General features: G+C 46.0%; 4 protein-coding genes and 2 non-coding genes across 6 annotated transcripts in view; 3 read left to right on the top strand and 3 right to left on the bottom strand.

Moving 5' to 3' along the window:
* The window catches only part of LOC123450793 (pumilio homolog 2-like), a 4,931-nt gene extending 3,112 nt beyond the window's left edge, over nucleotides 1–1,819 (bottom strand). Inside the window, exons 1-2 of the mRNA XM_045127881.1 lie at nucleotides 504–1,819; nucleotides 103–265 (exon numbers count right to left, since the gene is read on the bottom strand). Coding sequence (XP_044983816.1) covers nucleotides 103–265; nucleotides 504–1,819 — 1,479 coding nt within the window. The remainder of the gene's footprint in view (nucleotides 1–102; nucleotides 266–503) is intronic.
* Nucleotides 1,820–10,858: 9,039 nt separating this feature from the next.
* LOC123447191 (NDR1/HIN1-like protein 13) lies at nucleotides 10,859–11,943 on the top strand. The gene has a single exon (XM_045123773.1). The coding sequence runs from the start codon at nucleotides 10,859–10,861 to the stop codon at nucleotides 11,654–11,656; it is 798 nt and encodes a 265-aa protein (XP_044979708.1). The 3' UTR covers nucleotides 11,657–11,943.
* A 30,844-nt stretch (nucleotides 11,944–42,787) lies between these two features.
* TRNAR-ACG lies at nucleotides 42,788–42,860 on the bottom strand. The gene has a single exon. It is a non-coding gene; the product is annotated as a tRNA-Arg (tRNA).
* Nucleotides 42,861–45,840: 2,980 nt separating this feature from the next.
* On the top strand, nucleotides 45,841–53,283 carry LOC123449678 (mitochondrial arginine transporter BAC1). The gene is made up of 8 exons (XM_045126975.1): nucleotides 45,841–46,108; nucleotides 51,066–51,155; nucleotides 51,782–51,883; nucleotides 51,981–52,085; nucleotides 52,193–52,285; nucleotides 52,356–52,556; nucleotides 52,632–52,730; nucleotides 52,821–53,283. Exons 1-8 carry the CDS (start codon nucleotides 46,013–46,015, stop codon nucleotides 52,953–52,955), a joined length of 921 nt encoding a protein of 306 aa, XP_044982910.1. The 5' UTR covers nucleotides 45,841–46,012; the 3' UTR covers nucleotides 52,956–53,283.
* An 820-nt stretch (nucleotides 53,284–54,103) lies between these two features.
* On the top strand, nucleotides 54,104–54,175 carry TRNAD-GUC. The gene has a single exon. It is a non-coding gene; the product is annotated as a tRNA-Asp (tRNA).
* A 114-nt stretch (nucleotides 54,176–54,289) lies between these two features.
* Nucleotides 54,290–56,608, bottom strand: LOC123447190 (ras-related protein RABH1b-like). Its single transcript, XM_045123772.1, has 6 exons — nucleotides 56,209–56,608; nucleotides 56,019–56,089; nucleotides 55,420–55,508; nucleotides 55,016–55,127; nucleotides 54,732–54,822; nucleotides 54,290–54,631 (listed from the first exon to the last, which is right to left on the bottom strand). The coding sequence occupies exons 1-6, from the start codon at nucleotides 56,605–56,607 to the stop codon at nucleotides 54,470–54,472; spliced, it is 924 nt and encodes a 307-aa protein (XP_044979707.1). The 5' UTR covers nucleotide 56,608; the 3' UTR covers nucleotides 54,290–54,469.
* Nucleotides 56,609–72,089: the final 15,481 nt, after the last annotated feature.

Here is a 72,089-nt window from a genome sequence, read left to right as displayed (position 1 = left end):
AACTAATATTCGCTCGAAGTCAATTATATGAGCAAAAATAGCTATAGTAATAGCGAAACTGTGTTACAGAATAAAGATCAGTTTGTAAGTACTATCATGTACCTTGTTCTCCTCTGCACCAAAGTTTGACAAGCACTTCTGGATGACATGATTACCATTAAGATCATTGACAAGATGCATGAATCCTGGTTGTAGGGCCGAAATAATGAGCGCTATCTGCTTCCTGACCTTAACAGTCTCTATCAATTTCTGAACTGCCCTTGTCCTGAAACAAATCACAACAACCAAATCATCACCAATCACATGCATCCATTTAGTAACAAAAGGGGTTTATGTTGCAATGTAAGCATCGTGACACAAGTGCTTCTACGGTATCCAACAAACTCAAATCACAGCATTCTCAAATAAAAATTTGAGACGACTGGTTAACGAGTAAAATTACTTCTAATTTCAGTATCATAGTGCAGTTAATTGATCATTTTTGACAAGAGAAGGTAAATTACCCATGTGAGTTCAGAGAGATTCTCAGCAGCTTCACAGGGTCCTCAGTCAGCATGGCAATGATCCTCAGCCTCTGATCCTCATCACACACATCCAGAAGCTTCTGAATGAGATAGTTGGCAAACGAGTTGATCATGAGCTCTGCAATGTGGTCAATGATTCCTTCGAAAATCACATCCACGTGTTGTTTCCCTTCCTCAAACTTCTGCTGCAAGAAGCGGCAGCCATTCTGGTCCTTGGCCATGAAGTAGATGTACCCCTTAACTCCAACCATGTTCTCATACCTGAGCATCCTAGGACTCTCCATCTCCAGTGCCCTGTTGTTGCTGGCATGCTGCTGAAACCTCCTGTCCTTGGCACGGTACAGAACAGGCATGTTCTTCTTGCCATCAAAATTCTGGCCGTCCTCGCGGCGAAACGCCTCCATCTGATTATTCATGCCGCCTTTCAGGTAGCGATTGCCGGTATGCACAGGCACGCCGTACTCGCAGTGCAATTTGGGTGAACGGCCTGCTCCACCGCGGGGGTCGAGGGCAATCGGGCCAGTCCCAACAAACCCCCAGTTGTGTTGTTCTGCGGCGGCCTGCCCAGGAAGCATGAAGGGCTCGGCATGAGCAGGGTGCACCAGGCCCTGTCCCCAACCAATGCCAGTGCCGTTTGCTGTCCTATTGTACATGAAGCCGCTCATATTGACCTCCAGGCCGCTAGGGTGGCCGACGTCCGGTCCGAGCGTGAAGCGATAGCCGGCGGCCATGGCCTGCTCGTTCACCAGGGGCTCGCCATGAACCGAGGAGCCCGGCGCCCCAAAGGGGTAGCCATAGTACGCGGCGCCACGCGGCGCGGCAAAGTCGGCCGGGGCGTTGCCGACGGGCGGGGCCTGGGGCGCGTCCTCGACGAGCAGGCCGCGGAGCTGGTTCGCCAGCCACTGCTTCTCCGGGTCGTCGACGGGCTGCGCGAGCGGCGACGGCGCGGCGGCGGCGACGAACGGGCTCGACGGCTGCAGGGGCGCCGGGCAGACGCGGAGCGGCGGGTGGTACGCGCCGCCGCCGGCGGCCTGGTGATCACCGTCGTCGCGGCGGTTGACGACGACGGCGTAGCACGCGTCGTCGCCGCGCCACCCGTGATGGCGCGCCGGGGCGTACCCGTGACGGCGCTCGCCGCCGCCATGGCCCTGGGAGAGGAGCGCGCCGCCGCCGCCGGCGGCGGCGGCGGCGCGGTGCGCCTGCGGGGAGGTGACCTGGGGGATCTCGCTGAGGAGCAAGTCCATCTCTTTCTCCTCGGGGCGCTCGTCCGCCTGCGCCGCCGCCGGGCCCTTCATCGCCAGATCAACAAAGACGGAAGCCGCCGCCGCAGCAGGCCAGGGAAAACCACAGGGGAAAGGAAAGGAGGCGGAGGCGGAGGCGGATGGAGAAAAAAAAAAGAAAAGAAAATCCGATCGGAGATTGCAACAGACGGGGCGTGGAATCCGCGGATCGGGAGCGGGGATCGGGAGCAGGGGTTAGCAGTGGTGCATTGGGGTGGGCGGATGCGGGGAGAGGGAGGGGAGGAGGCCGGTGAGGCATGCAAAAGAGGGGAGAGGCGGGGCGCTGGAGGGAGGCGGTGGGTTTATATACCCGATTGACTGGGCTCAGGGCTTGCTCCCCTCCCCCTCCCCCCTCCCCCCTCCCTCAGCTCTTCCCCTTCCTCCGCACCGCACCCCACCCCACCCCACCCACACTGGTGGATTGGATGGACGGATGACTGACCCACCGGAGGGGACGAGCGAGCGAGCGAGCGGCCAGTCCCGTATTTTGTTCCGTTTTTAATTTACCAGCAACGGATTTGGGGTGATCTTTCTACGGTACGGCACGCCATAATGTGTGAGGAGATTTTAAGTTTTTAACTCTCCTTTCTTTCCTTTTGCCACGAGATATAGGGCGATGTTGATCCTTGGTATCCATCCGTTGTTACAACAACTAGTATTACTACATTTAGAGAAGAAAAATACTATTACTGATATCCCTTTAAATTGCGGTGCTACTAATTGGGATAGAGCTTGCCTCACATGACACGCTAGCCTTCTTCTTTTTTTCTGGACGGACACGTGACATGTTAGGTTTTTTTTTTTTTTACGGGCACATGACACGCTAGTCTTTGTGGTCGGATTGAGAGGATAGTACGGGAACTGTTGCAAAATGTTGTGATAATCATGTTCGATACATGCCCCAAAGCAGTTCCTCCGTTGAAGAGAGATGAAACAACCATTGGAAACTAAATGCAACAACTATCTTTTTAATACCTCATTCCAGAAAACCGACGCTTCCAGTATCTCCTATGACCAGCTTGTAATTGTACCATCTTTGTGTTGTACTTGAGTATGTTGTTTTTGTTTAGGGTCGTCCCTCAAGACCAGTCGGCGGTCGTCGCGATTTCCCACCTAAAATCAATGGTGTATGCCTCGTCTTTTCATTGAACAATATTGATACAAAAACATCTTTATCTAATGTGAAATGTTTTAATGGCTTTTTTTTGCGCTAGGTTTTAATGGCTATTTGATCTACACTGAAAACGGGTCAGAGAATGAAATTAATAAGGACACCAAGAATGATACTTGAAAAAAAAAGTTAAATGTGTTATTGAAATTTTGACGATGAAACTCTAAACAAATCAGGGTCAAATTTTGGGGGGCTTATGACTGGCTCTAGAAATAGGCTGACCCGGGGAGGGCCCTCCCCAGCTTAGTACTTTTTGGTGTAACTCTATACTTTGGTATACTTTGTGTCATCCTTTTTGTTTCTACGACTTCTACGTTGGATTCCACTATCTTATGATAACGGGACAAAAAGACTTGTTATGATAAAGTGAAAACTAATTATGATATTGAAGACGGTAGTTCGAAGAAAAAAGGTGTCGAAGTTGTGCCTAGTACAATTTTGATGATGCAACACCAATAACTTGGTATATTATGTGAAATACTGAACAAAAGACACCCTAATGCGAACAAGTTATCTAAAGTACTTTTTTACCTACTTTTTTTGATTGGCCCCGAAGGAAACCCGAAGATTTTACGATACAAGTCCACCAGAAAAGTGGAATGAACAAGTGGACTAAACTGCTACTCCCTTGCTATAAATTAAACGAAGAGTACAAAGAGACACATATGACACTTGTTTGTTGGGCACATGACACGCTGGTCTTCGTGGTCGGATTGAGAGGATAGTACAGGAACTGCTGCAAAATGTTGTGATAATCATGTTGTAGTACATAACCCAAAGCAGTTTTGCCGTTCAAGAAAGATGAAACGACCATTGGAAACTAAATGCAACAACTATCTTTTTAATACCTCATTCCAGACCATTGGAAACTAAATGCAACAACTATCTTTTTAATACCTCATTCCAGAAAAACCGGCACTTCCAGTATCTCCTATGATCAGCTTGTAATTGTACCATCTTTGTGTTGTACTTGAGTATGTTGTTTTTGTTTAGGGTCGTCCCTCAAGACCAGTCGGCGGTCGTGTGATAACCTGGCTTATTATGGATGATAGGCTACTCATATCAATAAGGAATTCCTTCTTTTCCGGGAGCCCATTCAAACAGAACTCCCAAGTTAAGCGTGCTCGGCTTGGAGTAGTTCTAGGATGGGTGATCGACCCGGAACTTCATCCCGGGTGCGCATGAGTGAGGACAAAGTGCGCAGAAAAGACTAGTATTGATATGTGAGGCCAGTCTAGATCCCGTCAGGAGTAGCGATCGCCGGCGGGTGTGTCCGGGGCGTTACAGGTCGTGGCGATTTCCCACCTAAAATCAATGGTGTATGCCTCGTCTTTTCATTGAACAATATTGATACAAAAACATCTTTATCTAACGTGAAATGTTTTAATGGCTATTATTATTTTTTGCGCTAGGTTTTAATGGCTATTTGATCTACACTGAAAAAGGGTTACAGATTGGAAGTTAATAAGGAGACCAAGAATGGTACTTGAAAAAAAGAGTTAAATGTGTTATTGAAATTTTGACGATGAAACTCTAAACAAATCAGGGTCGGTTTTTTGAGGGCTTATTGTTCGCTCTAGAAATAAGCTGACCCGGGGAGGGGCCCTCCCAAGCTTAGTACTTTTTGGTGTAACTCTATACTTTGCGTCATCTTTTTTGTTTCTACGACTTCTACGTTGGATTCCACTATCTTACGATAACGGGACAAAAAGACTTGTTATGATAAAGTCAAAACTAATTATGATATTGAGGGTGGTAGTTCGAAGAAAAGAGGTGTCGAAGTTGTGCCTAGTACAATTTTGATGATGCAACGCCAATAACTTGGCATACTATGTGAAATACCGAACAAAAGACACCCTAATGCGAACAAGTTATCTAAAGTACTTTTTTACCCGAAAACTCTAGAAGTTATCTGGAGTACTTCTTTTGATTGGCCCCGAAGGAAACCCGAAGATTTTACGATACAGGTCCGCCAGAAAAGTGGAATGAACAAGTGGACTAAACTGCTACTCCCTTGCTATAAATAAAACGAAGAGTACAAAGAGACACATATGACACTTGTTTGTTGGGCTTAATCCAAACGGGGAAAAGAAGAGCACAAACTTGCCCAAGTACTATAATGTTATTTTTTCCTTCGTAGGCTGCCCAATAATATGATACAAGGCGGCGATGAAATTTTCCAAGGATTTATCACTTTCTGTTTGAATGCTTGGTCACATTTAATTAATTTTGATTTTTTTTCCTTTGGAAGTTTAAATGATTTTGTTTAAAATACTATGTGAAATACTGAACAAAAGACACCCTATTGCGAACAAGTTATCTAAAGTACTTTTTTTACCCGAAACTCTAGAAGTTATCTAGAGTACTTTTTTTTATTGGCCCCGAAGGAAACCCGAAGATTTAAAAAAGTGGAATGAACAAGTGGACTAAACTGCTCTCCCTTGCTATAAATAAAATGAAGAGTACAAATTAAGAGACAGATATGACACTTGTTTGTTGGGCTTAATCCAAACGGGGAAAAGAAAAGCAGAAACTTGCCCGTGTGGCGACTCCAACAGCCGCGCTCAGTGCACCACATGGACAATCGTTCACACATCCTCTGCCCAATTACTGCATGTTATTTTGCCCTTCGTAGGTTGCCCAATAATATGATGCAAGGCGGTGATGAAATTTTCTAAGGATTTATCACTTTCTGTTTGACGGCTTGGTCACATTTATTTAGTTTTGATTTTTTGTCTTTCGGAAGTTTAATGATGTTCTTTAAAAAGTCTATATTTGCGATATTTAAGACCAAGAGCAATGTGCTGATGCTAGAAATACAAAGAAAAATCCTGTAGGGAAACATTGTCGGGCGTAATGAGATGTTTGGGAATGAGCTATTGGAGATTATGCAGTGAAGGTACAAAGTTTACTTACCATAGTACATTTTTCTGGGAATTAAAAACGTAATAGGTTAAGAGTCCCGACTATTTAAGGAAATGGTTTTCTTCCATGTTTGCTAGCCATGCGATCCTTCGTCTTCATGCATCACTGACCAAGTCACGTCATACGTTTCCGGTTCCGCACACCAGCATTGATTTTTCATTAGAGGGTCTATACTTCATTGCAGCAAGGATAATTTTCTTTTAGTACAATTAACTAATGTTAATTGCCATCCTTGAACGGCTTCCAATTCATCAGTTCATAACGTTTGGCAAGGGGGATTAGTGGAGTGGAATGCAATGGTTAAAATTAACCATAGTGGTATTTTTCTTTAAACATACCATGAGAGTTTTTTTTAATCTACTCCGATAAAAATGTGAGTTTGTGATGACGGTGTGCCTACCTGTTATCCATCAACCTACACCGTCATACTTCCTTTATTTTTATATACAAGGCCACAAACCCATATTACAGGTACTCCCTCCGGTCCTTTTTACTCCGCATATTAGATTTGGTTCAAGTCAAACTTTACAAAGTTTGACCAAATATATATTGAAAAATGTCAACATCTACAATACCAAATATACATATCATGAAACTACATTTCGTAATGAATCTAATAATATTAATTTGGCATTGTGAATGTTGATACATGTTTCTATAAATTTGGTCAAAGTAGAGATACTTTGACTTTGGACAAAGCTAATATGCAGACTAAAAAGGACGAGAGGGAGTACTAAGACAAAAGTTAATGCATTTTAAGTCAATGTTCCAAGACAACTTGTCTCCTTGTTTGTCGTATAAATTAATGTGTATTTCTCTCTCTCATGCACATCAAGCCAATGATCTCATTTTCGCATGCATGCAAGGGATAATTAATGTCCTCCTTTTTTTTGAATTAATGTCCTCCTTTGTTAGTATTACGAGACAAACACCATTAATATTGCATCGATTAGTGTTAGTGGCCTTGTATTTCTGCAAATTGTAATTTTTATAGTGGCCTTGTAAATAAAAATAGTGGGGGTATCTGGATCTAACGATCGTGTGGCTAACTGTGGCATTTTTGCAAAAAGAACTCACTCACTTTAATAGTTTACAGAAAACCCCTTCATCCATCCCGGGCAGCACATCTCGCCCCCACCTCTTCCAGCCAGCCATGGAAACCTGATTTAGGGCAATGGCCATCATCGGCACCATTCACTAACGGGGTTTCGTACCTGGGGTACCTAACATAGGGGAGCCCGGCCTCAACTTCATACACAGCCCACAAGGCCCAAGTAACACCGGGAAACCCTAAGAAGGTGAAGACCACGTGCGTGCTCTCCAAGTCAAAGGGTGGCAGCTAGATTGTTCTCACCAAACCAAACACCCACCCACCTGTAAACCCTAGACCTCTCATGCCTATGCTCAACCAAGAGGCGATGGCGACGTTGGATGGCTATGGTCGAGCTAGAGGCGGCGACGGCGGCTCGCTCGGCCAAGAGCAGGTCATGGTGGGGAACCTCAAGAGTTTTTTTAGAATAGGGGAAAGTGATTTTGACTTGTCCATCCGTGACCAATAGTTAGCGACGACAGTACGTGTGTGAGGGGTGTCGTCTCCACCCCTAGTCACATGGCACCTAACAATGGGGCTTACGTGTCAGATTTCGCATCAAACCGCTTTAATTGGCCAATCGGTGTGTTTTTAAAAACTGTCATTTTAAAAACTGTCACCACAATGATGACGTTTTTCTTTAAAAAAGAAAATGAATAGTGGTGGTTTTATGAATTAGGGTCCTCAATTGTAGTGGGATTTTTGCAATTTACGCATTTGTAATGTGTATAGCGGCACTCTTGTTAATTCTCATCTAGATGAGAAGGAATTGGCAAATCAAAAATAACACAATGAGTAGAGTGGTTTATATTTTCCCTTTTTTATTTTTTATGCTTTATCGAATGGTGTTGTGCCTTATTTTTCTCTTTTTTGAAATTTGGAAACTTCCATTCTCATGCTAGCTCGGCAAACATGGCGGTCATGCACACACTTCTAGAGTCCCGCAACTAACGGGGGGATAACCTCGGGGTAGGCCAAAAGCAAGGACTTCTCCATTCCCCCTTGAAAAACATGCGCAGGACAACCGCTTTCCCACGAGGGGCCGGTTGCTCCTGGCCAGCTGCACGGTCGAGCCGGCTCGGGCAAGGCCCCTCTCCATCCGGCTCGACTGCCCCCCGCTAGCCGGCGGGTCAGCCCCAGTCACATCATCCTGACAAACCGCGTCAGGGGCATCATCACCACAGGCATGGCTACATCGGTTCAGGTACCGCTGACCTGACCGTACGTGGCTATAGTGGAGGGAGTCGTACCACTGACCGTCGTCGACTGCGACCAACCAAGGCGGCACAGTGGCGAGCACGCCCCTGTTCACTCCATTACCTGCTCCGGCGTGGCAATAGTGCAGTCGACCGTATCGCTGACCGAAGCTGGCTACACAAGACGACGCGCACAAATGTGGCGCATGCCGTTGCATTACAAGCACACAAACAATGGCGATGCCCGGCCGATGGGCCCTATCTCCAGACGGGGCCCAACAGTCGGCGGGCCCCCACTTGCGACAAGACTTCCCTAGCCGATGGCCCCCTTGGGCGGCTTGAGAGGCTGCCAGTCGGGTCCCACTCGGTACCCTTTATACATATTGTAAGACAGTTGGTTTGCATATAAAACCCCCTCTTATTTTTCCATGCAAGGGGTCGCCCGATCACACACTCACACCACACATGAGAGGCAAAGAGAGCTCCCAGCTCCTTCTTCCTCCTCCATCATACAACTCAAGGAGCATATGGTAGCCCCATCCAGTTTATCAACCAACACAAGCAGGACTAGGGGGTGTTACCTTCCACGGAGGGCCCCAAACCTGGGTACATTATGTGTCTCGCACCGCTTGTCCCCAATCATGTTTCTGGAGCCCGCCGTAGTTCTTACGGTCTGATTATCCATCACATGGCATGTGTCGTGAGAAAAAGACGACAACAACCCTCCAGGCCAGAGATTCCTTAGGGATTTGGATCATTTGTCCCATTTTTCATGGTGTTTGATATTTACATCAGGGTTGTCTCAATGCCTAGTGGTTCTGTCCCCATCCGTCAATTTTAGGGGATATATTATCAAAATTAGAAGTAAAATGGGGTAAAAGATCTATTTCCTTGTTCCTTCGTAGTTATTATAAAGGCAGCCTAACCGCTTCGAAGTAGCGACCGGGAGGGTGATTCTTACCTGCTTCTCTCATAACACGCAATGTCGTGGGTCCTCGTCCTCCTCGCCTGCTGCTTTGGAGGCGGGAGCGGGCGGGAACCCTAACAACTTTCTCGTTGGTAGAGAGATATAATAGGCCTAGTTTGCTTTCAGAGGTGTTGCATTAGTGGTGGAGACGACACCACATCAAAATAATCTCCTTTTGCTCTTCCCCCATATCGGTGGCGCTCTAATGGGTGTCGTCACGAAGCAGGTGGCTCGGTCTTCTTGCCGGTCTTCAGATCTGGTGAGATTTGTATTTGATGGTCGACACATGGCACTCTCTTAGGTGGCGTTGGTGTTGATTGTCTCGGTTGTGTTTGGTCTCTTGCAAAGGGGTGCATGGATGTCGGCAAGCAGTGTCGTTCCCCTTCTTCGATTGCATGGATGAAGTTGATGACGTTGAGATTTGGCGGACACAGGAAAAATCCATCCGACGTGCCACAAAGCCTAGGTCCCATTGCTTGCGACGGTACAGTTCATCGGCTCGAAAAGCATGATTGTATGCTAAGGTGCTCCTCCAAATCTAGGAATGAATACAATGCACTTCTTTCTTCAACGTTGCTTTGGTGGTTGCGGAGGACGATGGTGGACGACATTTCGACGTGTCATGATGAAATTTTAGTTTACCTTTTTACTGAGTCTTTGATGCAATAATGCAAGACATCTATGTATGTCTCTTCTAATGACCATATGTGTACTATTTATAATCCGTTTTTAATCAAATACTCCCTCCATTCTTAAATATAAGGTGTATTATTTTAAAAAATAATAAATTTCTCTAACTTTGATCAAGTTTGTAGACAAAAATATCAAAGTCTAGAATACCAAATCATTATGACCGGATTCATGATGAAATATATTTTATATATTTAGTATCGTAATTTAGGTCACGTTATTCGTCACCCTGGGTGAGGAGTAGTTATTCTTCACCCCTCTCTATTTTTATGATCCGTAATTTTTGTCTTACTTCATACCTAAAAAGAAACCGTAAGAAAATATAATATCGTCATAAAAAATATTTTACAGTACGATAAAAACATAGTGTAAAATATACATAAAATATAAATTTTCTCGTCTTATGAACTTTATTTTTGTTTTCTTATGCGAATTTTTATATATTCAATCAATATGCATTTAACTATATGTATTCAAACAAAATTTATTTATGAAGCAATTGTAAGATTACCTCACATAAAGAATAACTCATTTTATACCCTGGATGATGAATAGTGTTACTAATCATAATTCATTATATATTTTGCTATAAAGTTGGTTAAACATAGATGAGGTTTCATTTTTATTGTTAAACTAATACACCTTATATTTACCCCGCAAAAAAATACATCTTATATTTATAAAACGGAAGGAGTATATGTGGTTACTTAAAAAGAAACAAAAGTAAAGGCAGCCTATTTCCTCTCAAGAAATAAAGTAGAGTGCATCCTCTGACGGCGCGAGCAAAGCTGGCCGGGCGCCGCGTCCGGTGCGCGATGGCGGTTGCAGCGAGCCATGGCCGGGACCGGCGGTGCCACCCGCCAACAATAGGCATGTCGTCAAAAACCGTGGCGCGCACGGGCGTTCCTCCTGGTTTCCCTCCAAATCACCCTCCCGCCCGCCTCATGCGAGGTCCACCACCAGCTCCCTCCCGCCCCCCCGCACCTCGCCGCCCCACGCCGTCCCCCCTCCTTCCATGGCGGAGAGGGCGCTCCCGCCGCCCGTGCCCGAGCAGGCCTCCTCCGCCGCCTTCGGCTCCCCGCTCCAGCCCGTCGCCGCGCCGCGCCAGCTCAGGGCGCCGCCGCACGACACCTACGTAGTCAAGGTCCAGAAGGACCAGATATACCGCGTGCCGCCGCCCGAGAACGCCTACCTCGCCGAGCGGTACCGTGCGGAGCGCGCCGGCGGCGGCAAGGGCGGCTGCTCCACGTGCTCGACGCCCCTCCTGCTGACGCTCGCCCTGGCGGCCGTGTCCACGCTGCTCCTGGGCGCCAGCGTCTGGCTCTCTGTCGTCGTGATGCGGCCGGACCCGCCGAGCTTCTCCGTGGACAGGCTCTCCGTGCACAACGCGTCGGCGCAGCACCGCCTGGAGGTGGACTACGAGTTCTTCCTCACGGCGATCAACCCCAACAAGGTGACGGCGCTGTGGTACAAGGACGGCGGCACGGCCAGGCTGCTGCACCAGGGCACGGCCCTGGCGAAGGCCGCGGACGTGGGGAGGCCAGAGGACGGCGGCGAGGACGCCAAGGACTTCAACGTGCTGCTGCGCGGCGGCGGCCACACGCCGCCCAAGGCGGTGGAGAAGGCGCTCAGGGGGGTCAAGAAGGAGGCCGTGGCGCTGGAGCTCGCCGTGGACGTCCCCGTGCAGGTGCACATGGGCGCGCTCGGGTTCGCGGCCAAGAGGCTGGCCGTGGCCTGCGAGATGAGAACGGCCGGGTTAGGGAAGCACGTGCACATTTCGTCGCAGAAATGCAGGAGCAGTTTCAGGAAGTGACCGGCGACGCCGGGCGCTTTGTACATTGTGGGATCGAGGGCCGAACGGGCAGGGCGACGTGTGAAGTGTGTGGATGGTCGGATCGTACGTCGCGTGCAAATGTGTCTTGTGGCTCGTGCTTGGCTCTTGAGGCTCTTCGTGTGCAAATATGTGTAAATTGTTACTACTCCAGAATCTGGGACTTGTTGGACCTGGTGTGATCATGGAAGGATGTTCACACGTGATACATGTTCCTCGAGGTGTACCATCCACACTAATGGCATTGGGCAGCTGTACTGGTTTCCACATTTACATTCTTCAGCTTCACGCTCTTCAGAGAATCTACAACCGGACCGCGCACTTCTTCCCTAAACTTCCAAACAACTTCTTCCCTAAACTTCCAAACATACATCGTCTAGATTAAAAATAATACCCAACCGGACCTTACACGGCTTTTGTCCATTTGGATCACAGTTAGGTGGCTAAAAAGAAAGAAAAATGAGAAGAGAGATGTGATGTCATGGATGGATAGCAGGTGGGCCACACAATGGCTTTATGGGTGAGAGAAGAAAAAGAAAAATGAGAAGAGAGATGTGATGTGATGGATGGATAGCAGGTGGGCCACGCGGTGGCTTTATGGATGAGAGAGGAAAAAAAATGAAAAGAGAGATGTGATGTGATGGATGGATTGATAGCAGGTGGGCCACACCATGGCTTTATGGGTGAGAGAAGAAAAAGAAAAAGAAGAAGAGAGATGAGATGGGTGGTTGGATCGCAGCTGGGCCGCACGACACATGCATCGGATAGAGGCGTACAAAAAGGGTGCAGAAAACGTTTGCTTTTGTGTTCGACCGCGTTCCAAATATGGACCGAATCTGAGACAAAAATAGGTCTGCACGGACAGAGAGCGGACACAAAATGGAAATGGGTCTCCATGTTGGACCATCTTTTTTGTTCGCGGTGACCCAAAGGATGACAAGAGTCACCCGGTTGGAGTTACTCTACACGCCGACCCAAACAGACGACGCTTTTGTTCGTCTTTTGTCCGTTTGGGTCGCCCGATGGGCATCCGTATCCGCTTTCGCAATTGGGTCGACGCTTGCGCCCAATGCGGCCAGCGACCCATTTTTAGGCGACCCGAAAAATATATTTTTAAAAAACATAAAACCATTAATTAAACATTTAAGTCGGCCTTGAAGGCTAGGGATAGTACACATTACATTTAGAACATAAATTTAATAAACTAAAAACGAGGAAGCGCGTTGCCCTAGGCGTCCTCCTCGTTGTCGTCGTCTGGGCCGGTGAGGTCGACGAGCGTCGGCGCCGGGCCAGCCCAGGGAAACGTCGTCTCCCAGGCGGTGGCGACGTCGTCCGCCGGTGGTTGCACCGCCGCTCGCTGGGTAGCGCGGCGCTCCTCCTCCTTGGCTTCAGCCTCACCTCCTACACATGTGCCCGTGCCGACCGCAGCACCGCTGGCACTGGGATCCTCTCCGGATCCAAGTGTCAGTCATGCGACAACGTTATATCGAGGTAGGGGAGGGGGCGCGGTGCTCCCAGTGCCACATCGCCTGGTGCACCGGCACACTGACCCGCTGGCGAGGTGGACGGGAAGACGCCGACGCGCGAACAGGGGCGGCGGGGGACTTGCCCTTGTCCTTCGCGGAGAAGAACCACATGGTGGTGGTGGCTAGTGTTTGCCGCTGGCGGGGGAGCACTGGTGGATAGATGTGGACGGGGGCAGCTTCTGAAAGAGGATGAGCCCCCCTGCATGCTTGGATTAAAAAAGGACGCTAGTGGGGTCGCTGTCGCGTGGGACTGCGACGGGCGGTCGTCGTTAATAAAGATGTCGGTCGCTTTGATCGGGCGCCACGTGTGTATGGACGTGGACATGAGAAGGCGCGTGCCACGTCCACGCCGATGCATTTCAAACGTAATTTTGGGTCGGAAATGGGTCCACGCGGACGCGAAGCAGACATGATTTGGATTTGGGTGAACTCGTTCTATCGTCACTTTTGTCCGCCGCGACCCAAACACACGCATGCAGACGAAATGGGTTGGCGCGTTGGAGTTGCTCTAAGTGAGCTCATATGTTTGTGGTGCTCGACATCCGTCAAACTCATTCTATATGTGGGATGAATTTTGTGCCCCTCGTACACGTCCGTTACGTCGGATTTGACGGACGGGACCGCGTGAAAATGTTTTGATTTGTGGGGGGAGGTCGCTGAATTGGTTCCCGCATTCATCGTGCGGTGCCGTTGAGCCGTCTGAGGGGCCAAGGACCCGACTATTTAAGCCGAACGGCAAGAGTAAACCCTAGCCGCCTCTATCCCCCCTTTTTCTCATGTTCGTGTTGCCACAACTTCCCCATCCACGCCCCCTTTCGCTCTGACCTCGCTGTCATCCATGGTCCGACACAGAATGCCATGCATTACAAACTGCTAACATCAAAGCAATGGATGGTGATAACGGCCAAAATGTGTGACATTGAGGAACGTCACGCCTCTCGCATTGTGTAGGAGGAGGAGACACATGACATGGAGTTTGAGCCTAATGGATTTGGCATGGAGGAGTTGGAGGCGAAGTTCCATCTCGTCAAAGACGTGGAGGCGAAACACACCACCTTATGAAGGGGTTGCAGTTGGAGGCGGTGCAAGAGGGCTATGTTGCCTTTGCGGCGTTCATCGTCGTTCTTGGCCTCATGGCCAAAAATCAAGTCATCACCGACTCGCTCCCGTCCGAGCGAGAGGTGGAGGCGAACCAGTGCCTTATCCACCTTAGTGATGTGAGGTAGGAGGTAATCTTCGTGGACATTGATCAGAAGGAGGAGACGCCGGATATCCGCTTCGTCGCCAATGACCAAGAGGCTCGCGGTTTAGACAAAAAGGGTCATCTACATATTCGATGTCGCTCGATAGAATTATAGTTGTTTGCTTTTTGAATATAGCCTATTTGTTTCATGTAAATCATGGGCTGCGTATAATAGAATAAATGTTGCATGAAGTAGTACGAAAATGAGGATTTACCGACGAGAATGTAGCTGCTATCCGGCAGAAAATATGGAATGGTTACATGTGTCGCGTGACTTTGTTATTTGGGTGAGTCGACAATTTCAAATCGTTAGATGAAGATCCGACGGCACCTACCCTTTCCTCTTCCTCAATTCTTCTTCTTCCCCAGTAGACCGTCGTACGAGCCACCGGACGAACTACCACCCGCGACTGACGGCGCTCTGGCGACCTCCTTCCATGAACTGCCACCACCGCACCGAGACATTCCTCTAGGCCCCACACACCGAGTTTTCCTCTGGCGAAGCCCCACCACCCCCCTCCATCGCCGTCCACCATAGCCCTCACACTAAACCCTAAGATAGATAACGGGTTAGCCCTTCGGTGAGACCATTCCTTCTCCTTCCTTCCCTCCAGCAAACTCTCGCAAACTTCGAAACATCGACTGCCCCCAATTTAAAATTTAGTCGGCTGACATTGAGCTAATGTGCACAAAGTAAGAGAATCTACAACCGGACCTATCATACCTATCTTTAACGCCAGGGACAGACAGTCTGCTCACTAACCGGTCACACAAACTCAACCCAACCGGTCCTCTCAAACCCGTCTCTAACGTCTCGGCTGACCAACACCCCTCATATCCAGCCCAAATCTAGGGCGGATATGGGATGGCCCGGTCATGCCCGGGTGCGTCTGCCACATCCTCGCGGACACGCCCAACCCACCACTGACCCCACCGCTATCCTAGAAAAACCCAACTCCGGACGCCTTGCTCCGAACCCTAGCTCACTCTCTCTCGCTCTGTCCGCTCCTCTTCCTCTCCAATTTCAATCTCATCCACCCCGATGTCCATCTCCCGCAGCCGTTCCAGCTCCGGCTCCGACCTCGACTACAACGAGGAGCTGGCCTTCCGCGTTGCGCTGGAGCGGTCCAAGGGCAAAGGCCCGGTGAGGAAGTGGTGACCCCCTTCCGCATATGTTTATATCGTTTTTAGTTGTAGAATTTTAAGAACTTTGTCCGATGAACTAAAATGATATTTTGGGTGATGTTTGATGTTCGTTTGCCGCCGATCTTGTGTTCGTTTGCATTCGATTTTGTTGTCCGGTATTTGATCACATAGAGTAGTTCAACGTTGCATGTGTAGTATGGATATGGGGTGTCCGATATGAGATACGCGGATATAGAGAAACAAATATGAGGCGTGCCCGCGCGTTTGAGGGGTTGAATTAGCCCATTGCGGCCCTAGATGCTATAGAGGGTGACCGATGATGTCCGCGAACACACACACACACAGGCAAATTTTCGTTTGCTGACCCTTTTACGAAAGTTGATCGAAATCAAACCCTGGTTTGCAAAAAAAAAGGTCTGACCCTTTTCCTATCGTCGGGATCCATGACGATAAGGTATAACAGCCTACCACCAAGGTCCATTGCGGTAGGAAACTTATCCACGTTAATGTGACGCACCCCTACCGTCAAATAGACTCGTGATAGCATGTATTTCCATACCACTGAGGTGCCCGACAATAGATGTGATTACGCATTGTATCCGTTATTTAGATTTTTTTTACGGTAGGACGTACACCCTTACGACCAAGGTCCTCGGCGATAGGTTGTTATACCCTACCGCCATAGACTCTGGCGGTAGGAAAATGAGCATATCCTATTTTTTTTACAAACTAAGGGCCTGTTTAAGACGGCTCTGCTCCTTAAAATTCAACTCTGCTTTAGAAAAGACAAACTGATAGCTCCACGATATGTTGTTCCGTAAAAAAAAATCTGGGATACAACTTTAAAGTTTTTATGAAGCTTCTAAGAGGATGCTTCAAAAAACTCTAGAAGTTGGAGTTGGGGGAACATTACCCACCACTTCTACCAGTAAGTGGATACTCCTTCATTTCTTTTTCCTCAACCAATCAAATAGATTCTTTCCACCAATTTTTCTATTCTTGAAGTTGGAGTTAGATGAAAGTCAAACATTCTTTTAATAGTGCTATAGCTTCAAACTGCTCCAAAGTAAATTTGATGAAGTGAAGTTGATTTTGATGAGTTGAAGCAGTCCCAAACAAATCCTAAGATCATATCTCGATTAACTTTGTAAAAAGGCTCAGAACACCAAATTTAGCCACACGCATAGGGTCATGCTTGTTCAGTGGAGTTGTAGGTCCTCTCTCTCTGGTTCAATGTTCTTCTGCTGCCCTGCCAGGCCATGCTGAACATTTCGACATGCTCTGCAAGCAGCAGGCCGGGAGCTTGTGTGAGTAAAACGTACGTACCGTAGGGAAGCAGTGAGAAGACACGTTCCCTGTCGCCTGGTCGAGGAAGCGTGAGCCCCGAGCAGTGCTTCACTCGTGTTTTGTGGCGCTGTTTGACGCGACGCAGGCGTGTTCCGCCGGCGATCCTGGATCGTCCTAGGCTCCTACTAGTACGTACGAAGCAGTAGTACCCCTGCAAGGTTACAACGACGCTGCGACCAGCCCGCCTCTCTCCTACGACATTCGCCAGTCGTCAGCCCGTCACCAACCCACCGTGGACGCACGCACGCACGTCCTCTCGGTCGCCGCGCCGCGGGTGGGACGGGACGGGAGCGACGTATGCAAAGCCCGGGCGTGCGTGCGCACTGCGCAATCCCGGGCAAACACGCATGCGCTGCAGGCAATGATTTTTTTTTTTTATCTTTTGACCTAACAAATTCCGAAATTTTACTTACAAAAAAGTTTAAATCCGAACTCTATTGGTGCTGTAACATCCCTCGTGTATGGATTGCACCATAAACCCACGGTCCCTGACGTCCATGCGTCCAGCTCTTGACCCGTACAACCGGCTGACGCGTTGTCTAGCTAACATGTCAAATGGTCATAAGTTACCAAACGTCATGCACCTTGCCGTTTGGTCCCAACAGATCACGTAAACAATTTTTTAATAATATGTGTCACGTCATCCAGACGTCAGGGACCCTGGCGTCTGGTTACTGACGTCCAACCCTTTGCCACATCAACGAGTTAACGGGTTAGCCGGTCATGTAGTCCCATATTAAACGTCAGGGACCTCGGGGTGAAAAAGTAAGGTTGATTTTGGAATTTGTTAGTCAAAAAGATCAAAAAAAAAATTTCTCCCGCCTCCGATGTCTGCACATGAAAGCAGCGCAAGGCTCCAACGGGCGTGTGGGCGCTGCCCTCGTCTACCACTCCCTTATCATCTGGAGTGCTGCTGACGACGCCGGAGTCAATAGGCGATGTTCAGTCACGTCCATGTATGTTTCTCCCTCCGCCCCGGTAGGCTGGTGTCGACTGTGGACCGGAGAACAGGGGAAGTAGTTCTCGAAAGCAGTGCTTGGCGCAATGGCTAGGCGAGTGGCCATGAGAGGGAGGCTCCGCGAAGAGCTTTGCTACAGATACAGGAAAATTTTACATAGAATTAGAGACGAATTGGTGCGTGAAAATTTAATCTCTATTATTAAAGGAGGATCTGCCGTCGTCGTGATGGTTCAACCTCATACGATCTCCATCTTCTGCCGCTACAACCGCTAGCACTTCCACCGATTTTTTTCAACCCTTCATAAACTAGACGATTAAATAAAAAAAAACCGGTTCACTAAAAAGCCCACTACCTCCCCACCTCGTACATTGTTACGAAACGATAACCCCGAGTCCCCACCACCCCGCCCACGTCTTCCCCATCGCTCAACCCCGCGCTCGCCCACCCCCGCCCCCGCCCCACCAGCCCGCACGACGCCCCGCCCACCCTCGACTCCCTCGCCGGCGGCGAACCCAGCCGCGCCAAAACCCACGCCACGCCGCCCAGAAAGCTAGATTTTGTCTAGCGGCGACGTCCCCGACTCGCCTAGCTCCGCACTCCGCCACCGGCTCGCCCTCGCCGGCTCGATCACCACCGGACTGCCTGAGCGTGACGCCCAACGCCTCCACCCCGCTCCGTACGTCGGCCCGAGGCTGTCCATCATGTACCCCGGCAGACGGACGCGGGCTCCCCTCACGAACATGGGCTCGTCGCTCTTCTTCCCAGGCCTGACGTAGATCCGGTGCGCGCGTGCGGCGAGCGGGACACATCGATAGGAAACCTCCGCGTAGATGCCGGCGTCCACGCACACGCTGCGCCGGAGGCCATTGGTGATGAGGCGAAAGGTGAGGTTGAACTCTGGGCGTGCCATCGAAAAGTCTGTTGGCGACGGCGGGTCGAGGCCGGTGGCGGAGTCGATGGCGATGGAGTAGAAGACTAGAAGGTGTCGCCGGGTATTACGAAGAGAAAGAGTATGTCACGCCCAAGATGCGACCCTATCCTCAATTTGGCACGGGGGGCTCGTCAGGGATAGAAGCGCATCTTGTCGTGTCGCAAGAATGGATATCGTTACAAGTACATGTACTGAAAAGAAGAGATATATAAAGAATTGGCTTACACTCGCCACAAGCTACATGAGAGTCACATCAGTACATTACATACACATCAAGAGTAAGAGCAGGGTCCGACTACGGACGAAAACAAACGAGAAAAATAAGAACGACGTCCATCCTTGCTATCCGAGGCTGCCAACCTGGAACCCATCCTAGATCGATGAAGACGAAGAAGAAGAAGCAACTCCAAAAGAACAATCAACGCGCTCGCGTCAAGTAACCTTTACCTGTACCTGCAAATGGTGTTGTAGTAATCTGTGAGCCACAGGGGACTCAGTAATCTCATTTCCAAAGGTATCAAGACTAGCAAAGCTTAATGGGTGAGGCACGGTTAAGTGGTGAGGTTGCAACAGCGACTAAGCATATATTTGGTGGCTAACTTACGAGTACAAGAAATAAGAGGGGGAAGATATACGCATAGCGGACGTGACTACTGATGATCAAATGAATGACCCTGAACACCTACCTACTTCAGACATAACCCCACCGTGTCCTCGATCGGAGAAGGAACTCACGAAAGAGACAGTCACGGATACGCACACAGTTGGCATATTTTAATTAAGTTAACTTCAAGTTATCTAGAACCAGTGTTAACCAAAGTTTCCACGTTGCCACATAACCGCGGGCACGGCTTTCCGAAAAGATTTAACCCTGCAGGGGTGCTCCAACTAGTCCATCACAAATTACCACAAGCCACATAGAAATCCTCGATCACGACACTCGCGATCTCGTCGGATTCCTTAGTGGAAAACCTCAACTCTGAGATTACCCAAAGCATCACCGGAATCCCGATGCACAAGATATCTCGTCAAAGGTAAAACTAATCCAGCAAGGCCGCCCGACGTGTTGACGAACCCGATAGGAGCCGCGTATCTCGTTCTCAGGACACGACGGATGGAAGCAGCTACAGGTGCCAAACCTCGAGTTTCCCCACGATGGCCCCGCAGGCAGACCGTTTGGGACCAACACCATCAGTACTGGCCCCCCATGTTTATGTAAAATTACTCCTCGGGTAGCGCTAACTCCCTATGCATTTCAATATTTTCAAGTTATTATGTTGGGCAAATAGTACCAATGTTGGGCCTTGCCAGACCAGCTTTAATCTAAAACGAATTATCAAGGGGGTCCCCATAACAACCCTGATCGTGTTAGGAGCGCTCGTTTATGGAACATAATACCGGTAGCCGAAAACTAAGGGGGCAAAGGTGGAACAAAACACCAGGCTAGAAAGGCCGAGCCTTCCACCTTTTACCAAGTATATAGGTGCATTAAATTAAATAGCATTTAATATGGTGATATGACAAGGAACCCATGTTATCACATGTAAGCAACTGCACCTGCAACTAGCAACGCTAACAACAAGGTTAAGCAAGCAGTAACATAGCCAATCAGTGGTTTGCTAGGTCGAACAGGTTGAAGGTTTCATGGCATTGTTGAGAGGCTGATATTTAACATGTGGTAGGCAACGAGACATAATCGTTAGAAGCGATGAAACTAGCATGACATGGTATCTGGGGAAATGATCATCTTGCCTCAGATCCCGCTTGAAAGAAGAATGACTCCGTGAAGTAGACGGACTGATGTAGTCGAACGGTCCTCACATCCGACACGCTTGCGGAACTCTATCGAGACGGAGGAAACCGGAAACAGCATCAACACACGATATACACCACACGATGCAAGACACACATGATGCATGAACGGTCTAATGCACAGCATGGCAATCACAACAATCAAACACTACACATTAAGTGAAGCTCGATATGCAACGAGTTGTATATCGACGAAGCTCCACGTTTAATTATTTAGTTCACTCCCGTTCAGGTACACGGATATATTAAATGTTGTTAAACATGGCACGAGGGTGAAGCACAAATTAATCTACCTAGCTTGGCATTTTAAATGGGACCGGAAACGACATATAGCATCTCCGAAATGACCCCACGTGTTAAAACTTAATTCTGTCCAGATTTGTCCTAATCACATTTTAGGTTTGTTAAACGGAAAAACAAAGTGGTTCACGTGATTATACTCGCCGTTCTGCTCCATTTACATATATGGCACGTCTCCAACGGAGCTACGGACAAATAGTTACGACCTAAACCGTTTCCACCACATCGACACACAAACCGATGCAAACAGCATACTAAACAGTTCTAGTTATGCATGAGAGTTGGAAAATATTACCCTACGCAAAATTCTAGCCAAGTTACATATTTAACTCGTCGAAAACCGACGCACGGAATAAAAGTTAGGCGCGTTTGAAAATTATGCTTTTTTCTGAAATTAATAATTCGCACGACTAAAAAAAATGGGATTTATTGGGATCGATCCCAAGACCCCCACGGTTGCAAGCCTACAGGCTAACCAGCTGGGCTGGCAATGAGCCGCTGATGCAAGGAGAATGTGGCACAAGATGTAACACAAGCTCGCGCCACAGCACAAAACCCAAATATAGACCGATTGGGATTTGATACCTGGTCTCATGGGTGGAGGCTAACATGAGAAGTAGTTCTCGAAAGCAGTGCTTGGCGCAATGGCTAGGCCAGTGGCCATGAGAGGGAGGCTCCGCGAAGAGCTTTGCTACAGATACAGGAAAATTTTACATAGAATTAGAGACGAATTGGTGCGTGAAAATTTAATCTCTATTATTAAAGAAGGATCTGCCGTCGTCGTGATGGTTCAACCTCATACGATCTCCATCTTCTGCCGCTACAGCCGCTAGCACTTCCACCGATTTTTTTGAACCCTTCATAAACCAGACGATTAAATAAAAAAAACCGGTTCACTAAAAAGCCCACTACCTCCCCACCTCGTACATTGTTACGAAACGATAACCCCGAGTCCCCACCACCCCGCCCACGTCTTCCCCATCGCTCAACCCCGCGCTCGCCCACCCCCGCCCCCGCCCCACCAGCCCGCACGACGCCCCGCCCACCCCCGACTCCCTCGCCGGCGGCGAACCCAGCCGCGCCAAAACCCACGCCACGCCGCCCAGAAAGCTAGATTTTGTCTAGCGGCGACGTCCCCGACTCGCCTAGCTCCGCACTCCGCCACCGGCTCGCCCTCGCCGGCTCGATCACCACCGGACTGCCTGAGCGTGACGCCCAACGCCTCCACCCCGCTCCGTACGTCGGCCCGAGGCTGTCCATCATGTACCCCGGCAGACGGACGCGGGCTCCCCTCGCGAACATGGGCTCGTCGCTCTTCTTCCCAGGCCTGACGTAGCTCCGGTGCGCGCGTGCGGCGAGCGGGACACATCGATAGGAAACCTCCGCGTAGATGTCGGCGTCCACGCACACGCTGCGCCGGAGGCCATTGGTGATGAGGCGAAAGGTGAGGTTGAACTCTGGGCGTGCCATCGAAAAGTCTGTTGGCGACGGCGGGTCGAGGCCGGTGGCGGAGTCGATGGCGATGGAGTAGAAGACTAGAAGGTGTCGCCGGGTATTACGAAGAGAAAGAGTATGTCACGCCCAAGATGCGACCCTATCCTCAATTTGGCACGGGGGGCTCGTCAGGGATAGAAGCGCATCTTGTCGTGTCGCAAGAATGGATATCGTTACAAGTACATGTACTGAAAAGAAGAGATATATAAAGAATTGGCTTACACTCGCCACAAGCTACATGAGAGTCACATCAGTACATTACATACACATCAAGAGTAAGAGCAGGGTCCGACTACGGACGAAAACAAACGAGAAAAATAAGAACGACGTCCATCCTTGCTATCCCAGGCTGCCAACCTGGAACCCATCCTAGATCGATGAAGACGACGGATGGAAGCAGCTACAGGTGCCAAACCTCGAGTTTCCCCACGATGGCCCCGCAGGCAGACCGTTTGGGACCAACACCATCAGTACTGGCCCCCCATGTTTATGTAAAATTACTCCTCGGGTAGCGCTAACTCCCTATGCATTTCAATATTTTCAAGTTATTATGTTGGGCAAATAGTACCAATGTTGGGCCTTGCCAGACCAGCTTTAATCTAAAACGAATTATCAAGGGGGTCCCCATAACAACCCTGATCGTGTTAGGAGCGCTCGTTTATGGAACATAATACCGGTAGCCGAAAACTAAGGGGGCAAAGGTGGAACAAAACACCAGGCTAGAAAGGCCGAGCCTTCCACCTTTTACCAAGTATATAGGTGCATTAAATTAAATAGCATTTAATATGGTGATATGACAAGGAACCCATGTTATCACATGTAAGCAACTGCACCTGCAACTAGCAACGCTAACAACAAGGTTAAGCAAGCAGTAACATAGCCAATCAGTGGTTTGCTAGGTCGAACAGGTTGAAGGTTTCATGGCATTGTTGAGAGGCTGATATTTAACATGTGGTAGGCAACGAGACATAATCGTTAGAAGCGATGAAACTAGCATGACATGGTATCCGGGGAAATGATCATCTTGCCTGAGATCCCGCTTGAAAGAAGAATGACTCCGTGAAGTAGACGGACTGATGTAGTCGAACGGTCCTCACATCCGACACGCTTGCGGAACTCTATCGAGACGGAGGAAACCGGAAACAGCATCAACACACGATATACACCACACGATGCAAGACACACATGATGCATGAACGGTCTAATGCACAGCATGGCAATCACAACAATCAAACACTACACATTAAGTGAAGCTCGATATGCAACGAGTTGTATATCGACGAAGCTCCACGTTTAATTATTTAGTTCACTCCCGTTCAGGTACACGGATATATTAAATGTTGTTAAACATGGCACGAGGGTGAAGCACAAATTAATCTACCTAGCTTGGCATTTTAAATGGGACCGGAAACGACATATAGCATCTCCGAAATGACCCCACGTGTTAAAACTTAATTCTGTCCAGATTTGTCCTAATCACATTTTAGGTTTGTTAAACGGAAAAACAAAGTGGTTCACGTGATTATACTCGCCGTTCTGCTCCATTTACATATATGGCACATCTCCAACGGAGCTACGGACAAATAGTTACGACCTAAACCGTTTCCACCACATCGACACACAAACCGATGCAAACAACATATTAAACAGTTCTAGTTATGCATGAGAGTTGGAAAATATTACCCTACGCAAAATTCTAGCCAAGTTACATATTTAACTCGTCGAAAACCGACGCACGGAATAAAAGTTAGGCGCGTTTGAAAATTATGCTTTTTTCTGAAATTAATAATTCGCACGACTAAAAAAAAAGGGATTTATTGGGATCGATCCCAAGACCCCACGGTTACAAGCCTACAGGCTAACCAGCTGGGCTGGCAATGAGCCGCTGATGCAAGGAGAATGTGGCACAAGATGTAACACAAGCTCGCGCCACAGCACAAAACCCAAATATAGACCAATTGGGATTTGATACCTGGTCTCATGGGTGGAGGCTAACAGGAGAAGTAGTTCTCGAAAGCAGTGCTTGGCGCAATGGCTAGGCCAGTGGCCATGAGAGGGAGGCTCCGCGAAGAGCTTTGCTACAGATACAGGAAAATTTTACATAGAATTAGAGACGAATTGGTGCGTGAAAATTTAATCTCTATTATTAAAGGAGGATCTGCCGTCGTCGTGATGGTTCAACCTCATACGATCTCCATCTTCTGCCGCTACAGCCGCTAGCACTTCCACCGATTTTTTTGAACCCTTCATAAACCAGACGATTAAATAAAAAAACCGGTTCACTAAAAAGCCCACTACCTCCCCACCTCGTACATTGTTACGAAACGATAACCCCGAGTCCCCACCACCCCGCCCACGTCTTCCCCATCGCTCAACCCCGCGCTCGCCCACCCCCGCCCCCGGCCTACCAGCCCGCACGACGCCCCGCCCACCCCCGACTCCCTCGCCGGCGGCGAACCCAGCCACGCCAAAACCCACGCCACGCCGCCCAGAAAGCTAGATTTTGTCTAGCGGCGACGTCCCCGACTCGCCTAGCACCGCACTCCGCCACCGTCTCGCCCTCGCCGGCTCGATCACCACTGGACTGCCTGAGCGTGACGCCCAACGCCTCCACCCCGCTCCGTACGTCGGCCCGAGGCTGTCCATCATGTACCCCGACAGACGGACGCGGGCTCCCCTCGCGAACATGGGCTCGTCGCTCTTCTTCCCAGGCCTGACGTAGATCCGGTGCGCGCGTGCGGCGAGCGGGACACATCGATAGGAAACCTCCGCGTAGATGCCGGCGTCCACGCACACGCTGCGCCGGAGGCCATTGGTGATGAGGCGGAAGGTGAGGTTGAACTCTGGGCGTGCCATCGAAAAGTCTGTTGGCGACGGCGGGTCGAGGCCGGTGGCGAAGTCGATGGCGATGGAGTAGAAGACTAGAAGGTGTCGCCGGGTATTACGAAGAGAAAGAGTATGTCACGCCCAAGATGCGACCCTATCCTCAATTTGGCACGGGGGGCTCGTCAGGGATAGAAGCGCATCTTGTCGTGTCGCAAGAATGGATATCGTTACAAGTACATGCACTGAAAAGAAGAGATATATAAAGAATTGGCTTACACTCGCCACAAGCTACATGAGAGTCACATCAGTACATTACATACACATCAAGAGTAAGAGCAGGGTCCGACTACGGACGAAAACAAACGAGAAAAATAAGAACGACGTCCATCCTTGCTATCCGAGGCTGCCAACCTGGAACCCATCCTAGATCGATGAAGACGACGAAGAAGAAGCAACTCCAAAAGAACAATCAACGCGCTCGCGTCAAGTAACCTTTACCTGTACCTGCAACTGGTGTTGTAGTAATCTGTGAGCCACAGGGGACTCAGTAATCTCATTTCCAAAGGTATCAAGACTAGCAAAGCTTAATGGGTGAGGCACGGTTAAGTGGTGAGGTTGCAGCAGCGACTAAGCATATATTTGGTGGCTAACTTACGAGTACAAGAAATAAGAGGGGGAAGATATACGCATAGCGGACGTGACTACTGATGATCAAATGAATGACCCTGAACACCTACCTACTTCAGACATAACCCCACCGTGTCCTCGATCGGAGAAGGAACTCATGAAAGAGACAGTCACGGATACGCACACAATTGGCATATTTTAATTAAGTTAACTTCAAGTTATCTAGAACCAGTGTTAACCAAAGTTTCCACGTTGCCACATAACCGCGGGCACGGCTTTCCGAAAAGATTTAACCCTGCATGGGTGCTCCAACTAGTCCATCACAAATTACCACAAGCCACATAGAAATCCTCGATCACGACACTCGCGATCTCGTCGGATTCCTTAGTGGAAAACCTCAACTCTGAGATTACCCAAAGCATCACCGGAATCCCGATGCACAAGATATCTCGTCAAAGGTAAAACTAATCCAGCAAGGCCGCCCGACGTGTTGACGAACCCGATAGGAGCCGCATATCTCGTTCTCAGGACACGACGGATGGAAGCAGCTACAGGTGCCAAACCTCGAGTTTCCCCACGATGGCCCCGCAGGCAGACCGTTTGGGACCAACACCATCAGTACTGGCCCCCCATGTTTATGTAAAATTACTCCTCGGGTAGCGCTAACTCCCTATGCATTTCAATATTTTCAAGTTATTATGTTGGGCAAATAGTACCAATGTTGGGCCTTGCCAGACCAGCTTTAATCTAAAACGAATTATCAAGGGGGTCCCCATAACAACCCTGATCGTGTTAGGAGCGCTCGTTTATGGAACATAATACCGGTAGCCGAAAACTAAGGGGGCAAAGGTGGAACAAAACACCAGGCTAGAAAGGCCGAGCCTTCCACCTTTTACCAAGTATATAGGTGCATTAAATTAAATAGCATTTAATATGGTGATATGACAAGGAACCCATGTTATCACATGTAAGCAACTGCACCTGCAACTAGCAACGCTAACAACAAGGTTAAGCAAGCAGTAACATAGCCAATCAGTGGTTTGCTAGGTCGAACAGGTTGAAGGTTTCATGGCATTGTTGAGAGGCTGATATTTAACATGTGGTAGGCAACGAGACATAATCGTTAGAAGCGATGAAACTAGCATGACATGGTATCTGGGGAAATGATCATCTTGCCTGAGATCCCGCTTGGAAGAAGAATGACTCCGTGAAGTAGACGGACTGATGTAGTCAAACGGTCCTCACATCCGACACGCTTGCGGAACTCTATCGAGACGGAGGAAACCGGAAACAGCATCAACACACGATATACACCACACGATGCAAGACACACATGATGCATGAACGGTCTAATGCACAGCATGGCAATCACAACAATCAAACACTACACATTAAGTGAAGCTCGATATGCAACGAGTTGTATATCGACGAAGCTCCACGTTTAATTATTTAGTTCACTCCCGTTCAGGTACACGGATATATTAAATGTTGTTAAACATGGCACGAGGGTGAAGCACAAATTAATCTACCTAGCTTGGCATTTTAAATGGGACCGGAAACGACATATAGCATCTCCGAAATGACCCCACGTGTTAAAACTTAATTCTGTCCAGATTTGTCCTAATCACATTTTAGGTTTGTTAAACGGAAAAACAAAGTGGTTCACGTGATTATACTCGCCGTTCTGCTCCATTTACATATATGGCACATCTCCAACGGAGCTACGGACAAATAGTTACGACCTAAACCGTTTCCACCACATCGACACACAAACCGATGCAAACAGCACACTAAACGGTTCTAGTTATGCATGAGAGTTGGAAAATATTACCCTACGCAAAATTCTAGCCAAGTTACATATTTAACTCGTCGAAAACCGACGCACGGAATAAAAGTTAGGCGCGTTTGAAAATTATGCTTTTTTCTGAAATTAATAATTCGCACGACTAAAAAAAATGGGATTTATTGGGATCGATCCCAAGACCCCCACGGTTGCAAGCCTACAGGCTAACCAGCTGGGCTGGCAATGAGCCGCTGATGCAAGGAGAATGTGGCACAAGATGTAACACAAGCTCGCGCCACAGCACAAAACCCAAATATAGACCGATTGGGATTTGATACCTGGTCTCATGGGTGGAGGCTAACTGCTCCCCTCTTGTTCTAACCTACATGCGTCTCTAAATAGCCCTACGTGACAGAACGGATCTTGGAAAGAAAAGCTCCGGGTACAGTTACGGGAATACATCTCACAATCGGGGAAGAGGCCAGCGCCATGCCAACGATCTCCGGCGCCGATTCCGGCGGGGAACGGCAGAGAAGGGTCGGGTGGTGGTGGCTCTCGCCGGATCTGGCCGAGGTGGCTCCATTCCCGACGGATCTGACGCGATCCGGCGGAGCTTGGCCTCCATGGTTGTGTACCTGCGGGGAAGAAAAGGGCACCCAGAGGAAGCTTAGAGAGGTGGGGAGAAAACGGAGAGAGGAGGAAGAAGGCCAGCGCGAGGAGCGACCCAGGTGAGCGGCGGCGCCTGTCCATCGGTGACGCTCGCCGGTGCGGCTGCCGGCGGCTCACAACATGGTCTCAGGCGCGCGGGAGCTCGGGAGGAGTGGCCTCTGGGACGCACGGGGCATGGGAGCTCGCTCTCGGGCGCGAGGAGGCATGGGAGAGGGCTCGGTGTGGCGCGGCTGGGGCAGCTCGGTGCCGGCAGGTGCAGAACGCGGCACGGCGGCTGGTGAGGTCACCGCCTGTGGATCGAGGGAAGAACTGGGACCGCGCTGCGCGCTGATTGGATCGGGTTGGACCGCGAGGTCGGTGGCGGCGCACGATGGAACAGGGGAGGATCCCTAGAAACTAGGTTTTGGTCTGATTGGGCTAAGTGGCTCTAAATATCTAGCAAATGAGTTTAGGTCCACGGCTATCTGGACCCTCCGTCTTAAATTGGGTGATCGGAAATGGCTAGCTTAGGGAGTCGAGTGGACAAACCGATGACGGTTTGCGGTAGAACGGGGTTGCTCTGGATCCAACGGTCACGACCGTCGGGTTCGGGTTCCGGGAGGTTTTCGAACTACGATGTGGGCAGGTCAGTGCACTGTGCAGAGGAGCTAGGCGGAGATGAGAGGGAAAACAGGCGACGCGGCAACGCATTTTAAAACACCAACAGACGTCCGACGGTAGCCCGAATATGGTGCCGCTACGGTCGACCGTTCGGGTACCAGACGGTCTCCGATCGCGACGAAATTCGACAGGCGGCCCGACTATAACTAATCACGACCGCATGCCAAGTTTCACCTCGATTAGAAAAAGTTTGACGCACACTTTTAAAACAGGGTTTCGACGGTGCCGCGGGCGCGTGCGTGTGCGGTCAGGCTCGAAACGAACAACAACGAACGCGAAGAGAAGCGGCAACTAATAACGGATGCAAGTTTTGAAAACTGGCGGCAACGGAGATGCCGATGCAATGCAGATGATGTGCATGACGCGATGATGACACGACAAATAAAATAAGCCACACGACGAAAACGGAAAGAGAGGGGAATCTTCTGGAACGTCGGCATCGGGCTGTCACAGAGTAGGACGAAGGCGACGATGGAGATGAGCCATACCCAACACGGGCATGCGCGGGTGGCTTCCATGGTCATGGTCGTGGTTGTTGATCTGTGATTCTACCCTGCATAATAATCAGTAGCAATAGTTGGTATCTCTATATTAAATATAACTGATACCGTAAGTTGGTTCTATTTGCAAGGTTGTCACTGAGGCATCAACTATGAAAGGTACCATATGCAATTTTCATTGTTTTCTTCACACATGACAGTGCAAACAATTTTTTCCTTTCTCCATTTTTTTCCAATATGTTCCTTTTTACTGAATTGCAGATATCAAAAGACGCATGGAGAAGGATGTTAACGAAGTGACAAAGGTTGCCCGGCTCATAAAATCAGAACTACAACAATTGAATAAAGAGGTGAGTTAATTTGCGTTACTGTAACTTGCATGATGCATATGCTTTGACAGTGGTAGTAGATGACAACACGTTTCATACAAACATACGGTTGTACACGAAAGAAGACAACGGGCAACGAGCAACATACGGTGCATACAAACATATATTCATACATCACTTGTACACGGTACACGACAACGTCTCAACGTTATACCTTCGAAGCGTGCTATTCGAAGCGGTTCGGGTCGTAGCGGACCAACGGTCGTCGTGGAAGTCGTGGTCGTCGTGGAAGTAGTCGTACACGCCCGGTAGTTGAAGTAGTGGTACACGGTCTCGTCGACGGTAGTCGTTCGCTCGGCGTCGTGGTTCTCAGGTCTTCGGCGTCGGTAGTCGATCACGTCTCCGTCGATGTTCGGGGTTCGTCGAGGACGTCGTTGTAACCCCGATCTTGTCGGTCCCATGAAGGAGGGGATGGTCCTTGCGAACTTCGGCGTCGGCAAGCGGCCGCAACAACTAGTCTAGCAGCAACCTCGGCAAGCAGCAAGCACGAAAACCTAGCCTAGCAGCAGCAACTACTACATCAACACGCAAACAAGCAGAGCAAGCTATCATGCCTCAGCTAGCAAACTAGCAACACTAGCTAGCATCAACATATCTATTAGCAGGCAAGCAAAGCCACAGCAACAAGAGCAAGCTAGCAGCAGCATCGGCCACGGCAAGCATTAGCAGCAGCTAGCAACTAATGGCAGCAGCAAGCTACAGCACGAAGCAACCTAGCAGCATGAACAACATCAGCAACCTACAGGCACAGCCACGGCAGCAAGAGCAACAACAAGCGGCTACAGGCAAAACCAGCACGCAACAGCATCAAATCGGCGACAGGCAGGCAAGCACAGCAGCCACATCGCACAGCAGCAGGGCGACACGGCATGGCGGCACGAGCAGCAACAGCACTTGCACCAGCGGCAACAGCTATCTACACGGCAACAGCGAGCAGCAGGTGCAGCAGCAAGCAGGCCACGCAAGCAGGCACAACATCAAGCAGCAGCGCGACAGCTCGGCAGACACAGCAAGCATGCGCAGCAGCGACAACAAACGCCAGCGGCAGCAGCAGGCAAGCGGCAACGACTCGGCACCAGCGCAACAACAACAACGGCAGCGGCGTGCTACCTCGGCAGGAGGAGGCCGGGGACCTGGAGCAGGCGGCTCGGCAAGGGAACGGGCGGCCACCGGCCAGCACGGGGACGGAGGAGGTCGGCAGCGCGGCGACGGCAGGCCACGGCGGCGACGCTGGCAAGGCACCGGCGGGGAGAGGGAGGGGCTGCGCCTGCACGCAAGGCGGCGCGGCCCGGCACGGCGATGACGGCTCAGGGAACAGGGAGGCGACGACGGCGGTCGTGCGGGGACGCGGGCGCGGCGGCCAGCTGAGGACGGCGCGGGGCTGCTGGCGGCGAGGGGGCTCCATGGCGAGGCAGAGGAGGTGGCGCTACGCGGGGGAAGACGTGGGGAGAGGGTTCGGGGCCTGGAGGGGCCGGTGCAAGCACAGCTCCGGCAGCGGAGCTGCGGCGGCTCGGGACCGGCGATCTCCTACGGGGGGAGGCTGCGGCAGCGGGCGGTCATGGTGGCGCAGCGCAAGCTCGCGAGGGACGAGGGGCGAGGCGAGCACGGCAGGGTAGGGAACCTGCAAGCAACGCGGGAAACGGCGAGGCGGGCGGCGCAGCTAGGGAGGCGGCGGCCAATCCGGCGGGGAGAGGCCGGCGAGCAGGGGGGAACTCGGCGCTGGCACGGAGGCTGCGCGAGGGGAAGGCACAGAGGGGATCGAGGAGGAGGAGGAAACGACGCACGGGGAGGACAAGGCTCGAGGGGAGCGGGCTAGGTCAGGGAGGGGAGGCGTGGGCCTTGGCCGGCGGGGCCTCTCTCCCTTTGTTAGTTTGTTTTTTTGTAAAAACAGAAAACACCTTTAAAAGAAAAAGATTAAACAAAAATAGAGAAATGCCTTTTACTCCTTTTAAAAAAATACCCCAACTATAAGAAATAGTTTGGGCTTTTTTAAACGAATAAAAATAAAACCTCTTTTTTTTAAAGAATAAAATGAAAACCCCTTTTAAACAAAAGAATAAAATAAAAGCTCTTTTACAGGAGAAAAGAAAAAAAAATGAGGCTCTGTTTTTAAAATAAAACAAAAGGAGGAATAAAATAAAAAACCCAAGGGTTGCCCCCACATTTAATAAAAGGACATTTTAAAAGAAGACGATTTTTTTTAAAAGGGGGGGTCAAGTCTGAAATGTTTAGCAAAGCCACAAAAATGAAATAAGAGGAGAGAGGGGGAGAGAAGGTTTACGTCCTCGGTGCAACAGGGTTTGAAGCGGCTCTGTTGCACCCACTCTCGTCACGCCGACGAACAACGCCACACACACAAGCACTCACAAGCAACAAGCAACACCGACAAATCACCGTTGACATGATGCCATGCATGATGCGATGATGCAAACTAAATGATGATGCAACCAACAAAATATAATAGCCACACGACGGAAACGGAAATAAAGGGGGAATCTTCTGGACGTCGGCCTCGGGCTGTGACAACTCTCCTACACTACAAGAGGATCTCGCCCCGAGATCCAAGACTGAAAGGGGGAGAGGATGAGACAGAACACGAGGTAAAACTTAGCCGCTTCTTGACAAACGAGTGAAACCAACGATCCTTGAAGGTTGCAAGGAGATGAGGAATGACATCAGAAGGAAGCAAGAATTCACGGAAAATTTCGGCAGCACTTCGGTAGGAAAATGGGACAAAAAATTTGAAAAGGTAGGAGAAATAGACAATATACATAACAAACAACTAAATAGAGCAAGGGAACACCATGATCTTGACAGAACAAGATGATAGACCCAAAAGAGCAACATCACAAAGCCTCCGGAACAAGAGAATAGGAACTAACTCATACGGAAGAAGAGAATGAAGCAACAGAATGACAACTATCATCACAATAGAATTGAAGAGCCTCCGGACAGAGAATTGACGTAGTGGTTGGAAAACCACCAACGAAAAACAAGATAGTAGTGGGCTTATGAAAATCATCTCAGCAAATATGAGGTGACAACCAACCACTAAAAGAAACAAGGATAGATTGGGAGCAACAAGATATGAACACTTCTTACACCAAAAGGATACATTGAAAACTGGGATTAATGACAAGCACCATGATAGCACAATCCATAGGAAAAGCTTTAGGTGAAGTCCAAACCAAGATAGCTCAATGAAGAAATCATGGTTGAAAATATCTCATGATCAAAGAATCGGTGGATTTAATTATCTCATTCTTGAAAGGAAAACTCTTCGAGGCTCCAACACTAACAAGAATGCTATAATACCACCTCAAATGATAAAGGAGGAAGAATTGCACTGGAAATGCAAGGGAAGAATGCTTGAGGTTCTCCAACAAGAATCTTGAAGAACACTTGAGAATGGATTGAAACCTTGATGAACCACCATGAAGGACCACCGTATACAAATGAATGATGAAAAGATATGAAGGTAGCAGGAATAAGATTATGACCTTGCCAAGATTTAGATGAAGCTCACAAAGAGATACTTAAAAGAACTTGGAACTTCGGAAAACGATAAGCACACGAGAAAAGAATTGAACCCATGAGCCACTCCGGAAGAAGAATTGAAATCTCTTGGAAGAAGGAAGAACAAGAATAAGAATTATGTTATGCTTATCCTTCATCAAGTTTAATTGATGACTAGCAACGGATTAAGCATACAACTTATTCCTCTAGAAATGAATCTTGGGGAAACAGAGAGAAAGACACCACTTGAGGCATAATTGAATGACGCACTGGTAAGAATTCACAATTGAATGGGAACACCACGAAAGCATGGAGACACATGAGACTGAAGAGATCATGATCCACCTGAGAGAAAATTTTAAACAAGACACCAGAATAATAGAGAGACGAACGAAAAGACAACAATTGAGAATAATTAGAGAACGAAAGTTGAAAGCTGAGAACGAAGAAGTCTTCTGAAATGATGGCCTTCGGAGGAATGAGAAATAAAAATAACTCAAAAATGCACAGTATAGCAAGAAAGGGATACTCATGATTGACAATAAATAAGATGATGGCACAAAGCTGAAATGACGAATCTGCAAGAGACTGAACCAAGATTTACGAGGAACACTCCTTCGAATCTTCAATGGAAAGAATGACGAGAAGGACACCACCAAGAACTACTGAGATATTCCGGAAAAGAACGAATAATGAAAGGTTGAGCCAAATATGAGAATTAATATAAATGGATCTTGAAGAAAGAATATGACTGATGAAATACATACTTACGTCATAGCTGGAATAATTAGAGATCTCCGGGAAAAGATTAAAAGAGCGAGGAAAGATCCTGGGAAAACCTGTGGGTTATGGGCCCACTCAAGGAACCACCGTTAGAAAAGATTGCCACAAAGATTGATATTGCACCGGTATAAATAAAACTAGATGAGGTTGAGCACCTCGAAATAATTGAAAAGATTAAAAACAAGAACTACTGAGATAACTTCAACGCTCCGGATCGAAAATAGAGGAATAAATGAACAACATAGGCTGATAAGAATCTCCAAAATGGGAAAGAATTACAGGGATGAATAGGATATAATGAACACGGATAGCTTGAACTGAATTCACAGGAAAAGATGACAAGAATGAATAAAGGAGAACACGAAGCTCCTGAGAATCTTCGCAATGAATCACCGGCTACGACATCAGAAGAGATAGCGGAAGCATCACTGAAAACAAAGGCACTTGGATCAAATCCAATCACCGAAGGAAAGGGCGGGAGGGCGGGGAAAACAAAGACAACTTGGAACAGATGAGACAAACTCCGGTAGAATTGAGAGAATGATCTGCAAAAGCTGGAGAAGATTAAATTCAGTTGCAGAGAAGCACACCAGTTGAATGGAATTGATACGATGACTCCGGTTGAAAAGAAATGAAAAGAGAAGTTGATTTGAGCAAAAGGATTAGTACTCTCATAAAAATATGAGAACACCTCTTAGGAAAGATCTTAAATCACCACTTGACATCGAAGCAACACGAATTACCATATTCAACAAAACAAAGGGTGAGGCTTATGAAACAAGCCAGAACAAATTCATGAGAGAGATTTCGTCCAATATTTTCGTGGACAGGATCGCACGGGCTTGATTTTACAGTAGCCATCAAGTGCAAGGCAGTGCACCCGACATACGAAGCATCCCCGAGTCGTAGCAAGCTACAAGGACTCTTTAAGACACAACATGTACCGATGTAAGTCGACCGTGAACAAACGAATCCACTAGATGTCGAACCCCAGCCTAACATCATGCATTTGTTGGAAGATTGTCCTATAAGCAACTACTAGAATTCCCACCTATGAATTCCCGAAATATCTGGCCATGCAATTTGGTACACGGATACAAGGAGTAATAACACAAAACTCCTATACTAACCCGTCACCTATATCACATCCGTCAACACACAACCAGAATCTCGGACCTTCATCTACAACAGGCCCTCGTGATCCCAACGATACAAAGTATGGCAGTACTCCCGAACAATCTGCACCAATACTGGGGACATCGGGGTTATCTCGCCACTACTAGTATTGAAGCAATTACGAACATCCTTCGTCCTGAGATACTAAGAAATCTGAATGATAATGATGTGCTCAAGAATCCCCTGGAGCTCAACTCCCCGGAAGAAAATCAAGTCAGACAGGAGGCACCAAGACAGAACTCCGTCACATCGGCATCATATAGATTCCAACAATATCCGCGTGATCCTAAATTTTTTTTTGAGTGAGAAGAGGAGTAGAATTAAAATATTACATCAAGATTCCTCACCAGAGCATAGAAGAGGAGAAAAAAGAATCCTACTCTCCCATATATAACTAGACTCAAAGTAGTTTTTCTTACTAGACTCGACTTGGCCAAGTTCGATCAATCAAGGGGGCTCCTAGGTCGGTAATGGTCTGATACCAACTTGTCACGCCCAAGATGCGACCCTATCCTTAATTTGGCACGAGGGCCTCGTCAGGGATAGAAGCGCATCTCGTCGTGTCGCAAGAATGGATATCGTTACAAGTACATGTACTGAAAAGAAGAGATATATAGAATTGGCTTACACTCGCCACAAGCTACATCAGAGTCACATCAGTACATTACATAATCATCAAGAGTAAGAGCAGGGTCCGACTACGGACGAAAACAAACGACAAAAGAAGAACGACGTCCATCCTTGCTATCCCAGGCTGCCGGCCTGGAACCCATCCTAGATCGATGAAGAAGAAGAAGAAGAAGCAACTCCAAATGAACAATCAACGCGCTCGCGTCATGTAACCTTTACCTGTACCTGCAACTGGTGTTGTAGTAATTTGTGAGCCACAGGGGACTCAGCAATCTCATTTCCTAAGGTACCAAGACTAGCAAAGCTTATTAGGTGAGGTATGGTTAAGTGGTGAGGTTGCAGCAGCGGCTAAGCATATATTTGGTGGCTAAACTTACGAGTACAAGAAACAAGAGGGGGAAGATCTACGCATAACGGTCGTGAACTACTGATGATCAAATGAATGATCCTGAACACCAACCTACGTCAGACATAACCCCACCGTGTCCTCGATCGGAGAAGGAACTCACGAAAGAGACAGTCACGGTTACGCACACAGTTGGAAAGTTTTAATTAAGTTAACTTCAAGTTATCCAGAACCGGTGTTAAACAAAGTTTCCACGTTGCCACATAACCGCGGGCACGGCTTTCCGAAAAGATTTAACCCTGCACGGGTGCTCCTACTAGTCCATCACAAATTACCACAAGCCGCATAGAAATCCTCAATCACGAAGCTCGCGATCTCGTCGGATTCCCTGGTGGAAAACCTCAACTCTGAGATTACCCAAAGCATCACCGGAATCCCGATGCACAAGATATTTCGTCAAAGGTAAAACTAATCCAGCAAGGCCACCCAGTGTGTCGACGAACCCGATAGGAGCCGCGTATCTCGTTCTCAGGACACACCGTCTATGCAAAGTGGACGGGAACCAAACCTCGAGTTGCCCCGTGGTGGCACCGCCGACTGCTAGGTGGGTGGACCAACACTCATGCGGAGCACTGGCCCGGGGGGTTGATTAATTTCCTCGGGTTAATTACTCCCTATGCAGTTCATTAGTTATTAGGCAAATGTAGTACCAAAGTTGGGCCTTGCCAGACCAGCTTTAATCTAAAACGAATTATCAAGGGGGTCCCCATAACAACCCCGATCATGTTAGGAGCGCTCATTTATGGAACATAACATCGGTAGCCGAAAACTAAGGGGGGAAAGGTGGAACAAAACACCAGGCTAGAAAGGCCGAGCCTTCCACCTTTTACCAAGTATATAGGTGCATTAAATTAAATAGCATTTAAGTATGGTGATATGACAAGGAACCCATGTTATCACATGGCAGCATCTCCACCTGCAACTAGCAACGCTAACAACAAGGTTAAGCAAGCAGTAACATAGCCAATCAGTGGTTTGCTAGGTCGAACAAGTTGAAGGTTATCATGGCATTGTTAAGAGGCTGATATTTAACAAGTGGTAGGCAATGAGACATAAACGATAGAAGCGATAAACTAGCTTGGCAATGATAGTAATGATATCTGGGGAAATGGTCATCTTGCCTGAGATCCCGCGTGGAAGAAGAACAACTCGGTGGAGCAGACGAACCAATGTAGTCGAACGGTTCCTCACATTCCGACACGCTTGCGGAACTCTATTTAGACGGAGCAAACCGGAAACAAACATCAACACAAATAGTCACCACACGATGCACAACATGATGCACAACCTACTATGATGCATGATCAGTTCAAAGATGCAAGGGATGGCATGGCAATTCACCTCACGCAAACCCTACACGTTAAGTGAAGCTCGATATGCAACGGGTTGCATATCGACGAAACTCCATGATTAATTATTTAATTCACTCCCGATTATTTACCCCGCAATATTTAATTGTTGTTAACATGGCAAGTGTGTAGCGATGATCCTACATGTCCTAGCCGGTTATCACGCGGAGCATAGATCGGAGCTACGGCACGAGAGACATGCAACACAAGATCATATGCCATGAATGTGCTATGCATGCAAGTTCAAACATCACGGGCAAGAAGAGAAAGAACGGGTGTCGCCACGGCGAGCGAGATGGAACCATGGCAGCGAAACGGAAACGATGCCACGGCAACGTTCCTATCCCGATAACTCGTCGAGATATCGTGCCAACGAATAGGGAGCGTGCGGGAATGGTAACTAAAGATGGGGTGATCCCGTATCTCGGGTTCCCATGTGTCGAGGCATGACGAAAGAAGACAACGGGCAACGGGCAACATACGGTGCATACAAACATATATTCATACATCACTTGTACATGGTACACGACAACGTCTCAACGTTATACCTTTGAAGCGTGCTATTCGAAGCGGTTCGGGTCGTAGCGGACCAACGGTCGTCGTGGAAGTCGTGGTCGTCGTGGAAGTAGTCGTACACACGTCGGTAGTTGAAGTAGTGGTACACGGTCTCGTGACGGTAGTCGTTCGCTCGGCGTCGTGGTTCTCAGGTCTTCGGCGTCGGTAGTCGATCACGTCTTCGTCGATGTTCGGGGTTCGTCGAGGACGTCCTTGTAACCCCGATCTTGTCGGTCCCATGAAGGAGGGGATGGTCCTTGCGAACTTCGGCGTCGGCAAGCGGCCGCAACAACTAGTCTAGCAGCAACCTCGGCAAGCAGCAAGCACGGAAACCTAGCCTAGCAGCAACAACTACTACAGCAACACGCAAACAAGGAGAGCAAGCTATCATGCCTCAGCTAGCAACCTAGCAACACTAGCTAGCATCAACATATCTATTAGCAGGCAAGCAAAGCCACAACAACAAGAGCACGCTAGCAGCAGCATCGGCCGCTAGCAGCAGCATCGGCCACGGCAACCACTAGCAGCAGCTAGCAACTAACGGCAGCAGCAAGCTACAGCACGAAGCAACCTAGCAGCATGAACAACATCAGCAACCTGCAGGCACAGCCACGACAACAAGAGCAACAACAAGCGGCTACATGCAAAACCAGCAGGCAACAGCATCAAATCGGCGACAGGCAGGCAAGCACAGCAGCCACATCGCACAGCAGCAGGGCGACACGGCATGGCGGGACGAGCAGCAACATCACTTGCACCAGCGGCAACAACTATCTACACGGCAACAGCGAGCAGCAGGTGCAGCAGCAAGCAGGCCACGCAAGCAGGCACAACAGCAAGCAGCAGCGCGACAGCTCGGCAGACACAGCAAGCATGCGCAGCAGCGACAACAAACGCCAGCGGCAACAGCAGGCAAGCGGCAACGACTCGGCACCAGCGCAGCAACAGCAACGGCAGCGGCGTGCTACCTCGGTAGGAGGAGGCCGGGGACCTGGAGCAGGCGACTCGGCAAGGGAACGGGCGGCCACCGGCGAGCACGGGGACGGAGGAGGTCGGCAGCGCGGCGACGGCAGGCCACGGCGGCGGCGCTGGCAAGGCACCGGCGGGGAGAGGGAGGGGCTGCGCCTGCACGCAAGGCGGCGCGGCGCGGCACGACGATGACGGCTCGGGGAACAGGGAGGCGACAACGGCGGTCGTGCGGGGACGCGGGCGCGACGGCCAGCTGAGGACGGCGCGGGGCTGCTGGCGGCGAGGGGGCTCCATGGGGAGGCAGAGGAGGCGGCGCAACACGGGGGAAGACTCGGGGAGAGGGTTCGGGGCCTGGAGGGGCCGGTGCGAGCACAGCTCCGGCAGCGGAGCTGCGGTGGCTCGGGACCGGCGATAGGATCTCCTACGCGGGGAGGCTGCGGCGGCGGGCGGCCATGGTGGCGCAGCGTAAGCTCGCGAGGGACGAGGGGCGAGGCGAGCACGGCAGGGGAGGGAACCTGCAAGCGACGCGGGAAACGGCGAGGCGGGCGGCGCAGCTAGGGAGGCGGCGGCCAATCCGGCGGGGAGAGGCCAGCGAGCAGGGGGGAACTCGACGCTGGCAGGGAGGCTGCGCGAGGGGAAGGCACAAAGGGGATCGAGGAGGAGGAGGAAACGGCGCACGGGGAGGACGAGGCTCGGGGGGAGCGGGCTAGGTCAGGGAGGGGAGGCCTGGGCCTTGGCCGGCTGGGCCTCTCTCCCTTTGTTAGTTTGTTTTTTTGTAAAAACAGAAAACACCTTTAAAATAAAAAGATTAAACAAAAATAGAGAAATGCCTTTTACTCCTTTAAAAAAAATACCCCAACTATAAGAAATAGTTTGGGTTTTTTTAAACGAATAAAAATAAAACCTCTTTTTTTTTAAAAGAATAAAGTGAAAACCCCTTTTAAACAAAAGAATAAAATAAAAGCTCTTTTAAAGGAGAAAAAAAATGAGGCTCTGTTTTTAAAATAAAACAAAAGGAGGAATAAAATAAAAAAAACCAAAGGGTTGCCCCCATATTTAATAAAAGGACATTTTAAAAGAAGACGATTTTTTTTAAAAGGGGGGTCAAGTCTGAAATATTTAGCAAAGCCACAAAAATGAAATAAGAGGAGAGAGGGGGAGAGAAGGTTTACGTCCTCGGCGCAACAGGGTTTGAAGCGGCTCTGTTGCACCCACTCTCGTCACGCCGACGAACAACGCCACACACACAAGCACTCACAAGCAACAAGCAACACCGACAAATCACCGTTGACATGATGCCATGCATGATGCGATGATGCAAACTAAATGATGATGCAACCAACAAAATAAAATAGCCACACGACGAAAACGGAAATAAAGGGGGAATCTTCTGGACGTCGGTCTCGGGCTGTCACACTAACATAGTGCCCTATATACAAGATACATGAGCTGTTAGTATTAGAAATCATAGCCTCAGTTACTTATGAAGTATAATAGTGTCTTCTATATATTTTTAGTTTATCCATTTTTTAAATACTTATTTTCTATGTAGATACTACTAATCTCTTCCTTGGTCTATATCTTCTCTATAACAAGTTCGTTCGTTATGTTGCATCTGCATACGAATATACATCAATCAGAGAGTGTATAGTCCTAATGTTGTTTCTTGTAATTTTAGGGGTAATTGTGAGGCACATTTTTCTAGCAGCCGCAACGTTACATGCTATCGCTGTTTTTGTGCAGTTTGGTGTGACCGTCTTGCCACTTTTTTGACGAAGATTGGATTGGATACCTATGCTTTGGGGTGAATAAAACCATGAATTCTACATTCTATATTTTGTGCACAGGATTCTTTCAACTTCAAGTTCAACACAAAATTATTGGTGGCGATGATTCTAACATACATACCTATTTTCCTCTTTTGCTATAAAATATGATAGCATTTCTTTGTGACTTATTTTTCCATTGGTTATTTACGGTGTTGGCAAGTAGGTGATTCTTATCCATGGCGAATCATTGATTGACACGGTAAGTTTACTCATTATCTAGACTTGCATGTTTTACAGGAAAGTACAATCTTCTTCCTACAATATATCTCCTTGTAACATAATGCGCGCGCGGTAGGGAATGATAGTTGTTTCTTACGTCATGCTTTTTTTTGTAGTTGTTTCATTTTTGTTTGATCTTGTCACTAATAGTGCTCGGTACGAACATGTTCGGTCAAAGCAAATGTCATCTATGAAGTCATAGCAAAGGTTATCTATAATATAAGGCTGTTTGTGTTTTTTTATTATTCTCGAGTAACTTGTTGTTATCCTAATTCCTACACTATGAGGGACACTTAATTTGTATGACATATTTGCTTGTATTGGCTCAGTTTCTACCCCGGCTATAAAAAAGGATGTATTGTATGTGGAAATGAACACACAATGTTTATTATCTAAGACAAAATGCAAATTCGAATATGCACATGTTTTTTTGGATTGAGATGCACAAGTTCTCACTACACACATGATAATACCTTTTCCTTCAGAAGGGAATTTATCGATTTTGTATTTAAAGATCGCCATGTCCCCCAAAAAAGAAGGTTCTGGTTGCCATGTGACATGAACACACCTTCCCCAAATCTGCAAATACGGCGTCACATTATGAAGTTCGTTTGTCTGTCATGATTAATTGAAATATACTCTTCATTCAAACATATATGGTGTATTCATTATTATGGAGTGCGCTCCATACATATTATAAGATGCCAATACGACGACTCTACTAGAACACGATGACTCTACTAGAGTTCCTCTAATTTGGTTGTTTCATAGCAATGCGCAGGCATTCAACTAGAGTATTCAACTATTATTAAAGAAAATCAGACGTGTTATATTTGTTTGATTATATATTCTATTGCTCCGTGGCAACGCACGGGCATACAGCTAGTTAGCTGTTAGATGGGGGCCTGCCCCACCTTGAAAATCAGGGAAAGAGATTAGTTGTGAAGGAGAAAGAAATCTATAGACTTCCATAACTATTCGTACATCTAGCATTTTTGCTCCACGAAACAACGGGCAAAACAAAATGTTTCGGTTTGTATGAAAATAATAATGTGCACTCGCGCGAGAAGAAAAATGTGCAAAAAGGCCCCCACCTTGAAAATCAGGGGAAAGAGATTAGTTGTGGAGGAGAAAGAAATCTATAGACTTCCATAACTATTCGTACATCTAGCATTTTTGCTCCACGAAACAGCGGGCAAAACAAAATGTTTCGGTTTGTATGAAAATAATAATGTGCACTCGCGCGAGAAGAAAAATGTGCAAAAAGGCCCCCACCTTGAAAATCAGGGGAAAGAGATTAGTTGTGGAGGAGAAAGAAATCTATAGACTTCCATAACTATTCGTACATCTAGCATTTTTGCTCCACGAAACAGCGGGCAAAACAAAATGTTTCGGTTTGTATGAAAATAATAATGTGCACTCGCCCCAGTAGAAAAATGTGCAAAAAAACAAGGAGAGGACAAAAAGCGACTCCGCTGGGGATCGAACCCAGAATCTCTGGTTTCGTAGACCAGCGCCTTATCCATTGGGCCACGGAGTCCTCGATGCAATTTTAGTAGGTTGCTCTCACATGTTCCTAACTTTGCCACAAATTCGGGTCGGTTCGCCTTAACGCACGACTTAATCCAGTCTTGCAGACACTTCTGTATGGCGCAGCTAAGCATAAACTGGGTGATTTGTTGAAAAACGATCATTCAGGTTGCTTTGGCTAAAAAATATGTGACCCTAAATTGGTGGCAAGCATACGAGTACCTCTGCATGATCATGTTCTTTTATTGAAATACGATACAAAATACATATGTTTATGTATGTGGAAGTACTCCTTATCATTATGAGCACTTTCAAGAGACTATGTAAATAGACCTTGAGATTTATAAAAGTTTCCTCATGCATTTCGTAATCAGTGGCCACATCATAATACCAATACAATAGCGTCGAACATTTCTGAAACATATCTAAAAAAGTGGAGCACCTAAGCTGGCAGATATTGAGATCGGTGGAGTCATCATAGGAACCTCGTCATCGACGTGCGCATTATACCCTTTCGAAAAGTCTAGAATATATCTAAAAAATTACAAGCACATGTGTCAAATTTTATACTTCAATGCTAGATAGATACATCCGTTCGAGCGACAAATAATATGAATCGGAGGGAGAAATATGAGTATAGTTTGGGCCAGGAGAAACCTAACTAACTAACCTAAAGATCAGTTCACATACACATGATCATGATGACAAGATTGTATATGGTCAATTTGGTGTTACATTCACATATACTCAGTTAACATTTATTTGAAAGAAATGCAGCAGGGGAAGCTCCTACAACTAGTTTTGTTTCTAAAAGAATAATAATATCCTTGTGAATTTGAGTTAATAATATATTTTTTATATTATTTTTTCCTTTGAAGTTCTATACCTGCACAATAGAAATTACTACCATATTACTCCCCCTTTCACAAATATAAGATGTTCTAACTTCTCGTGAAAAGAATGTATGTAGACATGTTTTACTGTGTTTGTTCATTCATTTCAGTCTGTATTAAAATATCAAAAACATCTTATATTTGTGAATGGAGGAAGTACGATTTTGCTCAAAAAATGCAAGTCTTCAGTTTTCATTCACTTTTGGCGAGTATAGAAGACCAAAGCTAAGCAAATGTGCTAAAAAAGTAAGGTTTAGAATATATTGCCACACAAACCATGGGTAAAAACGAAAAAATGTAGTGATATGGCTTAAAAACATGAACACGAACATGATGTAGAATGTACACGTCAGTTAGTCCTATTCACTCGAAAGGAAGTAAGGCTGGATAGATCATGTCTGGGCCATGTCAAGGAGCTTCCGAAAGTTGAGACTGACCGTTCACTAAACAAGGTTACAGATTTGTTAGCTAATCTGTCAGGAGTGAAGATCCTAACGAACTTGTGGTGATAAGATGCCCCTAGTGCCATAGTATGCCTATTGGATACTGATTGTAGCATTGTTCATTTTTAATAAAGTTCCCTAATTTCATCAAAAAGAAAATTAGATATGAAGGACGAAGATCAAGTAGCAGACCCCGTAAAAGAGCGACCCGCAAAATGCGTTTACAGATCGCCGCGGATAAATTTTACAGGGCCATTTCGTGCATCAAAGACCAAACACCGTATATGAAACTGTAAAATAAAAAAATGTTCGCGGATGAAACTACATCATGGTTCTTCATCAAAGTACATCATTCTTCATCATCAAACTACATGAGTTCTTCATACTACTAGGTGGGGGGGGGGGGGGGCTACGGGCCGTGTAGGGTACCCGAGCCTATGCTACAAAAAATGACGGGTGCGGCGGCGACGACGCGGTGGAGGAGCCGGTGGAGCACAGTCCTTATCAGAGTCGGTGTCGAGGTCGATCCAGATGTTGTCCTGCTCGACCTTCATGACGCACAGGTCCGCCTCCCTGGACGCGCTCGCCTGCGACGCTGTGACGCCTTGCTTGAGGAAGATCTGCTCGACCTCGAGCTCGCGGCGGTTGTGCACGGTGACCTCCTCCGCCTCCCTCATCAAGCGCTCCATGGTGATCCTCCTGCCTCGGGGGGAGGTAGTCCTCGACGTCGTCCTCGAGCGGCCCGAGCTCCTCCGGCCTTCTCTTGACCGAAGTGATGGTTCGCGAGGACGAGGCGCCCGCGGACGACCTGCCAGCGGCAGAGGAGCCGGAGGAGCCGAGGCGTCGGGCCGCGAGCTCGCGCTCGTACTCCTCGAGCTCACGACGTTCGAAAGACGGCGACGACCAATGGCCTTAGTTCAGCCACCTCCACGATCCCTGCTTGCGTGCGGCGTCGGAGACGCGGCCGCGGCGGCGCTCGGCGCCATCCCCTTCATTTCCGTAGCAGTCCATGGCCGGGACGGCCCGCTATGGTTTTTTTTGGCTCATCGGCAACGAGAGATTAGGGCAGAGTGGGAGATGAATCGCGACGGAGGATAGAGTTTGACCTGTATTCGAGCGGTGAAACCGCATATATGCTGGTTGGGGGTTCTTTTTTGGTCCATCGTAAAAAAAAATACGGGCTGGATACATAATACGGGGTCTGTTCCGGCTAGCAAAACGGATCGAACCTGTATACTCGACGGAATTATTCAGGTTGATTCTTTTACGGGATTTGCTAGAGATGCTCTAAAGCAATCATCTAACTCAGTGAGAATGTAAGCGGCATGGGAGATGGTGGGGTGGAGGAGGGTGGGGTGCAAGAAGTCGGCCGACGTTTTTTTCTTTCTATAAAAACAAGATTTATGGCCTTATGTGATACAACATTTTTTTTACGGTACTGGTTATATTTTACGTGTAAAACCGGTCGAGAAGCCCCAAAAAAGCTGGGCCATAGGCAATTCGCGACCTGAGCCATACTGTTATTCTTCCCGTTGTTTTATTCGGCCCAAACTAGTCTGAAGTGGGCCATATCATCCTTGTATCCACTTCACCAACTTTTCCGTCCGCCCCCGATAGCCCACGGCCCCTTCCTCTGCTTTCTCACCGGACGACCTCCGCCTGCCGAAACAGAAACGAAAAAACACTGCCTAAGCTGCTCAGCGACTCGGCGCTTTCCTTTCCCCCTCAAGCGCCGGCGCCGGCGTGCGGCCGGAAACCTCCATTGCTCCCCGCTCTGAAGCTTTCCTGTTCAGCCTTGCACGATCACCCGCGGTGCTCCCTCTGGGATGGCTGGCTTAGGCGACTCCGCCAAGGAATACATCGCTGGATCCGCCGCAGGCGTCGCCCAGGTGGTCGTCGGCCACCCTTTCGACACCGTGAAGGTAATTCTCTTTCCTCTTTTCTTCGCTTCCGCTTGGCGCGCCTCGCTTGGCAATTTGATCTCTTGCGCTCCAGTGCTTTGGTTGTGTTTTTTGTACGCTAATATGCTATGCCAGCACCGTTGCTGTTCGATGAAATGCCTGTTAGGGAAGGACTTTGTAATGCTGCGTAAACACAAGTGGAGTTGGACGATGACGCGACTTGTAAAACCAGAATTGGAACACATTAGATAGGTGTTACGATCAAACTACCACTGGCAGCACACCAAGTAGAGTTTACGTCAATTCAACTCAGAATAAGAAGGATTGAAGATACAGGGTAGCAGCCAGAGAGGGGAAAAGTGTAGTTTACAACTCAGTTCTTTCTTTCTTATCTATATATACTGCAGCCCCTTTTCGTAATACATAGCCAAGCAGCTGGGATCTGGACACGACCACCTCACGCACGCGCACCGCATGCGACTTCACTTGGGCTCGTCTCGTTCCTGTCGACCTGCTTCAGTACTGGACGATGTGGGCTGGTCCATATACGTGACAATAGGTAAACAATCAGCGACAAAAAAACTCAAGGAATTTAAGGTATTGGGTTCAGAAGCCAAATCGAGCCCAAGTAAGGTCCTCAAACGGGCCTAAAATTGCTGTGGCCGATCTTTTAAAATGAGAGGAGCACTAACAAGTAATTAGATTATGATTGCTGCTGTTACTAGTTGCTGCTATAAGATTGCAAGTGCGTTATGATCTTTCTGATGATGAACTATGGAGGAATACCTGTTGGTAATTTGGTTGATACTACCAGCTTTTGAGTGTGTTTAGAAAACTGTTACTTGTATCAGTTGTGTCAATTCTGACTTCAGCTGGATGTACTTTCCATCTTTGAATGTGACTGAGCATTCATTGCTGCATTGATTCAGGAGATGCCACAAGCCTTATATTTTCTTTGGGTTTGGATTTTTTTTTTTGATATCTGCACAGGTACTACCTAAGAGCATCTCCAACAGCCGCGCTTCGCGCCGCGTCCAAAAAATGTGTTTGCCGCGCGCGCTTCGGCTGGTTTAGCGCGGGGATAGACGCTGGCTCCAACAGCCGCGCTATAATGCAGCGCGCGCGCGCCGCTCCAGCAGCGCCCAAAAATGCAGCGCGCGCAGCACGCACAAACCACATGTACATTTCAGAAAATAGGAGAAAAAATGATCAAACAAACAAAATAAATCAACAATAAATAGTCATTACAACTCAAACAAATAGTTTATCGTTTAGTACAACAAATAATGCAATAAACACAACCAATAGTTCATGAACAATACAATACAAATATGCAATAAACACAACCAAATCATGCTCTTTGTCGTCCATGCCATGCCCACCACTCTTCAATCAGATCCTTCTGAAGATCATTGTGCGTTGCGGGACGCCGAATAGCATGATAGGAGGCAACAAAACGGGCTACCTTTTCAGCCCTCCGTCGCACTCGCACGGGATGTCCCAAGAGCTCATACTGTGAGTAGTCTAAATGTTGGCCACGCTCATTCTCGATGATCATGTTGTGCATGATCACACAAGCGTGCATGATGTACCAAAGCATTTTTTGATCCCAAAATCTAGCCGGTCCTCTCACAATAGCAAATTGGGCTTGCAAAATCCCAAATGCTCTCTCCACATCTTTTCTAGCAGCCGCCTGAGCATTGTGGAAATCAAGATTTTTCTTACCTTCCGGCTTTTTCAACGGCTTCACGAAGGTTTGCCACTTTGGATAGATGCCATCTGCTAGATAATAGCCATAGTTGTACGTACGACCATTTGCTACAAACTGCACCGGTGGCAACTCACCATCTGCAATCTTATTCATCAGTGGTGACCGGTTGACAACATTGATATCATTCAAAGATCCAGGCATTCCAAAGAATGCATGCCAAATCCAAGTCTCCTGATCGGCCACCGCTTCAAGGATTATAGTGGAACCCTTTTTTTGGTCGTGGAATTGCCCATGCCATGTCTTTGGACAATTCTTCCAACTCCAATGCATGCAATCTATTGAGCCAAGCATGCCAGGAAAGCCGCGAGCCTTGTTCATTGCCAATAGCCTTGCGACGTCTTCAGCAGTGGGAGATCTCAAATACTCCTCGCCAAACACTTGCACAATTCCCACTGCAAAGCGCTTGACACACATGATGGCTTGGCTCTCACCCATAGCCAAGTGATCATCAACTAGATCAGCCGGGATACCGTATGCCAACATACGCAATGCGGCCGTCACCTTCAAAAAGGTGCTATGCCCGAGCTCTCCGGCGGCATTCCTCCTTTGCTGGGAAAACCGGTCATGGCTCGCTAGTTTCTCTGCAATGCGCTTGAACAAGTCTGTGCTCATCCTAAACCGGCGACGAAAATACGACTCCGGGTATGTGGGATTCTTCACGAAGTAGTTCTTCATCAATCTGTTATGGGCATCAATTCTATCTCTCCAAATTTTCTCCCGACCCATAACCGAACCACCGTGCTTCGGTTTTTTATTGATATGCATAGCTATGATCATTGCAAGATCCTCCTCCTCTTCCACATCAAATTCTTCTTTGGAAGAATCATACGACGAACTCATCTACAATGTTCAATACTATACTATAAAAACTACAATTCAAAACATGCACCAAATTCATAAGTTTGGAGCAATACATACCTTGTAGGCGTTTTGTCGAACACCTTGCGGGCGCGGCAGCGAGCGCTCGGGCGCTGTTCCTCGGACGTCGGAGGCGCGCGAGGGCCGGCGGGACTAGGAGGGGGTGGGGCGGAAGCGCGGCGGCGCGGGGAGGCCGGGGAAGCACCTGAACGGTCGCCGGGGGGCGCGGGCGGCGGCCGCAGCGGAGACAGGCCGGGGAAGCGCCTGAGTGGTCGCCGGCGGGCGCGGGCGGCGACGGCGGCGCGGGGATAGGCCGGGGAGCGCCTGAACGGTCGCCGGGGGCGCGAGCGGCGGCGGCGGCGCGGCCAGAAGGGGTTGGCAGTGGGGAGCGAGCGCGGGAGAGAGGAGGAGCGAGCGCGGGAGAGTCGCGCGCGCGGGAGCTGGCGCAGCAAATAAGGGGCGCGCGATTGCGTTTCGGCCAGCGCGTTGAACTGAAAATGCCGCGCGCGCCGTTTTTGCGCGCCCGCTGGAGCTGCCTGCCGCGTTGCACGCGCGCTAAAACTCCCTTTTTTGCGGCGCGGCGCTAGTATAGCGCGGCTGTTGGAGATGCTCTAATAAAATGCTTCATCCAAAAATTATCATATCCATAGGATCTTGTTGTTTCATTGTCTTGACTTAATTCTAGGATTTTCTTTTTTTACAGTTAAACTCTTTGGGGGTCCTGACCAATTGTTTATTAGCTCATACTCCTCCGATCCACATTACTGGTTGCTAAAATGGATGTATCTAGGTGTATTTCAGTGCTAGATACATCTATTTGAGCGACAACTAATATGGATTGGAGGGAGTACTGTCATATACTCGGTGCTTTTTTCCAGGGCCGTCTCCAGAAATTTGAGGGCCCGGGACAAAAATCAAAATAAGACCCTTATTTTTTACAAACCATATAGCTAAAGAACTAATGTAAGTAAAGCATATATACTCTCACTTAATTATTTAATTTCAAATACTAATTTGGTAGAACATTTAGGAAACATATCAAATACTAATGGTAAAATAGTAAACATGGTACTAAAATAATAAACTTTTAAAATTGACCTCATTTTCTATCAAAAAGCAACATTCTTCTAGTATTTCTTGAAATGAAATCTTCGATCAGATCTTCATAATTAATCCTCTTCAAGACATCATTTCCAAGTTCTGTTATTGACAATCCATTGAATCTTTCATGTGTAGTAGAACACAAATTGGATCATACTTTCTTCCTACACTTTGAAGCACCAGAATCATAATTCCTTGATGAATATTTTTATTTAATGCAACAAAAGGTAATATGAATCAATTCAAACTCTACGAATTATAGCACTGTATAGCTCAGAAAATAGACAGACTTTACCTAGATGTAAGATTTAAAATTTTTGTTTAACAAGAAATAGTTTACTGCCTAGTGCCTATCCTGGCAAAATAAAATAGGGCTTTGTCTACAAGGACTTACGCTGGCAAGGGATGAATGATATGCTGTGGGGTGGCCGGTCACCAGCCGGCGGCCGCGTATGCACAACTTTACTTACGACTTCCCTCTGCTGCCGCCGCCCTGCTCGAGACCTCTGTCGCTGTCGCCCAGGCGCCCAGCCGCCGTCGCCAGTGTTGCCTTCTCGAGCGCTAATTTCGGGTGCTAATCAATTAGGATTCGGGTGCAACACTACTAATGGATCGTTGCTAGGGAAACGATCGGGCTGCATGGGTGTATTTGGGCTGCCTGGGAGTGTGTTTTTACTGGCACTTTTTTATTACATATATTTATAGATTTTATTTTATTTTGGACAGATATATACGTATATATATTACTGGAGCGTGGCCCCCAAAATTTTGGGGCCCTGTGTGGTCGGCCAATTTGGCCTTGCTCATCGACAGGCCTGCTTTTTTCTAATGCTGGTGTTGGAGATTTTTGAGACATACTCCCTCTGTTCCATAATATAAGACGTTTTAACGTCTTATATCATGGGACAGAGGTAGTACTAAGCAAATATTACATTTGTAATTTTCAAATAAGACATTCCTCCCTATAGAAAACATTTTTGCCCCAAGATTCATATTCCATGTGTTTGTGGCACTTTATGAAATTACGATTACATACAAGCCTGGCTGCCAATAGTATGCAAGGTGATACTGGCAAACTGGGAAACCAATTGCACTTCTTTTGTTGTAATTAGGATACACCGCAGAAGTACTCTCAGAATATAATTTTCTTTTCCTGTGTACATACCAGGCAAAACTCTGCAGTTTGAATGGAATATATGTTTACCATTTTTTTTCATGTGAATTCAAGATAACTTTGTTCACCAATAGGTCAAATTGCAAGCTCACAACACCACGGCTCATGGAAAAGTCTACAGGAATGCTTTCCACTGCACAAGTAGGATACTGGTTGAGGAAGGAGTAAGCCCCTTCTTTCGTATTTCAAACTTTAGATTTAGCTTATACTCCCTCCATCTCATAATGTAAGACGTTTTTTTGACACTACTAGTGTTTAGGGTTTTTAGTATTCCTCAATTAATTGAGTGTATTTCTTTTATAAAAAGTACCTGGTACTGTTTTAGTCCTATATACACATGGTCTATTCCATAGATAACAGAATAAAAATGACAACTTTTTTTCAGGTTGTATTCATTCTAGTAAAATTGTCTAGATCGGATTGTGTATTCATATAATTATTTTTTATGAATTGAAGTAATGATTTTATGGAGACTCATTTAATATAGCCCTCTAATACATGACTAGTTTACGAAGCTAAGGAAATTACAAACAAGTCAACTACCTTATGATAGCATCTCAATGCACCTTTCTATTAGTTAGAACAATTTATTAAAGGATGAGCTATCATCATTTATCTAGTTGAAGGATCAGATTTCCATTTTTATCTGGAGTTAATGCTCGGCTTAGTTTTAGAACCTACAGGTTTTAAGCTGAAAACCACTATAGATTAAGTTCATCTACATTTTTGAGAGGATACAGTTTTATCACATATTACTGGAAGTTCATCGCATGGTTATTTTCCATGACAGATAAGAGGGTTGTATAGAGGCGCGTCATCTTCATTTATTGGTATAGCACTTGAAAGCTCCCTTTTTTTTGGCACATATGCACATGCCAAACAATTACTACAGGTATTATTTTCCTTTGGTATACCAATCACAAGTGGAATGCAAATGCTTATGTGAAGGCCTTATCTTAGTTAAATGGGTCTGTTCATTTTAATTGCAGGGAAATGTTGAGGATTCTAAGCCGCAGCTACAGGTAATTATTCCTTCTGCTGCCTGCAGCGGAGCCCTGATCAGCTGCATCCTTGCTCCAACTGAGCTGACCAAGGTCAGTCCTGCATCAATCTCTCTTTTTTGTTTTCCAGTTGTTGTTAGCAAGTACACAGAGGCATGATACAGGTGACATTTAATGATGTAATTTCAAGACATCTCCAGTGCAGAATGCAAGTTCAAGGGAAGGATGTGATGTATGCGACCCGGTACTCCAGCCCTCTAGATTGCGCTGTGAAAACACTGCAGCGTGAAGGGGTGAGCTTAATGGCCTTCTGCAAGCTCTTCTACATTGTGTCTAGTCTAAGGAGCTTTTGTTATGTTGCAGGTTAGGGGTATATTTCGTGGTGGTTTAGCAACATTGTACAGAGAGGCAATTGGCAATGCTATCTTCTTCTGCACTTATGAATACAGCCGACATTGGATGCACAGCTATATAGATTCTCCGCAATTTTCTAGCAATAGTGGCTTAGTTGTGGCAAAAGATATCGGCATAGGAATCATGAGTGGTGGCATTAGTGGGATGGCTGTAAGTATATCGAAATCCTTCAAGTTCTTTGTAAGATATGTTTTTCTTCAATTTGACTAGTATTTCACTCTGCAGTTCTGGACAACTACCCTGCCACTGGATGTTGCCAAAACGATTATTCAGACAGATCATAACCCTCAGTCGAGCCGAAATCCATTTCGGGTTTTAAAAATGGTACATGCCCTGCGATGGTCCACGATCTTCTGTTTTCGTTAGATATATTACCTTTGCTTGATCACGGCAGCCATGATTGAAATGCTGCAGGTCTATAGGAGAGCTGGTCTGGCTGGATGTTATGCTGGTCTTGGGCCAACACTAGCAAGAGCGTTCCCTGCTAATGCAGCAGCGATTGTTGCCTGGGAGTACAGTGCTAAGATTCTTGGTATAAGGCGTGACTAATGCAAGGGATACAAATATACAATGCTTGTGGCGATATTTACCTGCTTCATTTTCCCAAAAAGTTACTCAGAAAGTCAAGGAATTAATCATTTTTCCTGGACTGGACTGGTGTTACTACGGAAATCATTTTACGGTTTACACGTTAGGGTTTTCTTTGAGAAATATCTGGTTAGTGTTCTATGATTGGAATGAATGTAGGTGCTTTCTTTAAGAAGTATCTTGTTAAGTGTTCTATGATTTGGAATAAAAGTTTGAGTGTTTATTCAATGTAAACTATTTATTGAGAGCCTCACCGGGTAGCATACTAGCATTAATAGTCTTTCATGAAGAGAGGGGGCAATGATGAAGTGACTAGCAAGAAATTTTCTTATGTCGTTGTAGACAACATGATCTCACAGCAGGTTGAAGTGGGCATGAGCGACTACAATTTGCGATGTGTTACACCGAACTCTCTTTTGAAAATATTGTACTCCTACAAAATACTGTCATGTTTCTTGTGTAAAAAGAGCAATGTTTGGCGTCCTTTTTCATATCATACGTGGCCACTTGTTTGTACTCCCTCCGTCCCATAATATAAAAGTGTTTTTGACACCACACTTACATTATGGGATGGAAAGAGTATTTTTCTATTTTTAAAATGTACAAGCATAAGGTCAAAAGTCAACAGGGGTCCAGAACCCTTTCTCGGCACTTCAATGCTATGAGCAAACTGATTCCGGTGGATGCAAATTCTGAATGCTGATGCTCTTTCACTGAGGAAGATCACACGGGAGCGTGTGGGGTGGTAGTGCGTAGTGGGGGAGGTAGGGTGTGGCCATCCTGAGATTTAAAAATTGCTTTTTATACCATATAAGAAGAAGGCCAGAAAAATAAAAGAAATAATAAATGCATATGTGTAGCACGTCCACCTTGACCTCGTGTGCTAGATCCGCCACTGGTACTCAGTGCGCAATCATAAGGATTCATCCTGGCAGCAACAACGCAAATGACACATATTTATTAACAGTATTGCATTAGAAAAGTCTAAAATTGATTAATAGTATCGCGTGTTCCCGAAAAACCATCGCAATCATGCTGAACAAAGCTTGACTAAGCGAACAGAAATTACTGAGATTACTAACCAAACATTCCATCCATCATCACCAAGTGTCGTTGTAGTATAGTGGTAAGTATTCCCGCCTGTCACGCGGGTGACCCGGGTTCGATCCCCGGCAACGGCGATACATATTTTTCCCTCACGCGTCATTTTTTTTATACATTCCTCTGTTTGGTCAAAACTACAATCCGTCCGTCCCCAGCAACTCACGAAGATGGATTACAACAAACCTGCAAGAGATTCAAATCGCTCCTCTATATGAAACTCGTCTCGTCAGAATCACAGTATCATGGCATCTCTCTGTCCTGCAATTACAATACCTTTTTGCCCTGTAATGTAACCAAAACCCCCACCAAAATGCGCTACTGCAATCCTGCAAGGGATGCAAATCGACCCCCTAAAAAGACCACCAAAACCCTCAGCAAGAACACCCGCCTGCTTTCTCCTCCTGCTGCCCGGCCGTGCCCGAGCCTGCCGGTCCGGAGGCAGGCCTCAGGTTGATGTCCACCATGTCCTCCTGCTTCGCCGACGAGACAGCGTCCATCCCCGGCAGCGACGCGGCGATCGTGCGGAACAACGCCTGCACTCAGGGTTCGGGTTTTCCGCTTTCAGATGCTTGGCTGCAGTTGGAGATGCAAAAGATGTCCGGAGAAATAAATTCTGGTAAGATAAGTTGAGACCTTGATGTTGAAGCCGGCCTTTGCGCTGGTCTCCATGAACAAGGCGCCGTGCTCCTTGGCCTTGGCTTCCCCTTCGTCTGTCGGCACTTGCCTGGAGGTGGCAACACTCAGGGGTGAATAGACAGAGGAAAATGAGTCGCGAAGATTTGGTGCATGCTGGCTTTCACCACAGAGATTCAGTCAATACAATTGGTTGGAGCAGGAGGTTTCCTATCTTTGCGTCTTCTTCTATAATTTCGATGCATTGGTTATTAGAGATATATGAGAATAAATGGCTCGTGTACCTCTGGTCGACGAGGTCTGTTTTATTCCCGACGAGCACAATCAGCACATCTTTGCCTCTTGCCGTGTTCACTTCGTCGATCCACTTGGATGTATGCAGAAACGATTGCGTGTCTGCGAACAAAAATTGTGGTATGAGCCCGTCAGCGTACGAGGATGATACATGCTGGTATACTTTCTTCATGTCATCAGATACAGTTCTGTGGTTGAACATGTCACTGTAAGTAATTACCCTCAGATGAAAGAGTTCAAACTGATTTGTCCATATGTCTGCTTAGATTTCATGCATCGCTACCAAACTGTGTCAAAACAAAATTCAGATTGGAATACTAGTTTCTAGTGCAGTACTTATAGAATAGCTACTTATTGTGCTGGTGTGTATATTTTGTCAAGACAGGTAACTTGCCTGTTACGTCGTAGACGATGACCGCAACAGAAGAGTCTCTGATGTAGCTTGGAATCAGACTCCGGAACCTCTCCTGCCCAGCCGTGTCCCTGCACATTTTCACAGTTACAAACTCTATGTCACCCTTCCAGTTTTCACAGTTGACTTGTCAGGTATGGTTCCGGCATATAAAGTCCTCAAGAAAGGGGATTTTTTGTTTACTGGTATCTCGTATATGTTGTTTCGCAATGTGCCAAGCATAATTTCAGGACATTCGGTTCAGGTTTCTCTAACAGAAACAGTTAAAGAACTACACCCTCTGTTCCTAGATCTAAGACATTTTGGCAGTCCAATGTAAACCGCCAAAAAAACAGAGGCGCCTGCAATATATTACACCCCCTGCTTCCTAAATATAAGACGTTTTGCAGTTCAATTTGGAACAGGGGTAGTATTACAAAATTATCTAGATTTCGGAATTACAAAGATATTCTTTTTGAAAAGAAAATACGGTGATAAAGAAGAAGAAGATTTACAACTAGGACTAGGAAAAAGGGCCTGCGCTCAACGATGAACGATCCCTCGGCTACCAAAAGGAAAGAAAGTCTTATAGTATTGCATACCATAGCTGTAGGCGGACGGTGCGGTCCTCTAGGTACATGGTCTTGGAGAGGAAATCGATCCCAATCGTCGCCTGCACACAGAAGTAGAGAACCCCAGCAGCAGCGGCAGACGGTCAGAATTTGCCAATCGTGCGAGCTTTGGGCGATCGGGATCGGGAGCTAGCAGGAGCAAATCGAAGAGGAGTAAGACCTGGTAGGTGGCGTCGAACTTGTCGTACATGAAGCGGGTGATGATGGCGGTCTTGCCCACCGCCTGGTCGCCGAGGAACACCAGCTTGTACTTGGCCAGCGCCGACACCACCGGCGCCATCTGATCTTCTGCTCGGATGCTGGAGATGGATGGATCGATCGGTCTGTTTGGCGCGTGATTGATTTGGATCGGGTCGTCGAGGCGCGTGCTCGATCGGGAGTAGTTGCCCGGGGTTTGGACGCGTGCAACCGGTGGAAAGGGGACGGAAGAAGGAGGAGCAGGAGGAGGTTTGCTTTGCTTTGCTTTCAACGGAGAAGGGGAGGCGACTTTGGACGTTTCCGAAGCCAGCTGCCGAGTCGCGTGTGTTGACGGCACATCCATGCAAATGCATACATACATACTACTACTCCTTCAAAGCTTCTCTTTCTTCTTCTTTCTTTCTTTCCTTCCTTCGCGACGAAGTAGGTTCAATCAGACAATATTTTCCCTGTTTGGTACTCGCATATTAATTCTGCTACTTCAGTTTGTTCGGCATAATAAATCCGAGTTCGTAATTGGTGCGTTCCGAAAGGGGGGCGACCTAACTGCAACGAGCGCTTGCAGTTTTTGTCGACGTCGATCCATCCATTCATTTACCACACGTCGTCACCTGCTGTTATCATCGTTGTCCTCTTCTTCTTTCTTTCAGGACATCACCTCCTCTGCTTTCTTCAACGGGAATTGCGCACGTTGCTGTGGTAACAGCCAGCCTGCTTTTGTCCAAATCCAAATGGCAAAGCTCGGTGGCGGAGCCAGGGTTTCCATGGAAGCGCACCCCCAAAACCGTAAATTTGCTTTTGCATTCGTCCACCCACACGAATGTGAAAACCGACCATCCAACGTTGCCCGTGTACTATTTAAATATTGGTTTAAACATACCAGACATAATTCATACAAACCGATTGATTTTCATACAAACCAAACACTTCATTATAATTTGGACATTTTTCATTAAAAAAGAACGGTCGGACCTAAACCTATCCTACGGTGGCGTCGGGCTTCCGCTTCCTTTGTACTCCGCATCGGCGACCACTTTCTCCATCAGTCGTCTTCATGAACGCCAACGGGATTAAAGGCACGTGAAATGTAGGTACAATCTCTGATGAGAAAGAGTAAGACATGGGAGATAGACCGACCCACATGGGACACTAGGCTTTGTTACCTCCCATGCCCTACTCATCCTCCGAGGAGTGCACGACATGTTTGTCCCCGATGCCGGTGGATGTGAGTTCGATGATGGACACGAACGGTTCGTCACTGACTCACTGTCCACCTGCCACATACGCGTAGGACAAGGAACAGGTAGCGTTCTCATCCTCGACAACATGCGTCGCAAGCGTCTGGCGTGTCTTGTTGTGTCCGTGTTCGGGTGCGCCACCGCCTCGTTAGTAGCGAACTAGAGAAGCGTCGAGCACGTGCGGCCTCGTAGATGAAGTTCGGGTTTGCCGCGACCATGACAACCAAGACCATCTCGCTTGCGCGCTCGCCGTTGATTTCGCCCTCCGACAACTGGTGTTACTAGAGGAAAAAGAGGTTGTATCGCTTCTCCTCGTGTGCCTACTGGAACGCCGACTTACGAGCCAACACAGACTCCTTCACCATGACGGCATCGAAGTGTGCCCGTGCCTGCTCTATGCTCAAGCTGTCTTGTATAGGCACGGGGTCCGACATGGTATCGTCGTCGGAGCCCGTCTTCATCGTGGGATCATAGTCGAAGATCTCGGACGAGCTAGCCCGCATGTCATGCTCAATCCGCCAAGCGCGCTCTGCCAGGCGATAGCAAGATCAGTTATCTTATGCTTTCATTCGATGACAAGGTCTCCCACAAAGCGCTAGATTTTGCGATCATGGTGGATGTGGTGTAAGGAAGGAAGATGTGTAGCGGATGTGGTGTGTTGTGGTGTGGCCGTCTTTAAATGGAAGATTCCGATGAGGTCAAGCATCCGGATGCATCAATGCGCAGCGTCGAAGTTTGTTTCTCGGCTGACGAGCCTGCTTAATGATGGCATACGACTTCAAAAACACAAATTGTTAATTTACCGTCATTTTTTCAGTCAGTTTTTCATTCGGTTATAAAACACATAAATTATTCTTGAAATTTTTGAACATTTTCAAAAAAAAAGATTGAACTATTTTGGAAATAAAGTGAACATTTGTTTTGGAAAAAACACTTTAAAAACATAGTTAACATTGTGATTTTTTTAACAATATTTAAAGCATATGCTAAATTTCTAAAATTTGAGGACATATTAAAACTCAAAAATAATTTAAATATGTTTGAAGAATTTTTATTAGAAAAACAAAAAAATGATTAGAAACCATACCAGAACCGTATAGAAGGTTCAGAAAACCGGTAAAGACCGGATATAGATACGACGCTAATTTGCACGGCGCAGATCTGTTGCTAGCTGGTTTGCACTGTATGATTGGGCGATATTTGGTCGGGATAACCCTATTCGCCGCATTTTGCGGCGAATTGAGGAGGCTCTGCACATTCCCCCGAGACCATTTGGCCGGCCCAGTTTTGGTTATCATCGGTTTTGGAATCTTTTAGGAGGTTCCTGAATCGTTTTTTCGTTTGTTTTGGTTTTATGTTTCTGTGTCTTTTTTTCTTCTGTTTCTTCCTTCTTCCTTTTTTTCAAGGTTATTTTATTAACTATGTTCATCTACGAAAATTGTTCTTAAAATTGGAAAAATTGTCATTTTTAAAAACATTCATAAATTTAAGAAATGTTATATATTTTTAGAATTGTTCGTTATTTTCAAAAAATGCTAGCGATTTTTAAAAAATGTTCTTGTTTTACAAAAAGTTTTATTATTTTTGTTTTAATTTATTAATTTTTTATTTATTTTACAATTCCTTTTGCTTGACATTTTCTAACTTTTGTTTTGAATTTTGAAAGATATACCATGTCCAAAATTATGTTCACAATTTATATTTAACTGTTTGTGCTTTAAAAAATAAACATGAATTAAAAAAATCTTCTTGTTTATATTCCTTAGTGGAATCATGACATCGTACATTGTGCGAGGGCGTGAGAAGATTATAGTGGCCCTAGTGGCATTTTGGGAGCATTGTGCCTCGATACCACTTCAAACGGAGATTATCATTCATAAGGGTGTGAACTTCGAAATACATCATTGTCTCCGCGTGGCTCGGTTATTTCTTACCCGAGCCCTTTACTTATGCACTTTACTTTGTGATAGTCATATTATTTTATGTTATATATCTTGCTATCACTTAATTGTTTATGTTGCTTAGCATAAGTAGTTGGTGCACATAGGTGAGCCTAGTTGATTTATGTTCTCTGTTTGACTAAGTAAACACTAGTTTTATTTTTTATTTGTTCAAACCTAAATGAAAATTATTTTAAAGCTTCAATTCACCCCCTCTAGGCGACATACATGTCCTTTCAAGCGGGTGGTTCGACCAATCTTCAATTGGGCGGGTCAACGAAAGAGTTGAAGGAAGAAGAAGGTAGGTAGATCATTTACAATGCTGACCCCTAAATGAACATAGTATACGTGTGTAGATCCGTACGGCGTGTCCAGTGATATCTAAGCGGACCATCTAATCATGCCCGTATACATTTCAAACCAAACTTGAACAAACCGGATGAATTACATGCAAACCGGATGCTTTCATGTGAACCGAAAAAAATCTTTACATTTTTAACATAATTCAGCTAAACTATTGCTGAGTAGGATATTCTAACCTTGCCTAATTGATTGCCGACCGTGACGGAGCCCAATTCCCACGACACGTCTTCCCATGTGAGACAACAAGCTCATCCACTCATCGTGAGCCCCAATAAGTGAAGCTTCAACGGGAGGGGAGAATAGTGGCTACCATGAGGCTCTCGGCAAGCTCATTGGTTGCGAGGCCAAGACATTGACAGTGGCCTTTCTGGACCCAAGCAGCGGCGACCTCTCAGCTTCTACTCTACTTGCGGGAAAGCGCGAGTGAGGGATGATCTTTCGGGTGGGTCCGGGGTGCCGGACACGTGTGTACGAGTGGCCCGGACACCCACGAAGTCGTTTTCCCCGGTACTCGGGAAAATAGACGTTCAAACTGGTCCACAACCCGACGAGTATCACGTTGGATAGTAAAATGGGTCCGGACAGTTCAGTCCGGACGACTGCTGACGATTTGAAGGTCCGCATGGGAGATGGCTAGCAGTCGGATGAAAATTGAACGGTTCGGCCAAATCACCTTAGCCGGATTCATATACAGGTGTAAGCACATCCGTACAACTAACCGAATGCCCGATCAGACTCTTTGGAAACGCAAAAAGAACACTCTTAAGTGAAAAGTACCCTTTTGAGCTCGAGCTCAAATGCACCCGCATGAACAGTAAAATTAAAAACGATGCTTTGAAAATGCTACTTGCGAAAGCATTTTAAAATACTGTTTTTTTTGTCACACCTTACTAGAATATGATCTCATGATAAAAATTTGCAAGCACTTATAACTTTTGTTAAAGTTCATCACAAAAAAATCCAAATTATTTTGAAATGTTATTTTTTAAATTTACTGTTCATATGACTGCATTTGAGCTCGAGCTCAAATACTCCATGTCTCTCTTAAATGAACTTCTCCCATGTAAAAAACGAAAAAAACGCAAAAAAATAAAAACTGCAGATGACGATGAAAAAACCAGTGCGTGCATGAGTATCGCAAAAGTAATAGTGAGGCACATAATCTTGCACGGATGGCCACTATCCTAGATCCAGACCGTCATGTGTGGTTTGATCGTCCTCCTCACAATCTCTGTATCCCTCAAAACATTATGACATGAATAAAGTGGTTGTGTTTAAAAAAAAAAGTGAACTTCTCCCATACTGGCGCATGACGAGTCACATCCGTATCAACAGCGCTTGTCCTGTGCGAAAACCGGCGCATGCGCAGGATCGCAGAGGCAGCTGCTACCACTCGGGCGTAATTAGGGTACTTGCCCGGCCGGTTCAGGTCCATGGCACCTTAAATACGGCACCAAACATCGGCCGCCTCCGCGCCGACGGGGCTCGCTCGCCGCTATGCACTGCACCAGCGGCGACCAGCCAGCCACTCCCCGGCCCGTGTTTATTGCACCAAGTACTGCTACTCCGATCGTCCTCCGTCCCCGGTCGGACAGTCGACAGAGAGAGACATCCACTGTGGAAACTCGTCTCGTCATCCACGGAGACGGCGAGACGCCGGCCGGCTTGGAGCTAGACCGTCACCCCGATGCCCTGGCCATGAGGCCATGCGGCTGATTCGCTGATCACTTGTGCGCTCGTGCACGCATGCGTGTGAGATGGGCTAGCTAGCGCACAGGGCGTAGACACAGCAGGTGCGCGCGTACGGCGGCAGCTGCCCAAGCCGCCGGCCGGGATGGCGACGAGATAGCATAGCTACCGCACTGCGCCGAGCATAACTGCGGCAGGATTGTAGTATCTACTACGAGTACGTGAGTAGACGGTGGATTACCTACCGGATCATCATTGACGTGCATGCATGCACGCACGCACACAGCTCGTAGCATTTATCGAGAACAGAGCAGGTACATGCTGGCTTGCCACGCTTCACGGCCATGGAAACCAGGGCATGCCTCCCTGATCTCGCATGAATTCTGGTTGGATTCTACTGTGCGTGTGCAGAGGCACTGTGCCAACTCAATTTTCTCCACTGGCCGGTGCAATTGATCAATCAATATAACTTGAAGAACAGGTTCTATAAACAACTTGAACAACAGGTCCTGTAAACTTAGCCTTGGCCTGTTTGGTTACTCTAACTCAGTCAGAGGTTAGAGTTAGATTTTAACTCTGAACTAACTCTATACAAAGAGGTGTTTGGATGACAGGATTAGATTGACAATAAATACATTTCCCAATCATTTGACTCCTTTAACCTGGATTTGGTGTGGTGGAGGAAGAGGGAAAAGTAATTTTTTTCTGGCCCTCATCTAACTCTAACCCAAATAAGCACCTCTCCATCGGATTAGTTTTTTGAATGGGTTAGATGCATTGAACCAAAACTAACCCACCTGTTTGAATGTTTTTGGGTTAGTTGAGTCCAAATTAATTCAAACTAACTCTAATCCATGGATCCAAACAGAGTCCTTAAGTCAGTTTTGATTTCTGACTCTACGTGGGTCCCGTTCGGCAGCACGCCGCTCCGCTCCTGGAGTGACCGGAATGGAGTAGCCCGCAACCTATTTTCTTGAACTCGCGAAACTAACGCTCTCTGCGCTCCTTTATTTTACGAAACTGGATGATTGTTGAATAAGCTTGTAGTTGGCGTTTAGGGTTTCAAAAAAAAAAAAAAGGCTTGTAGTTGGCGTCAATACTCTTATTGTTGGAACTTACAAAAAAACTTACCTTAGTTGGTCTCTACTAAAGTATCGCAGAGGGTTTCCTATATACTAGTAGAACTTTAGAGTTCTACCCTCAAAAAGAACTTTAGAGTTTAGTTATTGTTTTTCGACGACAAGTATTGCTAGTTGAGGGTTGGATTTTCATACTGTTTTGCATCACTATAGAAAAAATACATGTTGCCTAGTGCTTGGCCATAAGCTGATGAACACTAGGCATATAGCATAGCAAGTTGAGTACCATGGAGGTGGTGTTTTGACTTATATGTATATATACACTTATTATGAAACATATATATGAGAAACACATTTCAAAATGTTAAAAAGTTATGAACAGTAATTTTTTTTGTACATCCAGACATTCTATTTTCACACACAAAATTTTGCAAAGAAATAATTTTTTTTGTGCCATGTATAAAAAAAAGTCTTGTGAATAGTTTTACTCAAGCATAATTTTTTTTCCTTTTTACACAAGCCACCCAAAATGTCCTTTTTCACCGAAACTTCGTGCACAAACATATAATGTCCGATTGTACACGCTGGATTTTTTTCTTGATTTTCTAAAACTTTTTAAAATGTGTATTTAGACAATGGATGCATCTACACCTATGAACCAAAGTGAATTTCTGGAGTATCACAACAAAATAAACATAGAAACTGCGGGCGAAGGTTATTGTAAGTGTTGGGGCCCCCTTGACTCAAAAAGAAGGTAACATATTAGAAGAAAGAGGGAAATGCCATTGGAAAAAGGAAAATGCCCATCTAAAAGCCCACACATGGCCATGCCTCCTCCAATCTTAGTAGTACTGCACACGGACTAATATCTGGCTTATTAGAACCCCCAAAAAATTATCTGGCTTTTTTTTTTAGGGGTAAGAAACAGCTAGGTACTGGAGATTTTGCACCCGCACTATAGCTACTGGACCGGCCCATTTTCATCTATTTTTTCTTCTTCTTCGCTGGGTTCGTTCGATCGAGTCAGTTCGCTAAAATGAAGAATTGCACCGTAGCGCTAGGTACGGCAAGGATCCATCCAATAAAGAATTACCATCTATTACTCTTTGGGTCACATATTTTTGTATTGAATTTCTTTCCTTAATTCCCACATTTGTATTTATGCTCTTTCTTTTCAATAACTGGACCACAAATGTACTTCCCATACATGCATGGCAGTTTTGTGCCAGGAGTACTCTCTCTGCTCCCACATAATAAATACATCATGGCCAATTTAAAACATTCATATATTGTTAAAAAATATCATTTTACATACTTTTTTATATTCAAACTAATTGTGCCAAAACCTTTTAAAATAAGACCAATTTTGGATATTTTTTGACAATGCTTAAATTTGATCGTATATATTACATTTTGAAAGTAGTCGATTTCACAATGATACATTACAATTCCATTTTTTGTCTCTATTGTTCGCAATTCTTAACCTACAGTTCACTTTCCACCGACTTGTTTCACAAAAATAACATCTATTTTAATTGTACATTTCTCAAATAACCCATTTATCTCTTTTGACATAAATTGTTTCATATTTATAAATAATTAGTTTCAAACTGATACATCGCAAATTCACTTTATGAGGTTGCTATTCCACAATTGAGAATTTCACTTTTCACTGGACTGTTTCTCAATAAAATCTATTTCAATTGCATATTTCTTAAATAAACTTTTTCAATCTTTTGAAATAAATTGTCTCACAATTTTAAATAATCAATTTCACAAAGATGCATTATAATTTCATTTTCTCTGATTGCTATTTCACAATTGATCAATGTGTTATTTCACGGAAAATAAATCTATTTCAATTGCACATTTTCCAAATAACATGTTTCTCTCTTTCGAAATAAACTATCATTCCTGTTTCATATTTGGGTTAATATAGGTTTCTAATGAAATAGGGTGTTTTCACATATTTCTACTGAAATAGGTTGTCGCACATTTTCTATTAAAATGGGTTCAAATATTGAATGTGATATATTGAAATTTAAATGTGTTTCAAACGTATCAAAGATTGTAAAGCTCTCAATAGGAGTTCAAATATATAAATCATATGAAAAATAAACTTATAGTTTAACTTATAAAATTGATTTAATATAGCCAATGTAAAATAAAAGTGGGCTTATGTGTGAGAGAAGAGAAAGAGCGGACTGTCACATGCTGCCATCACTCCTTTTCCTGCCATATCACGGATATGATGGGGGCCAATAGTTGTATTAGGTATTTAGGTATGCTATTTAGTTTGTGTAAAAGTAAAGGGGAACTCTAGATGTCTACAACCCAAATCTTTAAGCAACTGGTGGATGGTAAGATTGTTACCGGTAGCTAAGTTAACGTTTAAAGTGACTTTGTCGTGAGTTCGCTCGCATTGCTGGCCTTTTGTTTTTTGTTTTTTGTTTTCTCTTCTCTTTTTTTCCCCTTGTTTTCTTCACGGTTGTTTTTTTGTTTGCTTTTTCATCAGTTTTCTTCATATCTTTCTCTTTTTATTTTTATTTGTTTTTATTTCTTTCTCTTTTGTTTTAATATTTTTTGCTTTTGTTTCTTTCTTCTTTTGGGTTTTATTCCTTTCTTGGTTTTCATTGGTTTTCTGTGTTTCTTTCTCGGGGTTTTTATGTTCCCATTCTTCTGAATTGGTTTCTTTTGATTTTTCATTTTCTCTTTGGTTTTTATTGGTTTTCTTGAATTTTATTTGTTTTTGTAATTTTTATCAGTTCTTTTGGTTCAAAACATGTTTTAAAAAAATCAATACATATTCAGTACTTGTCGTATACATCTGAAACATTTTTATATACATGGTTAATATTTTTCAAATACATCTAATTTTTAGAACTTATATTTGTTGATGTCTACTTTTTTCCATACACGTTGTACCTTATGATATACATCTAATACAAGTATTTGAATACACGTTTAACATTTTATAAATACAAGATTAACATTTTTCTAATACATGGACAACATCTTTTCTACAAACATGTAATTATTTTCAAATACTTGATTAACATTTTTAATACAAGTTTAACATTTTTAATACATTGTCAACTTTCTTTTATGTAATTTTCTTCAAGTAATTGATTTCAGATTTTAAATACAAGAATACCATTTTTGAATACATGTTTATTATTTTTTCTATATATATTTAATATTTTTCAAATACTTGATTAACATTTGTCAAATACCTGTTTAATATTTTTCAAATGATTTATTAGTATTTCTTAACATGATCAACTTTTTTTCGTACATATTGTATATTTTTATACATTTTTCGTATACATGAGAATCATTTTCTCTATACAAATGTAACATTTTTCAAATGCTTTGGTCAACATTTTTTACAATTTGTTTTACGTAAAATGTTTTTTGTGTTATATTTAACTAGAATATTTGAAAGTATAAAAAAACAAAAACAAAAAAATGTGAAATAAACAAGGTCGTGGCTTCCTGCACGCCTAAGCCGACCCATGTCGTTCTCACCTTTAACGAGGTTTCCCTATATCTAGCTATAAGCGAGACATAGGTGCACCCGTAGCAGTGGCCCTCGACATGTTTATTTCAGGTGCCTAGCCCTCGACATGTTTATTTCAGGGCCTAGCGCGTGATTAATGTTTGAGTGAAGATCATTACAGTTGTGATTGCCACTCTATTGCGTCCCGGACTCTTTTTGAAAATGGAGGCTCAAGAAGAGCCCGACTTTGAGTTAACAAAGCCATCAATCGATCGGGATTACATCTCAAAAGAATAACAAAACGACTCAAAAGAAAACATGGTAATATACAAATGCGTTTGGAAGCAACTTACAAGCCTTGCTCAACAAGCTAAAGGGGTAAACAAGAAAAAACACAACCTAGAAAAGATGAGGTCATCTAACGCGAACAAATCACCAGGAAGTACGAGAATGCAAGCTTAGAAGTTGTGAATCCAATAGCAAGGAGGGGCACAACATCCGCAAATCACCGACAAGACCAACATGACACATCCATTAATACGTCCATTTTGCATCATGAATTATTATCTATATTTGTGTTATTTTTTTCATTACTCCCTATCATATTACAATTCCTATGTCTTTTTCTCTAAATATGAAAGGTACATCACTAAGAGGAAAATATCTAGAAACTGAAATTCTGGACCAGCAAACCGAGAAAAAAAGTAAAAAATCAATCTGCTCCAAATGACTAAAAATTTCATGATTTTTTTTGGAATATTTAAGAATTATTGGGCCAGAAATACACCAGAGGGGGGCCACGTGCTGTCCACAATGCTACAGGGCGCGGACACCCCCTAACCGCGCCTTCAGGCCTTGTGGACCCCCAAGTGGCCCTCTAACGCCCCTCTTCTCCTATATGACGTGTTTTGACCTAGAAAAATCATAAGAAACCTTTCGGGATGAAGCACCATCATCCCAAGGCAGAAATATGGGTAGATGCCCTTTTGTTCTCGAGCAGAGAGATTCTGCCGGGGAAACTTCTCTCCTAGAGGGGGAAATCGAAGCCATCGTCATCACCACTGCTTCCTCCTTCGTGGGAGGACCAATCTTCATCAACATCTTCACCAACACCATCTCATCTCCAACCCTAGTTCATTTCTTGTATTCAATTTTTGTCTCAAAACCTTAGATTGTTATCTCTCGGTTACTAGTTGTGTTGACTACATCTTGTAGTTGATGCTTCGTGGATTACTTGGAGGAAGATATTATGTTTTGATCCTTAATTATATTATTATAGCTGTGATCTTGAACATGTTGATGAGGTGTGAGTAGTGACTATTGTTCTTGAGTACATGAGAGAAGTCCTGTTAAAAGTAATCATATAAAGTTGGTATTCGCCCGATCTTTTGATAATACGTATATTGTTACTTCTCTTAGTGGTGTCATGTGAACGCCGACTACATGACACTTCACCATGTTATGGGTCTAAGGAAAGTCATTGTGGATAACAAGTAGATGATGGGTTGCGAGATTGACAAAAGCTTAAACCCTAGTTTATGTATTGCTTCATGAGGGGCTGATTTGGATCCACATGTTTACTGCTATGGTTAGATTTATCTTAATTCTTCTTTCGTAGTTGTGCATGCTTGCGAGAGAGGGTAATCATAAGTGTGTTGTTTGTTCATGTAAGAACACCACCTTAGGCCCGATCCACTGACTTATCAAATTATCAAAGTAGCGAACATGAGTCAACTAAATATGATGAATATGACTAAACAGAATTTTCCATGTGTCCTCGGGAGTGCTTGCTTTATATAAGAGTACTTTCAGGCTTGTCCTTTCCTACAAAAAGGATTGGGTTACCTTGCTGCACCTTTTCTACTATTGTTATTTGTCACTTGTTACGAATTATATTGTTAGAAAACTATATATCACTATTACTTACAACACTTGCAGATAATACCTTGTTGAAAACCGCTTATCATTTCCTTCAGCTCCTCGTTGGGTTCGATATTCTTACTTATCGAAAGGCCTACGATTGGTCCCCTATCTTGTGGGCCATCAAGACTCTTTTTTGGTGCCGTCGCCGGAGACTTAAGAACCTTTGGTAAGTGGAAATTGGTAAGGAAATATTTTTGGTACGTGCTAAAATTTACCGTTGGTTGTCACTATGAATGGTCACCCTTTGAGTGGCTTGTTCAGGGCATCTTTGCCTCGAACGGAAGTTGAGGAAATTGTTCCTCAACCTACTGAACCTACTGAAAATATTGATTTTGAGATTCTTTATAAAGGTTCGACTCATCCTGATCACCATTTGATATATGTCAGTGATATTTGTGGATTATTTAAGCTTTCAGGTCTACCCGGAGACAAAGTTAAGAAGAAAGTTTTCCCTTTATGTTTGGAGGGAAAATAATTAATGTGGTACAAGCTATAGGATGATATTGGATCGTGGGACTGGAATCACTTGAAGCTGGAATTTTATCAGAAGTTTTATCCTATGCATCTAATTCATCATGATCAGAATTTTATTTATAATTACTGGCCTCACGAAGGAGAAATTATTGCTCACTTGCCCTAACCATGAGCTCTCAAGAGAAGTGATTATACAAAAAAATGTTGGGGAACGTCGCATGGGAAACAAAAATTTTCCTACGCGCACGAAGTCCTATCATGGTGATGTCCATCTACGAGAGGGGATTTCTGATCTACGTACCCTTGTAGATCGCACATCAGAAGCGTTAAGAAACGCGGTTGATGTAGTGTAACGTCCTCACGTCCCTCGATCCGCTCCGCGAACCGTCCCACGAACCGTCCCGCGATCCATCCCACGATCCGCTTCGATCTAGTGCCGAACGGACGGCACCTCCGCGTTCAGCACACGTACAGCTCGACGATGATCTCGGCCTTCTTGATCCAGCAAGAGAGACAGAGAGGTAGATGAGTTCTCCGGCAGCGTGACGGCGCTCCGGAGGTTGGCGGTGATCTAATCTCAGCAGGGCTCCGCCCGAGCTCCGTAGAAACGCGATCTAGAGGAAAAACCGTGGAGGTATGTGGTCGGGCTGCCGTGGCAAAAGTTGTCTCAAATCAGCCCTAAAACCCCACTATATATAGGAGGGAGGGAGGGGAGGAGGCAGCCTCAAAACCTAAAGGTTTGGCCGAAATTGGAGGTGGAGGAGTCCTACTCCAATCCTACTTGGAGTAGGATTCCACCTTCCCACTTGGAAACTCTTTACACCTTGTGTTTTTTCCTTCTCAAACCTTATGGGTCTTAGTGGGAACTTATTATAGCCCACTAGGGGCTGGTTTATCTCTTCCCATAGCCCATGAGACCCCTTGGGGCGTGACACCCCTCCTGATGGTCCCCGGCACCCCTCCCGGCACTCCCAGTACACTACCGATGAGCCCGAAACTTTTCCGGTAATGCACGAAAACCTTTCGTTAACCAAATGAGGTCATCCTATATATCAATCTTTGTTTCCGGACCATTCCGGAAACCCTCGTGACGGCCATGATCTCATCCGAGACTCCGAACAACATTCGGTAACCAACCATATAACTCAAATACGCATAAAACAACGTCGAACCTTAAGTGTGCACACCCTGCGGGTTCGAGAACTATGTAGACATGACCCGAGTGACTCCCCGGTCAATATCCAATAGCGGGACCTGGATGCCCATATTGGATCCTACATATTCTACGAAGATCTTATCGTTTGAACCTCAGTGCCAAGGATTCATATAATCCCGTATGTCATTCCCTTTGTCCTTCGGTATGTTACTTGCCCGAGATTCGATCGTCAGTATCCGCATACCTATTTCAATCTCGTTTACCGGCAAGTCTCTTTACTCGTTCCGTAATACAAGATCCCGCAACTTACACTAAGTCACATTGCTTGCAAGGCTTGTGTCTGATGTTGTATTACTGAGTGGGCCCTGAGATACCTCTCCGTCATATGGAGTGCAGTCTTGATCCATACTAACTCAACGAACACCTTCGGAGATACCTGTAGAGCATCTTTATAGTCACCCAGTTACATTGCGACGTTTGATACACACAAAGCATTCCTCCGGTGTCAGTGAGTTATATGATCTCATGGTCATAGGAACAAATACTTGACACGCAGAAAACAGTAGCAACAAAATGACACGATCAACATGCTACGTCTATTAGTTTGGGTCTAGTCCATCACATGATTCTCCTAATGATGTGATCCCGTTATCAAGTAACAACACTTGCCTATGGCCAGGAAACCTTGACCATCTTTGATCAACGAGCTAGTCAACTAGAGACTTACTAGGGACAGTGTTTTGTCTATGTATCCACACAAGTATTGTGTTTCCAATCAATACAATTATAGCATGGATAATAAAGGATTATCATGAACAAAGAAATATAATAATAACTAATTATTATTGCCTCTAGGGCATATTTCCAACAGTCTCCCACTTGCACTAGAGTCAATAATCTAGTTCACATCACCATGTGATTTCAACGAATCCAACACCCATATAGTTCTGGGGTCTGATCACGTCTTGCTTGTGAGAGAGGTTTTAGTCAACGGTTCTGAAACTTTCAGATCCGTGCGTTCTTTACAAATCTGTATGTCATCTTATAGATGCTGCTACTATGTGCTATTCGGAAGTGCTCCAAATATCTACTCTACTATACGGATCCGTTGCACTACTCATAGTTATTCGGATTAGTGTCAAAGCTTGCATCGACGTAACCCTTTACGACGAACTCTTTAACCACCTCCATAATCAAGAAAAATTCCTTAGTCTATTTAGTTACTAAGGATAACTTTGACCGCTGATCAGTGATTCAATCCTGGATCACTCTGTGTACCTCTTAACAGACTTGCTGCAAGGCACACATCAGGTGCGGTACTCAGCATGGCATACTTTAGAGTCTACGGGTAAGGCATAGAATACGATCTCCGTCTATTCTATTTTTTCTGCCGTGGTCGGGTTTTGAGTCTTACTCAAATTCACACCTTACAACGCAACCAAGAACTCCTTCTTTGCTGATCTATTTTGAACTCCTTCAAAAACTTGTCAAGGCATGCATCTTGTTGAAACTTCTAACGCTTTTGATCTATCTCCATAGATCTTTGATGCTCAACGTTCAAGTAGCGCAATCCAGGTATTCCTTTGAAAAACTCCTTTCAAACAACCTTGTATGCTTTACAGAAATTCTACATTACTTCTGATCCACAATATGTCAACCACATATACTTATCAGAAATTCTATAGTGCTCCCACTCACTTCTTTGGAAATACAAGTTTCTCATAAACCTTGTACAAACCCAAAATCTTTGATCATCTCATCAAAGTGTATATTCCAACTCCGAGATGCTTGCACCAGTCCATTGAAGGATCGCTGGAGCTTGCATACTTGCTAGTATCTTTAGGATTGACAAAACCTCCTGGTTGTATCACATACAATGTTTGCTCAAGGAAACCGTCGAGGAAACAATGTTTTGACATCCTATGTGCAATATTTCATAAATAATGCAGCAACTACTAACGTAATTCTAACAGACTTTTAGCATCGCTACGAGTGAGAAAGTCTCATCATAGTCAACCGTTTGATCTTGTCGGAAACATCTTTGCGACAAGTCGAGCTTTTCTTAATAGTGACTTATCACCATCATCGTCTGTCTTCCTTTTAAAGATCCATCTTTACTCAATAGTCCTATGACCATCAAGTAGTTCTTCCAAAGTCTACACTTTGTTTTCACACATGGATCCTCTCTCGGATTTCATGGCTTCCAGCCATTTGTCAGAATCCGGGCCCACCATTGCTTTCTCCATAACTCGTAGGTTCACTGTTGCTCAACAACATGACCTCCAAGACAGGGTTACCGTACCACTCTGTAGTAGTACGCGACCTTGTCAACCTACGAGGCTTGTAGTAACTTGATCCGATGCTCGATGATCACCATCATCAGCTTCCACTTCAATTGGTGTAGGCGCCACAGGAACAACTTCCTGTGCCCTGCTACACACTAGTTGAAGTGATGGTTCAATAACCTCATCAAGTTCTATCA

Source organism: Hordeum vulgare, chromosome 4H (genome assembly GCF_904849725.1).
Source record: "Hordeum vulgare subsp. vulgare chromosome 4H, MorexV3_pseudomolecules_assembly, whole genome shotgun sequence".
NCBI lineage: Eukaryota > Viridiplantae > Streptophyta > Magnoliopsida > Poales > Poaceae > Hordeum > Hordeum vulgare.
This window is presented reverse-complemented; position numbering and strand designations above follow the sequence as displayed.

Excerpts from the sequence above, each read along its gene's own strand:
- LOC123447191 (XM_045123773.1), top strand. The coding sequence starts at position 10,859 with ATGGCGGAGAGGGCGCTCCCGCCGCCCGTGCCCGAGCAGGCCTCCTCC.
- LOC123449678 (XM_045126975.1), top strand. The coding sequence starts at position 46,013 with ATGGCTGGCTTAGGCGACTCCGCCAAGGAATACATCGCTGGATCCGCC. Across the intron at positions 52,086-52,192 it reads CTCCAACTGAGCTGACCAAG|TGCAGAATGCAAGTTCAAGG; the intron begins GTCAGTCCTGCA and ends AGACATCTCCAG. Across the intron at positions 52,731-52,820 it reads CATTTCGGGTTTTAAAAATG|GTCTATAGGAGAGCTGGTCT; the intron begins GTACATGCCCTG and ends GAAATGCTGCAG.
- LOC123447190 (XM_045123772.1), bottom strand. The coding sequence starts at position 56,607 with ATGTATGTATGCATTTGCATGGATGTGCCGTCAACACACGCGACTCGG. Across the intron at positions 54,823-55,015 it reads ACAGACCTCGTCGACCAGAG|GCAAGTGCCGACAGACGAAG; the intron begins GTACACGAGCCA and ends TGCCACCTCCAG. Across the intron at positions 54,632-54,731 it reads AGGCCGGCTTCAACATCAAG|GCGTTGTTCCGCACGATCGC; the intron begins GTCTCAACTTAT and ends CCCTGAGTGCAG.